Source organism: Doryrhamphus excisus, linkage group LG1 (assembly GCF_037039965.1).
Source record: "Doryrhamphus excisus strain RoL-2023G ecotype Guam linkage group LG1, RoL_Dexc_Guam_v1.1, whole genome shotgun sequence".
In the NCBI taxonomy this organism is placed as follows: domain Eukaryota; kingdom Metazoa; phylum Chordata; class Actinopteri; order Syngnathiformes; family Syngnathidae; genus Doryrhamphus; species Doryrhamphus excisus.
The window spans coordinates 17794310-17866398 of NC_136357.1; the positions used below are offsets into that span (position 1 = coordinate 17794310).

The following is a 72089-nucleotide window of genomic DNA, read 5'->3' on the forward strand; positions in this document are numbered from 1 at the left end:
TAGAGCGCTCAATTTGAATTGTTGCTTATTTCAACACATGGACTTTGTTACACGCAAAGCAGTGCAGAATGTCGCTGCTCGCATTTTTGCATATTTCCATGACTTGGTGTCAACTTGTAGCGAGCGGACGCTAGTCCTAATGTTCTCTGATTGGGTTCATCACGGAGGGGAATAAGCTAGAACTGAACGGTGGAAGCTGGTAATGGACTGTTGTGTTTAGCGTACATCAGCAAGTATAAGAGCCATTCAACTGTCCATCAATCCATCCATCCATTTTCCTTCGCTTATCCGGGTCGCGGGGGCAGCAGTCTTCGTAGGGAAGCCCAGACTTCCCGGTCCCCGGCCACCTCCTCCAGCTCCACCGGGAGGACACCAAGGCGTTCCCAGGCCAGCTGTGAGACATAATCCCTCCAGCGTGTCCTAGTTCTATTTTTCCCGGCTGGGCATGCCCTGAATACCTCACCAGGGACTAGATGCCCGAGCCACCTGAACTGACTCCTCTCGATGTGAAGGAGAAGCGGCTCTACTCTGAGCCCCTCCCGGATGACTGAGCTCCTCACCATATCTCTTGGGGTGAGTCCAGCTACCCTACAAAGGAAACTCATTTCAGTCACCTGTGTCCGCCATCTCATTCTTTCGGTCATGACCCAAAGCTTATGACCATAGTTGAGGGTGGGAACATAGATCCACTGGTAAATTGAGAGCTTTGCCTTCAACTGTATGGTGTATTATTCTAGATCTATTGCCTGATCCCTTACCACCAGGACGCCCAGTTGTCATTGGCTATTCACTGTTTTCCTGCAACCTCTGGACTTTGTGACTTGAGCTCTACTTGGCTTGGCCACTATGCTGAAATGGCTTATTATGTGTTGGATTTGCATCATTTGCATAAAGTTGCTGCTTGGCCTGATGTCAGCACTCATGTCACGGTCACGGTGACTTTCCCACACTGAGGCACTCCAATGCAAATACGGGACAGAAGACTCATTCTTAGTTCTTTCTTCCATAGGCGCCATATTAGACTCATTCATTCATTCATTCATTTTCAACCGCTTTTTCCTCACGAGGGTCACGGGGGGTGCTGGAGCCTATCCCAGCTGTCTTTGGGCGAGAGGCGGGGTACACCCTGGACTGGTGGCCAGCCAATCACAGGGCACATATAGACAAACAACCATTCACACTCACATTCATACCTATGGACAATTTGGAGTCACCAATTAACCTAGCATGTTTTTGGAATGTGGGAGGAAACCGGAGTACCCGGAGAAAACCCACGCATGCACGGGGAGAACATGCAAACTCCACACAGAGATGGCCGAGGGTGGAATTGAACCCTGGTCTCCTAGCTGTGAGGTCTACGCGCTAACCACTCGACTGCTGTGCCGCCCCATATTAGACTTTTTCAACAATTTTAAATACATCACAAGTGCCAAAAAACAATCCTGTTTCTGGTCCTGTTTGGAAATAACTGGTTGGACCACTCTTAGCAGCAACAACTGCAATCAAGTGTTTGGGATAACTTGCAATGCTGTCTCTTACAGCGCTGTGGAGGAATTTTGGCCCACTCAGACTAGTGAGTATTTTCCCAAAGGTGTTTTCGAGACGAGCCTTAATGATTTTTTTTGTACAGCAGTTTTAGTTTTGGAACTTGGAACCATGCAAGCAGTTTTTGCCCCAGTTCTTTCTTATGGTGGAGTCATGAACACTGACCTTAACTGAGGCAAGTGAAGCCTGCAGTTCTTTGGATGTTGCTGTGGGGTCTTTTGTGACCTCTTGGATGAGTCATCTCTGCGCTCTTGTGGTCATATTGGTTGGCTGGGAAGGTTCACTACTGTTCCATTTTTTTTTGGTCATTTTCAGATAATGGCTCTCACTGTGGTTTGCCGGAGTCCCAAAGCTTTAGAAATGGCTTTATAACCTTTACCAGACTCCAGGCCAGAATTAATTTCAGTTGTGTTTGAAGTGTTAAAGTGCTAAACATTTTAACTGTTGTGAGCCCAAGTTCCTCTGGTCAGGGGTGGGTTGGAGGTGCTATCATGTCCATGATTCCCCTGCAACTTGTTTTCTTAAAAGTAAAGCAAATGTTAGATAAGCTCATAAGAAGGTTCCGGTGACACATCTTATTGCCAGAACATCACTCAAAAGTCACGTTTGCATTTTAGGGGAGCTTTATTGACAAAAAAGTCAAATCCATCCATCCAGGACGTGTCGTCGTGGAGCTTATGCAGTTCCGGTCCCAAAGGGCTTCAGGCAACAAACAAAACCCGTCTTACTTCTGCTCTACTAGACTCCCACAATGCTGTTCACATGCGGCGCTACGAGTGGGAGCGTCCAGCAGGAAGGGCAGCATCTGCTTGGACATTAAAATGCTACTCAAACATCACTTGGAATGCCGAAAAATCATTTCTCCTCCATCTTTATCAGGAATAATTGAATAAGATGATAAGGGGATGTCTTTTCTCCACATTATTTCTAACTGACAAATATTCATGATGTGATGCAGAAGGTGGCATCTGTGAAGGTTTTTCATTCAAGTGGGTGTTGTTTAACCTTGGTGGAGGTCTTGTGGTTTAGCATTAGCATGCTTTGCACTCACTCACACACACACACACACACACACACACACTCTCTCAATTCTAAATTAGCTCCCTCTCCTCTTTCTCTCCCAGCAGTTCCGTTCAGTTCGACACGTCCACGTCCTTGTTTTAATCCAGCCGCGCTTCACAAAAAGAACTTTATTCTAGCGGACAAAAAGGAACACTGAGCCGCTTTATCTTCACTTACAAGCACATTTGCATGACGCTCTTCTTCCCATTGAGCCACGCCAGCACAGCAAGTGCGAGAGGCTCAAGTGTTTTCTGTCATCCGGCGTCACTGAATAGTCCCATCCGGATCATTCCCTGTGTACTCAATTAGGAGGAAATTATACGAAATTCTTCATCCATCCCGACTTGAATTGCTTTATTTTCCTCCGTGAACCACCTCCGTGTACAACAAGAGCACCCGCAGACCTTTGGCAAGGCATTAAATCTACGCCCCTTTCTCAAAAGCATAACACAAATTGAGTAGTAGTTTAGTCTTCATATTTCAGCTTTTCCAGTCATACTAAAGCCTCAACAATGCTGGAGCCTATCCCAGCTGTCTTCAGGGTACACCCTGGACTGGTGGCCAGCCAATCACAGGGCACATATAGACAAACAACCATTCACACTCATATTCATACATACTTTAAAACATTATTTTAATATTTAGAAAAATATTTTTTTAAAGAAGGGAAGAAGGGAATGAATATATTTTGGAGTATATTATTTTTATTTTTATATTATTATTTTTGTGGTGTATATTTTATATATTTTTTTTATTTAACATTAACAAGTTATTTAATTTGATCTTTTTTTTTTCCTGTTTTATAAAACAAAATGCAAGTGAGAGAAGGGGTGGATTAACCCTAAATCAATGTATATAACTTTTTTAAATATATATATTAAAAAATATATATATATTTTTGAGTATACATTAATATTTTTACATTTTGTCATAGATTTTATTTACATAGTTTATTATATGCTTTTGTATTTGTTTTTATAGATTTTTTTAAATTAATATAGTGTAAGTATGCATATAAATGTATTTATAAGGATATGTTTTACTTGTTTATGTCATTATATTGAATACCTACAATTTGCTTATCAATGTACCGTATATTCATGTTGTTAATACATATTTTAAAAAATGAAATCACTTAATTTGTCACTCAAGAAAATGACACATATTGTATTTGAAAAATACAATAGCAACTGTTTGATAAAATTTAATAAAAATATTTTTTAATTTTTAAAAAACCCGGACAAATTAAGATTTAATTATTATTTTGACAAAATTGTTATAGTTTTAAGTTTCACTTGAATAAATGCTAGTTTTTAGAAGTATTGCATCCTGGTGTCGTTACCAGAAATGTTGTATTGTATGAAATGTATGATTTCCAAGGTAGACGTGTACATTTTCAAGATAAGTAACATTCTTTTACTATAAAATCCTACTAAATCTTCCCCTGGTGTCCTTGGCAGTGGACAGAATAAACGTGCAGCAAAATGATGATGAGGTAAAGCTGGTGTCACAAACGCCCTAAACAGACGTCCCCAATTAGTGTGGAACAAAAAACAAAAAACCAGCCATCCAGCAATACAAGAAAGTCCAACTTGAGGGAGGTCCTTATTGCCTAAAAGTCACTTCAATAGAAATTGGATGGAGTTTGGCAGCTACTTGCATGTCAGATTGGCGCTCGCTGACACACAAATGGAAGGAAGCTCCTCCGTGTGCTCACAGGGGTCATGGACTCCGCCGAAAAAGACTCTCCAGCATGTGCTGCGTGCTACTTCAGTCACTTTGATTTATTCCGCTCTCATTTCTAATGATTTATACCTCCTAACGCGCTGCCAGCTGCTGTATTAAGCTTTATTGGAATGCTGAATAACGCACTTTGACATGACACTACACACACACACACAAAATGCACATTTTAATGTGTGTTTTTCCTCAAAGGGGGGAGGGGGAGGGGGATTTATGAAAATAATAGCTTTGGTTATGTGCGAGCCACTCAACACGGAGCAGGAACATTCTTGCAGCGACACGCTTTTAGTCGTAAAGTGAAAAATGTGGATTCCTGACGTCGGGTTCAAGGACGCGCAGTCCTGACTCAAAGGCTTCACTTTGATAAAAATGCTGGAAAATCGTGACTTTATTATTAATAAATGACTTTTAATGTCTGCGTTCTATGAAATGCATGTATGAGTATGTTGGGGGGATTTTTAATCGAAGATCATTCTTTTGTATTGTATTGTTGTTACTGTACACTGGTAATAGTGGTGTCACGTTGGCGATCAGTGGTGCCCAACGTTTGGCCCGGGGGCCGTTGGCAGCCTGTTTCTTTTATTATTGGGTCTGCGCCCGTTTCTAAAAATATTGCACAAGAAAACAAAAAAAGAAAAGCAGCCAAAATATTATGAGAAAAAAGTCCTAATTGTACTTATTTATGATTAATGAAGACGGGCAATTCAGGGTGTACCCCGCCTCTTGCCCAAAGACAGCTGGGATAGGCTCCAGCATACCCCCGCAACCCTAATGAGGATAAGCGGCATAGAAAATTGATGGATGGAATATTTTGAAGACAAATAATCTCATTTTAGTAGCAAGTAACAACATACAAACAAAACTAAATAAAGTCAATTTTTCAAAAATTTTAAATTTTAAAAAAGTTAAGTCAGAATGTAAAAAAAAAAAACAGCAGAAATTTTAAAAAATCCAACTGTAATTTTATGAAACAAAATTAAGAATCTGATGATAGTCAAACATGAAATTTTACAAAAATAAACACATAATATTATGAGGAAAAATAGTGCCTTTTAATCGCAATTATTAAATATATGTATTTTTTCCCAAAAAAGTTATCAAAAACAGAAAACTATATAAAAGTTACATTTTAGGGAAATAGGTTGCAAAAAAGTGATAATATGTTATCAGAGTAAAGTCAAAGATTATGTGAGTAAAGTCATAATTTCAAGACAAAAATGCACACGAGGAAAGCTGAAATTTTTGAAAATGTAAAAAAACCCAACAACTCTAATCTTACAAAAAAACACAGAATATAACAAGAAAAATGAATTTCTTAGTAGCATAGAGTTGAAAAAAATTTGTTAAAAATGTGATCAAAATAATAATATTAGAAAAAAACCCATCCATCCATTTTCTATGCTGCTTATCCTCACTAGGGTCTTGGTATGCTGGAGCCTATCCCAGCTTGACTCCGTGTCGATGCAGCTATGCTTTCATAACAACATAAAGCACATATGCCTTTGCGAATACTTTCCAAAGGGGGGGCTTTTATTTAGCACGACTGAAGAGCAAAGTATCAGTGCAGCACTCAAAACAACAATGAAACATTCCTGCTGCGGAAACATCCAGAAAGACGTCACGGCGTGTGGAAAAACAACGGGCTGGCAAAAAAACAAACAAAAAAAACCAAAAAAACATCAACAGTTAAATAGAGCCAAGGTGTTGGAATGTGAGTTTGTCAACAGAGAAGATGAGGTGATTAATTAAAAGGGGTGGGGTGGGGTGTTAGGCTGCATTCACAGTTGACGTTCATTACTCTGGTTTGGACCAAAAACGATCAACAAAAATGTTCTTAGTGTTCACAATAATCTTTTTGTCATGTGAGAAAAATGATCTGTATTATTATTTCTTACCATTGTAATTATTAGGACCCGACCACCGACTCAATAATAAAATGATGTTTACTATGTGACCTCACTTGCATTTTTGAGGGCCATAACATGCATGAAAACTCACCAAAATATGCAAGTGCGTCAGGTTTCGGCCAAAAAATCCCTTAGAAAAAAAATTCTGATAGAACCCATGTTACAAAACAAAGACAAAGTCAGCCATTTTGGTTTCAGGCGTCAATTTTGGGACGTAAAATTGTGTGTCAACGAACAAGTCAGAGCCGCTTTGACCAAATGAGGCCAAAATGAAAATCCCGATTTGACACTAAACTACAAACGTTAATAGCTCAGTTCCACAACATCAGATCTTTATCATCATTGATACAGATGATGAAGACGATATATATATCTATACACACACATATATTTATATATACACACCATATTTTCCGGACTATAAGTCACACTTTTTTTTCAAAGGTTGGCTGTTCCTGCAACTTATACTCCAGAGCGACATATAAATGAAAATATAATTTAAAAAAATATATATATATATAATTTCCCAGCCACAAGAGGGCACTCTAGACTTTTGCACCGATATCTCCTATTTCTTAACAATTCGATATTTAAACAGTAGACGTTAGCTTACAAAGACAACTGAGAACACAAAAGGCAAAAAGTTTGGAATAAGTGATAAACTTGTTAGGGACTGGCGTAAAGCCGAGGCTACTCTTACTGCCATGAAGAAAACTGTTACTGTACTTAAAACTGTTTATGTTACCTTTTCTGTTCATATTTATTTTTGGTGTAGCTGAATAACCATCGTGTTAGCATATCTTACACCTATTCATCCTGTTATTTATTCTTTTATTAATGTTACAACTTGACTTACTGACGTAATGTCTGTTTTGGTCAAGTATTTTGTCAAATAAATTACCCGCAAAAAATGCGACTTATCTTTGGAGCGACTTATAGTCCAGAAAATACGCTACTTTTAAAATATTATAGTATACTTTTTATTTTGTAGGTTATTTTTATATTCTGGGTGTCTAGTGTTTTTGGAATGTGGGAGGAAACCGCAATACCCGGAGAAAACCCACTCCCAAGTTATAACTAATAAATATACAAACATATACCAATATATCGGCTACACGGCGGGCGAGTGGTTAGCACGCAGACCTCACAGCTAGGAGACCAGGGTTCAATTCCACCCTCGGCCATCTCTGTGTTTGTCTATATGTGCCCTGTGATTGGCTGGCCACCAGTCCGGGGTGTACCCCGCTGGGATATACAGTGAAGAAAATAAGTATTTGAACACCCTGCTATTTTGCTATTTCTCCCACTTAGAAATCATGGAGGGGTCTGAAATTTTCATCGTAGGTGCATGTCCACTGTGAGAGAGATAAACTAAAAAGAAAAATCCAGAAATCACAATGCATGATTTTTTAACAATTTATTTGTGTGATACAGCTGCAAATAAGTATTTGAACACCTGAGAAAATGAATGTTAATATTTGGTACAGTAGCCTTTGTTTGCTATTACAGAGGTCAAACGTTTCCTGTAGTTTTTCACCAGGTTTGCACACACTGTAGGAGGGATCTTGGCCCACTCCTCCACACAGATCTTCTCTAGATCAGTCAGGTTTCTGGGCTGTCGCTGAGAAACACGGAGTTTGAGCTCCCTCCAAAGATTTTCGATTGGGTTCAGGTCTGGAGACTGGCTGGGCCATGCTAGAACCTTGATATGCTTCTTACGGAGCCACTCCTTGGTTTTCCTGGCTGTGTGCTTCGGGTCGTTGTCGTGTTGGAAGACCCAGCCACGACCAATCTTCAATGCTCTGACAGAGGGAAGGAGGTTGTTCCCCAAAATCTCACAATACACGGCCCCAGTCATCCTCTCTTTAATGCAGTGCACTCGTCCTGTCCCATGTGCAGAAAAACACCCCCAAAGCATGATGCTACCACCCCCATGCTTCACAGTAGGGATGGTGTTCTTCGGATTGTACTCTTCATTCTTCTTCCTCCAAACACGCTTATTGGAATTATGACCAAAAAGTTCTATTTTGGTCTCATCTGACCATAAAACTTTCTCCCATGACTCCTCTGTATCATCCAAATGGTCATATGCAAACTTAAGACGGGCCTTGACATGTGCTGGTTTAAGCAGGGGAACCTTTCGTGCCATGCATGATTTCACATCATGACGTCTTAGTGTATTACCTACAGTAACCTTGGAAACGGTGGTCCCAGCTCTTTTCAGGTCATTGACCAAGTCCTGTCGTGTAGTTCTGGGCTGATTCCTCACCTTTCTTAGAATCATTGAGACCCCACGAGGTGATATCTTGCATGGGGCTCCACTCCGATTGAGATTGACCGTCATGTTTAGCTTCTTCCATTTTCTAATGATAGCTCCAACAGTGGACCTTTTTTCACCAAGCTGCTTGGTAATTGCTCCGTAGCCCTTTCCAGCCTTGTGGAGGTGTACAATTTTGTCTCTGGTGTCTTTGGACAGCTCTTTGGTCTTCGCCATGTTACAAGTTAAAGTCTTACTGATTGTATGGGGTGGACAGGTGTCTTTATGCAGCTAACGACCTCAAACAGGTGCATCTGATTCAGGATGATACATGGAGTGCAGGTGGACTTCTAATTGGCAGACTAACAGGTCTTTCAGGGTCAGAATTCTAGATGATACACAGGTGTTCAAATACTTATTTGCAGCTGTATCACACAAATAAATTGTTAAAAAATCATGCATTGTGATTTCTGGATTTTTCTTTTTAGTTTATCTCTCTCACAGTGGACATGCACCTACGATGAAAATTTCAGACCCCTCCATGATTTCTAAGTGGGAGAAATAGCAAAATAGCAGGGTGTTCAAATACTTATTTTCTTCACTGTAAGTTGCAGGAACCCCCGCGACCCTCGTGAGGATAAGCGGTAGAAAATAAATGAATGAATTTTTATATTCTGCTATATTTACTAGCTTAGATTTTTAAGAATATACTTTTTCGAAAAGTAACTTCCAAGGCATTTTACATTATTATATTATTATTATTATTATATTATGTATTTGTCTGCTTGCTTCGTATGTTTGGTCCGTATGTTCACATTTGACCAAAACCCCTGGTTTAAATGGTCCCGGTCCCCTCCTTGGGTTCACACCAAATAAACCGGAAAAAAGTTTTGACTTGGCAAGAAATCGTTTTGAGAGTACTGGCATCCAAAACGTTACACTGGATATAAAAATAACCTCTGTATTCAATTTATTCTTCTGAAAAAAAAAAGTATTTTACATTTTTGGTCCGGACCAGAGTACCAAAGCCCAAGTGTGCACCTACGAGCCTTAACGACATACAGCTTCAGTCAAGAGTTCTTAAAGTACTTTCTTTACACTTAGTACAAAAAAGACATCTCTACCCGTTAGTGCTTTGTTTTTTTTAAAGATACTATTACATAAATAAACATTTTATTTTTCAGTGTTCACAACAGACAAGTTCCAGTGTGACTGGAAGACTAACATTAGCTCCACCGTATTCCAGTTGGCAGCAACAAGAGTTTTTTGGTACACCTTGCTAAGAACATTCGTGTCCAACATGCGTTGTTTGTCCACCTCCAGTCCAGCGCTCCTTTCTTATTTGTGGTGGAAATGCGACAAAAAGACGTCACTCGTGCTCCATCGTCCCGTGATGCCACTCATGCGCCATCGTCTCACGACGTACATCCTCGCGTCCAGGGGCATCTGGTGCCCCGCCTGGTGTTTGTTTGGATTCTTCTGTGCAAAACGGTGCAGTGAAGAGCTGAAGCCGGTTCTCGACGGGACAAAAAGATCTCTCGCCGGGCCCCTCCCATTCTCGTGTCCTACTTGCAGGTAAACACCTCCGTCCGCTCGCTGCACGTGTTGCACTTGACGAAGCAGCACCACTGGAACTTACAGTTGCACTGCCACACTTTGGTATACTGGTGCGTGTTGTAGCCCCGCCCGCAGCACATCAGGTCGCAGCCGTCCGTGTGCGGCGAGGTGCGGTTGCAGAGGCGGCCGCGCGTGCCCACGCTGCCCGTGGCCGCGTCCTCCTCGCAGTAGTTGGGCGACCTCTCGATGTAGACGAGGTCCGTGTCCATGGGCTTGCGGTAGCCCTGAGTCTGCTTCACCTTCAGGTGGGTGGGCTGGCGCAGGCGGCTCGCCCGCACCACTTCCACGTGCACGGCCTCGTTGTATTTGTCCTTTAGCACGTAGCCAATCTCCCGGAACTTGGGGAGCGTCGTCCAGCACGTCTTGGTGGTGCAGGAGCCCGACACGCCGTGGCACTTGCACTCCAGCTTCATCCTTTCTTCTAGGACCTGTGGAGATGAAATGCCACATTTAAAGGTCCCATGTTTGGTCCCATGTTTGATGCCGTTGTTGGGATACTCAAAGGCAAATTACACGTACTGGTATGAACTACCTTGATTTATCTTGCATTATATATTATGACGGCGGAACGGCGGTCTAGTGGTTAGCGCGCAGACCTCACAGCTAAGAGACCAGGGTTCAATTCCACCCTCGGCCATCTCTGTGTGGAGTTTGCATGTTTTCCCTGTGCATGCGTGGGTTTCTCCGGGTACTCCGGTTTCCTCCCACATTCCAAAAACATGCTAGGTTAATTGGCCACTCCAAATTGTCCATAGGTATGAATGTGAATGTGAATGGTTGTTTGTCTATATGTGCCCTAGGATTGGCTGGCCACCAGTCCAGGGTGTACCCCGCCTCTCGCCCAAAGACAGCTGGGATAGGCTCCAGCACCCCCGTGACCCTCGTGAGGAAAAAGCGCTAGAAAATGAATGAATGAATATATTATGACAACATCAAAACAATCTACGTCGACGTTTCCATACACAAAGACTGAATACGACGCATATCAGATCCTCGTTGAAATTGTCCTTTATTTTGAAAAAAATGAGCCTATCATCCAAGTTGGACAAATGAGAAACTTGTGTTGCAGCCTCATGCGTACTTTGCAAATAAACTATGCGTACATAATAAGCCAACTCATTTCAATTTGGCCAATTATCGGTCAAAGAAAGATTGCGTTCTCGGCTTTTTTCCCTTTCAAATCTGTCACTTGACACAAAACACTGACCTTCAAATGACAACATGTTGACTTTATACTCAACTTAAGCCAAACACTTGTGGCTTCTAGTTCATAGTATTCGGAATCACACCATAATTCACGCGGAATGGACTGAAGGATGTGGTACATAATTTATCCTTGCTCCTGACTCCTTAGTTTGCCTTTTTGAGTACAAAACAGCCACTTTTACTTCATGCTTGTATGGAATGGAATATAAATAATACACAATCAACATCAAATTGTCTCACCAAACTCTATAATTATGTATTTGACGCTAACATAAATGCCCGTCGTTAACAGTCAACCAAGTATACCAAATACTATTAGACTGAGACGACAAGTATACTGATATAGTACATACTAAGCGGGTTGCGTTTTTGGAATGTGGGAGGAAACCGGAGTACCCGGAGAAAACCCACACATGCACGGGGAGAACATGCAAACTCCACACAGAGATGGCCGAGGGTGGAATTGAACCCTGGTCTCCTAGCTGTGAGGTCTGCGCGCTAACCACTCGTCCGCCGTGCAGCTGATATATTGGTATATGTTTGTATATTTATTAGCTATAACTTGGGAGTGTTAAGTTGTTGTGTGATGAGTTTAGTGATCACCCATGTATGCACGAGGAGAACATGCAAACTCCACACAGAGATGGCCGAGAGTGGAATTGAACCCTGGTCTCCTAGCTGTGAGGTCTGCGCGCAAACCACTCGTCTGCCGTGCAGTCGATATATTGGTATATGTTTGTATATTTACTAGTTATAACTTGGGAGTGTTAAGTTGCTGTGTGATGAGTTTAGTGATCACCCATGCATGCACAGGGAGAACATGCAAACTCCAGAGAGAGATGGCTGAGGGTGGAATTGAACCCGGTTCTCCTAGCTGTGAGGTCTGCGCGCTAACCACACGTCCGCCGTGCAGCCGATATATTGGTATATGTTTGGATATTTATTAGTTATAACTTGGGAGTGGGTTTTCTCCGGGTACTCCGGTTTCCTCCCACATTCCAAAAACATGCTAGGTTAATTGGCCACTCCAAATTCTCCATAGGTATGAATGTGAGTGTGAATGGTTGTTTGTCTATATGTGCCCTGTGATTGGCTGGCCACCAGTCCAGGGTGTACCCCGCTTCTCGCCCGAAGACAGTTGGGATAGGCTCCAGGACCCCTGCGACCTTTGTGAGGAAAAAGCGGTAGAAAATGAATGAATGAATGAACTTGGGAGCGTTAAGTTGCTGTGTGATGAGTTTAGTGATCACCCATGCATGCACGGGGAGAACATGCAAACTCCACACAGAGATGGCCGAGGGTGGAATTGAACCTTGGTCTCCTAGCTGTGAGGTCTGCGCGCTAACCACTCGCCCGGCGTGCCGCCCGCCAAAATTACTGTTTTACACTATAACCAGCAAGAAAGTAACACACAAAAAAAGTTACCCAGCATGGCTTGCGGGTTCCAATGAGTATAAATAGTATAACTTTACATGTTGATGTATGGTTTTGCCCATCACTTCATCTCAGATACTGACATGTCATTTTCCTCATGTAATATTTGTACAATGTGGGTGATACTTAGCAATACTAATGAAAGTACTTCATAATAGAAATATTGTGCATGATATTCCATTATAATGAAAGATGCTGCTAGCAACTTCAAAGGAGAAGAAAGTTGATGTCTTCAGGGTGTGTTTTTCCTTTCTTTCCCACTAAGTGGATATTTCCTGCCACCTCATTATTTCGATCAAACATACACACACACATGCACACACACCGGCCAGTTGTTTGCTGATTCTCTGCAGGCTTTGGTTGTCCGGCGTTGTCAAGATTCCCAAAAATGTAAAGAGCAACAAAAAAAAAGCCACAAGGAATTCGGAGCACTGAGTGTCCTGACAAGGAGATGGAAACGTCTACTTACAGCGTGTCCGTCAAAAGCCTCTCATCTGTTACAACACACACAAACACACACACACATACACACTCCACGCGTCACATGATTTACAATGGACCTTTTAGAGCTTTTTTACAACACAGGGAAAAAGATCCTTTTTTATCAGCTCATCCAGTTTATGGCTGTAAAAAGCTTTTTGTAAGTAAATTCAATGCATGATGATGGACAGGGAGGAGCGTCTTCCACGAAAGCAACACACAGGAAAGAAAAAAAAAATTGAAGAAATTTAATTTCATAATTTAATATTTTTTATCTTGCAAAACTGGTTTAAAAATGCTGGACAACAAAAGCAGAGGATTTTTTTTTCTAAATTTGTCAATTTTATATTGCACATTAAAGTGTTATATTAATATTAAAATGTATTAATTATTAATTATTTTACTATTTAATATTTTATTAATATTTATATATAAATTATATTTATATATTTATATTATAATTATATTTATATATAAATATATATTATATAATATTTAAATTTTATTATTATTATTTTTTTTTTTTTACAAATTTTGGACTTTTTTTGCAATTTAAAAAATCACATTGTATTATATTATTATTGTTGTTCAAGCATAATTATATTAACTAATTATTGAAATGCACAAATAACGCTTACTTCCGAAATGTGATAAGTCATTATATATAACAAGTCACTTTTTCATTGTTTTACAATGATTTGGATTGCATGAGAAAATGTAGCTCTCATTGACCACATGCTAATTCATACAAGTATATGGCACGACACAGGAGCAACAGAACCAATGTTGTAATAGCGGTAAGAAGTTCGTTATAAAGAATAGTTTGACCAGTCTACTGGTATTTTAAAGCCCATGCAAAGGTATTTAAAGCTGTTGGATCTTTACCATTCATGGTACTTGAGATGCAGCTAGTGCCATCAGGGGGTTGCCTACAGCCACAGCCATATCTTCATTCTGTACTGCAACTGCGCGTGCCATCTATCCAACACTGTCACACGGTGAATCGACACATTGAATTTTGGCACGTTCCCGTCTTTATGCTGACTTACAAAAAATACAAAATCCATGCGGACCATTCGTCAATATAGAATCCCACTTCATTTCTCATTTTAGATTCATCCCTCACGCTCATCTTGCTCTCTTCTTGTCAGCGGAGATGACGAATAGCACGCAAACACTCGCCGGGGAGTTGGCCGCGGCTCCGGTGGAAAGAAATGTCAGTAATTGACCGGAGCCCAACAAGAGTGTGATGGATCAATCAGCACGTTTTGATCATCCATCATGGCCGTATGACTTGCAGCTTGCGTACTGGGACTGTTTGCTGCCTCTGCTGGGACACGTCATCACCATCTGAGCATCCGTGCATGGACACACGGTCATGTGGTCATGTTGCAACAGCTCAACCCCCAGCACGTTGCGGGGATGTCTTGTGCCAGTCGTTTTGGGGTTTTTTTTTATTTCCAAGGCTGTGTTGAATTATACCACATGAGACTCGTTTTTACTTTAGATTTGTCATCTTGGTTCCTTAAATTAGCCTAACGTGGCAACACCACACAAACGGTGACGTGTGCGCTAGGGGTGTCAATCTCAGCACTGAGGACGATTCCATGCACTGCCAGCGATACCATACTTTAACGATACATGGAATTTTCTGGCAATACGATGCGATACGGTTAAATAATCATTTAGTTCAAATCAATGCAATCCGATGGTGCAATTTCTTGCGATATGATGCAATTCAACATAATGCAAATGGTATTCAGTATGGTCCTACAAAAAGGATTTGGCTTTATTTCTTATAAGCACTTGGCAGTAAATTCAACTAAAGTGCTGTTTATCTTTTTTACTATGCACCACTTCATCATTCTTTCTGCCATCTTAAAACAGCAACAACTTTTCAAAAACAACTTTCACTTTCACTTTCAACTTTCAACAGTGCAATCAATGTTTGTTTATATTGCTGTCTGTAAAACATACTGCTAATATGGTCATATATCTCATCTTGTTTCATATTATCTGCATACTGTATTTGTATCTAACTCTGGGTAAAACTGTTGATTTGTTAATACTAGGGTTGTTTATATTGTTTATTTTTTTATATTGTGTATTTTGTACTGCTTAACTGATTCTGTACTCTTGCTGCCGTGCAATGCAAATTTCCCCACTGAGGGACGAATAAAGGCATATCTTATCTTATCTTAATATGAATGCGCTAGCAGCTAGGCTAATGCAGTAGTGAGGAGCAGAAAGTGTAAAACAACTTCTACCCTTTTAAAATTGTTTAAAAAATCATGAAGAAGCCAACTGCTCTGCTGTTCTAATGTCACCTGCTGTGCTGAAAAACTCGTTCGGGGGGGGGACTATTTGGGGACGGATAAATAGCTCCTGGACAATTTGGAAAGCAGCGGAAGATCGTATTCAATACAAACGCGAAATAATGATGGTGCATTCATGGCACCTAGGGAACAGCATATCGGGCAAAGTTGAACATTAATAAAACAGCACTTGAATCGGATTTTACCGATACCCACAAACGCATCGCGATGAATCTCGATTTCACCCGTTAATTGCGTCGATACCCAGTGAATGAGCCAATGCACTCGCATCGCACGCATGCGCATCGATGTATCGATTAATATCGATTTTTTTTCACACGCTTAGTTTGCGCCCTGTGACTAGAAATGTTCCATTGAAACCATTTAAAATGTCATTTTTGATCCCTGAATATACACTATTGTCATTTTTTATGTTCTTATTTGTTCGATCTGTCCACCAGGGGGCGCTACTTGTTCCCATACAAAGCATGCAGCAACATTTTGAGATAAATCATTTAAAAATACATTTGTAAAAACTGAATTCATGATTTCAATTTAATGAATTTCACAGGACAATATAACAAGGATAAAAAAATACAAATATTTTCAGGACTTTTTTTTATAAAAAATGTAAAAAAAAAAAATCATAAAAATCGATGTTACTCCCTGAATTTTTTTTTGGAAGCTATATATTATTTTTAAATTAAAAAACAGTGGCATTATAACAGTGGCATACTGGCTCTTAAAGGACTAAACAAACCACAATGTGATGAATATTTGATATGTATATTTCAGGCTGAAGTACATTGGAAAAAATACACATTGAAAAAAGTACAGCAGTTTTTGAGAAGTGAACAAGCAAAAAGCTTTACATTTGAAAATTTAAGAAAAATAGCAATACATGAAAACCAATGTTGCTGTTGATGATGAAAAATAATAAATCAAAATAAATACAAATAATAAAACAAAATGTTTTTTTAATGGAAGCAATTGTTTTTTTTCCAATTTAAACTAATGGGTTAAACAAAACGCTTATCATCACTAGGGGGTATGCTGGAGCCTATCCCAGCTAACTATGGGCAAGAGGCGGGGTACATCCTGGACTGGTGGCCAGCCAATCACAGGGCACATATAGACAAACAACCATTCACACTCACATTCATACCTATGGACAATTTGGAGTGGCTAATTAACCTAGCATGTTTTTGGAATGTGGGAGGAAACCGGAGTATCCGGAGAAAACCCACACATCATTCAAAATTAGAAACAAATATTTTATATTTTTAAAATTTTTATTTTATTTTATTTTATTTTATTATTTTTGGGAAGCTGCCATTTTTTGTCATACGGTTGAAATGAGTGAAGATGAAGGACATCCACCTAAACACTTTTGTTACCTTTCTCCCTGCCTCGTTGTTGTGCAGGTTCATCAGGCGACGCGGCGTCTTCTTAATCTCCCGGGCGTCGACAAAGCGGCGGGAGAACTCAATGCCGTATTTGATGTCGGCCGAGCAGCCTCCCCACTTCCAGCCCTCCTCCTGGTTGTAGTAGCCCTGCTTCTCCCGGTCGCAGCCGCATTGGCTCAGGTTGCCCTGGCTGCATGCCGCCGTGATGGCGTGTGCCACGCCCGCCGCCGTGATGGCGTAGGTGAACGCTGCCTCCCGACTGCCTAAAATAGGATGAGATAAATGGTTACCGTCTTCAATAATGGAAACACTTAATAACATTTCTTCTGCAATTCTGCATCTTGAAATAAATGAATCCTAAACAATAATTAAAATTGCACATGTGCATTATGCTTTTTCCACTTTTCTGACCTATAAATGTAGTTTGAATGTTGTATTCTCGTGTTAAACGATGCCAAAGTTTCAGATAATGAGGTTTCCGCATTTGGAAGTGAGCCCTAAAAGATGTTTGGAATGACTCAAAACGCTCAGTTTGAAAAGGCGTGGTAAAACCGCTCCTTTGTGATGTCATAGAGGGCAGACTTCCTTATATGGTTCATAGTTAGAACGTACTTCGGGCGTGTGACCAATCACAGCGGAGTGGGCATTTCCAGAGGCGGGCCATGAGTGGAATAAATTAAAACAGACTTTTTTGGCAGGAAGCACAAATCAAATACAGCTTGAATAGGTGCAGATTCTGGAAGATCTAGAAAGTTTTCTGTGCAGGTCATTGTGTGTAGCTGCTCTATAGGAGTCCACAAAATTTGCACAACAGGTCCCCTTTAAAAAATATTTGGTTTGACCGTCAAAAACATAAGAATAATCACAGAGAAAAATTTATTGGTTTTATAGTGTTTATACATTAGTGTGTTTTAAAAATGCAGCCCTCAGTGGGCAAAGCACAGATTCCGCTCTGTCACAAAAAGTGTCTTATACACCTTCCGGCATTCTCCCCTGCAAGAACACAATCTCTTTTCTGACCACAAAGCACTCTGGGCGCTGCTTTTTGATCTGAGTGCAGTGTTGGAATGTTTGTGCCGTGAGAGCTGGTCTAGGTGCTGTCCAAAGTGCTGAATTCCTGGACGGTTGCACCTTGCGTGTGCAGCAACCCCAAAAAGCAAACAGCCGCCACTGCCACCGCCACCGCGTTCAGGTCTGGCTGCCTCTGCAACAACGACTGAGTGGTTCTGGCATCTTGTTTTATTATAAATTCCTGCCAGCTTGTGACCTCAGCTCACAATCCCACATTGCCAAGGTGGAAGATGATGCTATGCTATGCAATGCAAAAAAAAAAGGACCAATCAGCATCCTTTGAGGAGACGGACATAGCGAAAGCACGACGCGACTGATTTGGCAAGCAGTGACATCACCCAAAAAGCAGTTTGGACAACATGCTTTTCCATCATCCATCCATTTTTAAGGTTGCATATCCAAATTCATTCATTCATTTTCTACCGCTTTTTCCTCATGAGCCAATCACATGGCACATATAGACAAACAACCATTCACACTCACAATCATACCTATGGACAATTTGGAGTCACCAATTAACCTAGCATGTTTTTGGAATGTGGGAGGAAACCCACGCATACACGGGGAGAACATGCAAACTCCACACAGAGATGGCCAAGGGTGGAATTGAACCCTGGTCTCCTAGTTGTGAGGTCTGCGCGCTAACCAACAAAAGTCAGCTATTAACAACATTTTAGAAAAGCCTCTACTTTCCCGGTCTATCTTGCAATCCATTCAGTTAGGATCAATCCATCCATCCACTGTTCATTACAAATTTCAAATTCAGTCGTGTTTTTTGGGAACTTGATTTCACGATTTCAAACTAGACTACTACACAAAAATTGAAACACATTTTCTACAAAAAAGTTTGCTATGTGCAATATTGTATGGAAATCAAGATGGTTTACAAAAGCTGACAAAAAATATTAATTAACATCAAATCGCACAACAACTGGGGCATTCCAAAACTGAAATAAAAAAATCAAATTCAAATCCAAGTGTTGTTTGGCCAGTTGATTTCACAGAACGATACAGTACAGTGCAAACAGACTAGTTTGCTAAGTGCAATAGTGTACAAAAACCGAGGCAAATTCTGGACAAAAACAAAATCATAAAACAATTGGAGTTTTCCAAAACCGGAAAAATTTTATTCCAATTCAATAGTGTTGTTTAGACTTTTGATTTCACGGGGTGATACAGTGCAGGGCAAAAGGACTGCTTTGTTACGTGCAAAATATTGTATGAAAATTGCAGACAATCTACAAAATGTAGCTTATCTTCACTAGGGTTGCGGGTATGCTGGAGCCAATCCCAGCTGTATTCGGGCGAGAGGCGGGGTCCACCCTGGACTGGTGGCCAGCCAATCACAGCGCACATATAGACAAACAACCATTCACACTCACATTCATACCTATGGACAATTTGGAGTCACCAATTGGTAATGGTAATGGTAATGGTAATGGTAATGGTAATGGTAATGGTAATGGTAATGGTAATGGTAATGGTAATGGTAATGGTAATGGTAATGGTAATGGTAATGGTTTTATTTCATTTGAACATGCATCAGATTCCAATTGAGTGCATCCCATAATCAGTTCCCAGTTCCACATGTCCAAAAGGAGTAGGAAGAAGCAAAGCTTATTAAATCCTACCCCTCCATCTGGTACTTTTACAATCAGTAACTGTTACATTTGTTCACTTTCTGCTTTCCATAATACAGTTTAAGGTTTTTTTTTGTTTTTTTTTTTTTAATAATGCACCTCATACCGAAGTAGGAGGTGAAATGAGCATCCAATGCCATAATGGGTACCATAGTAAGTGTCAATATAGTGATATATATAGCACATCATGACTGGTTCAAGACTCTTCATCCTTGTATTTAGCAAACATCAACTGCTTGTATTGTTTCTTGAATTGGCTCATCGTTGTGCATTGTTTGATTTCCTTACTCAATCCATTCCATAGTTTGATTCCACATACTGAAATGCTATGGCTAGCATAACGTAGTCCTAGCATAGAAGTGTTTCAAATGTACTTCTTCCCTGAGATCATATTTCTCCTCTCTTGTAGAGAAGTATTGGATGACATTTTTAGCTAATTGCTTATTTTTAGCCTTATGCATTATTTTAGCTGTTTGAAGATGAACTATATCAGCAAGTTGAAGTATTTGTGATTTTAGAAATAAGGAGTTAGTATGTTCTCTGTAGGCGGCATTATGAATTATCCTTACTGACCTTTTTTGCAGTACATTTAGCGAGTGAAGATTGCTTTTATAGTTATTAGCCCATATTTCCACACAATAAGTAAGATATGGTAGAACCAGAGAGCAATAAAGAGTGTGGAGTGATTTCTGATTGACAACAAATTTTGCTTTGTTCAATACTGAAATACTTCTGGCCACCTTATGTTGTATATTTGTAATATGAGGTGATTGTAATATTAACTATATCAGCAAGTTGAAGTATTTGTGATTTTAGAAATAAGGAGTTAGTATGTTCTCTGTAGGCGGCATTATGAATTATCCTTACTGACCTTTCTGACAATCAACTCATCTTGAATTTGTTGCCAATTAACCTAGTATGCATGTTTTCAATCCGAGATCTTCCTGATCTCCTGACTGTGTGGCCAACATGCTAACCACTTGATGCTAGCCATCTACAAACCCAAGTGTAAAATGTAATTGTGTTATTTGAGCACTTGATTTCGCGTAATTATAGAGTACAGGGCAAATGGACTAGTTTGTTAAGTGCAGTACTGTCCAAAAACTGCGAAAAAAACCGAATTCATTTCAATAATGATGTTCGGACACTTGATTTCACGGAATGTTATGGTACAGATTGAGCAATAATTTACGAAAACCCACACAGTGCACAATAAAACAAAGCAAATTTTAGACAAAAACTGAATCATGAGAAAACTGTAGCGTTCCCAAACCGAACGATACAATACAAGACAAACAGACTAGCTTGTTACGGTATCAAACGTGAGACAGTGTACAAAAACTAAAGTCAAATTGTAAGTATTTTTGACCAAAAATGAAGCATACAAAACCGAGGTTTGACTGTACTACAATATACTGTAAGTGATGGCAAAGTCCTGAGGTCACATGACTCATATCCCAGCATCCTCAGCATCCTCTTTTGATGCTTGTTGTGTAATAATATTGAAATATTTGTAGAGGAAATGTTTTTTACTGCTAGGAAGCTCATTGCGTCGCACACGTTTAAATATACCGGTGCTTCGCGTCGGTAGCGTTAGCTCCTGAGCAGCTGTTTTCCATTTCATTTCCTCCTCGTTCACCTCTTGTTATAGTCTCCCTAGAACGCTCCTTGCCCGACCAAAAACAAGCCACCGCTAGTTTCCTATCCCAGTGCGGCTGCTGCAGGACTAATACCGCGACCACAGCTTTGCCCAGTTGGGGACTGACGCACCGGCCTGTGGTGACGCACCCCCGTCTTAAATACCGCCCCACACGCACACGACATGTATGGACTGTACCCTGTCATTTCAGCAAGCAGTTTTATGACACTATAGGGTCAATAGAGTATTACAGTACAGCCATACGGATTGTAGTACGGTCTGGGACTCCTTCTATGCTCATTCCATTAGTGATTCTGGGGTGTGACCGTGAATGTTTTAGATACTTGCTAGCATGCAGTATTATCATGATTAGGCAAATGCTAAATGACTTATGAAAAATGAAGTGTACAAGACATTTTGTTGGCAGTCAACCAACCTTGTGCTTGTCAATCACATAAAGGTAGTACGGATCACGGCAAATACCCCAAAGAAATGTCAAGTCAATCTGACTTATGGGAGGGAAGTAGAAAAGGAGGGCGTGGTATAGCCAACAGTAGCCTGTGACAATACGACCTTTAACCTCGATGATGGTCTCGATAGTTAAGCCATTGAGACAAGTGCGGCTGACACTGAGCACAGTATATCCTAGTAGTATATCCTTCCGCGGCACATGACACTGTAAGTAATGGTAATGATTTTATTTCATTTGAACATGCATCAGATTCCAATTGAGTGCATCCCATAATCAGTTCCCAGTTCCACATGTCCAAAAGGAGTAGGAAGAAGCAAAGCTTATTAAATCCTACCCCTCCATCTGGTACTTTTACAATCAGTAACTGTTACATTTGTTCACTTCCTGCTTTCCATAATACTGTTTGAGTTCTTTTTTTTTTTTTAATAATGTACCTGGTACCGAAGTAGGAGGTGATATGAGCATCCAATGCCATAATGGGTACCATAGTAAGTGTCAATATAGTGATATATATAGCACATCATGACTGGTTCAAGACTCTTCATCCTTGTATTTAGCAAACATCAACTGCTTGTATTGTTTCTTGAATTGGCTCATCGTTGTGCATTGTTTGATTTCCTTACTCAATCCATTCCATAGTTTGATTCCACATACTGAAATGCTATGGCTAGCATAACGTAGTCCTAGCATAGAAGTGTTTCAAATGTACTTCTTCCCTGAGATCATATTTCTCCTCTCTTGTAGAGAAGTATTGGAAGACATTTTTAGCTAATTGCTTATTTTTAGCCTTATGCATTATTTTAGCTGTTTGAAGATGAACTATATCAGCAAGTTGAAGTATTTGTGATTTTAGAAATAAGGAGTTAGAATGTTCTCTGTAGGCGGCATTATGAATTATCCTTACTGACCTTTTTTGCAGTACATTTAGCGAGTGAAAATTGCTTTTAGTAAGTAAGCTTTTAGTAAGCTTTTAAGTAGTTCTCCAGCGAGTCTCATGTTTACAAAAAAAATTTGGTTTTTAATTCATTTATGGGAATGATACAATGGAAGTATATAAGGGCCACTTTCATATTTTGTATAGATATGCTACGAATCTATGTATAGTTAAAAAAAAATCTCAACTTTGTGAAGTAGGTGGAAAAAGGCAATTATTAGTATGAAACTTTGTTCTTTTCCCCCCATTTTTGATGTTTTTTTAATAAATATTGTCAATATTGTACATTTTGTTAAAAGAAATAAATGTTATAAATTAATTCTCAGAATATTTTGACTTTATTCTTGTAAAATTACAACTTTTTGGCAACCTAATTTTCCAAAAATTACAACTTTATTTATTGTTCTGTTTATCTCATGAAGTAATATTATGACTTCAAAAAATATTTTTTTTTGTTAAATATTTCTACTTCATGCTATAAAATTCTTCATAATGTTTTGCTATTCTCGTAAAATGATTACTTTTTCTTGTTAGATTACAGCTTTTTTCTCATAAAGATATTGCAATATAACAACAAATGAGAACTATTTTAACTCTAAACACGTAATGTTTACAACCTTTAAGAAAAAAGTGCCACAAGACATGCTGGGAAGCCCAACAAAACCACTTTTAGTTTGAGGACCACCTGAATATATATGTATTATGTATTATTATTATTATTATACATATGCCATACCAACTGAAGATAAATGACTATTTGTCCTGACCATGCTTTATTCTTAAAGGAAGACTGCCTGTAATCCAAAATATTTTTCTGTGCAGTCTAGAGATTGAAAAATAGTTAGCATGAGGGAGCTAACAATGCATGTCATGGGACACACCTATTTTGGATGTGAAGCACTTTAAAAATTGGGTAACAATATTTTTTGGTTTTCTACGCATGCTGTCACTATGCAATGATGGGTACATTCATGATATTACGCAATATAAGACTTTTTTAATTGTGGTGGAATGTCAGAATGTCTGAAAAGAAGCAGGAAGAAGCAGAGTTTATTAAATCCTACCCTTCTGCACGCCCACTGCATCCACACATAGCAACACAGAATCATACAAAAAAAAGGGCGGACATCGGGCACCCTGGCAAAACCCCAGGACATTGCCTGGGCACCCCATCAACCACCCCAACCACTCCCCCACAGCTCCCGAGTGCACCCATCCAATGCCCAGCATCCCAGCAATCCCCGCCTCCCCCCAAGAAGGACCCCAAAAAAGTCCAGTTTGCTTCTAAGCTTGTGAATATAGACTTGCACGATGCCGTCAAGCGCCATCAAAATACTCAAATCCAAGCTCTTCTCCTGAAAATCGATGAAGTTACAATCAAACTCAAACCCGAGTTCAGAATTTGCCATGTGCGTCTCCAAAGAATAGGGTGGGGTGGCAAAAAAAAGAACCACACTACTCTGTTTTTAAACAACAACAATACGTTTTTGCCGTGTGTGTGTGTGTGTGTGTGTGTGTGTATCTGCAAGTGTACTCGGCGTGCCCTCAGTGGAGGAAGGGCCTTCTGTTGGCCAGGAAGCCACTGCGGAGAGAAAAAAAAAGGCACCCGTATAACTCTAAAGATGCTGGCCCCAGAGTCCTGACAGCCCTCCAGGAGGAACCACCCTGGGGTTGCCTCGCTCGCTGCCAATGGAAAATTGGAGTGACCAGAAAAACCTCAGTCAACTTGGAAACAAGCAGGACAGAAGAATGGGGGGAATATTAAAACAGATGTCTAATGGAGGTTTAACAGCAAGTGTCTGCCTTGCTGTCCAAAAGGCGTCCCAGTTGAAAGACCACTGCTCGGACATTTTTCCAAGTAAGGTACAGGTGGTTTGGATGCACCTGTTTCATGGAGAAGTGGAAGCCTCCATCTTTGTGTGCTGACAACAGCGGCGACGTTTCCGTTGCGTCTTTTCGACAAAAAGATTTTGTGGCTCGGCACTCGGAACGGGAGGCAAGCGGGACAAATTTCTCATGACACACGGCACGGCAGGATTTACGAGCGTCGGCACCGAGTGACCTCGGACGGCCTGGCTCTCCTCACCGCCTGGCCGGTATGGTCAACTCAGGACTGCTGACAGCTGGGGACAAACAGGAAGCAGAATAAGGACAACGGTGTCCAAATGTACTCTGAATCTAATAAAGATCAAAAGATTTGCTGTACAGTAATAAAACATCCCTGATTAAATTGACATAAACCTTGAACTTAAAATATTGAACATTTCTATGAGAAATGTGTCTGTTAAGCAACCTCAAACCACAAAACTTCCTGACTTCCTGTTCAGTGCAAAATAAGCTTGAGTCTAATGGAAAATCTTTGACTACTTGTTTCTGCTGTACCATCATCCACAATCCAAACAGCTAAAAAGACCTAGCTTAGAATGAACACCAAAAACGCTAATGGGACTTGCATATTAACTGGTTCAATACCAAAGATATATTCATACGTTTCTTTAACCCCCAACACTCGCTCCAAAATATGTATTTACGTATATGTCTTTTATATACCTCAACAACAGACTGAGAATCTTTGACTAAGGTTTTGCCAGTAAGTCCTTAAAAAGCAGCACCATGGTCCTGTCATGTAGCAAAACCTTGACTAGCATTTTTTACAATCTTTCCTTTAAAACAGCCAAGCACTCCCGTCCAATAGAAAATCTTTGGCAGAACGTTCTGAAAAACAGCAGAGCCTTTCCACCAAAATATCGTACTATTAGGAATGCTCACTCTCACGAAAACAGGAAGTCCCATACATGGTTATTATGACTGCTGCAGCGGGGGCGGAGCTGATCGGCGGACGGGATCGTGCTTTTTGTCCGATACCGAACGATGGCCAATCGATCAGAGCACCCCTACGTACTAGTATTTTTTCGGTTCTTAAAATTGCATGAAATCTCTAAAAGCCTCTAAGCCAGGGGTCTCAAACTCAATTTACCTGGGGGCCACTGGAGCTAGGGTCTGGGCAAAACTGGGCCGCATCAGGTTTAAATGCATTTATTAAAAACAGAAAAATATACAAACTTTTTCAGTGCTTTGGTTCTGATTGTCTACAATAAAAGCTCTGATAAAACATTCCACTGTTCTCAAATATCTTAATTTTTATTTTTCTGTACAAAACAAGATGAAAAATAAACAAATCAAGAATAAAGAAAATCAATCAATCAGTAATAAATAAATATAATAATAATAATAAAACGGCAAATAATAAAAACTTAAGAAACCACATATAGTTGGTGGGTAGACAAATTATTTTTTTCAGATTAAAATGAACAAAGCATTATTAGAGCCCTGTAGACATGACAAAACACGACTATAGTCACATTTATACTCTTTTTATTTACAACATATTGCGCAACTGCAGGGTCTTGAGACACATGCTAACTCGCAAACTAGAGAGCTAGCGACCTAAACGGTAGCCTTCAAGTTATTTCCTTTAAACTTAAATAGCCAAAAACTTACCACTTTCACACGGATAGGGAGGATAACTATTAACAGTTATTTAACCTTTAACATGAACATTAATCAAACGTAATAATTTTTTCTGGGTACATGATACCATACAGCATCCATATCAAACTTGCGCGGGCCGCACTAACATTAAACTTTCATATCAAGGCGGGGGCCTCAAACTACTGTCCGCGTGTTTGAGACCCCTGCTCTAAACGCTTCCTATAGCTTCCAAACAGGCGAGGCGTGCCTCATTTGCCTGGGGCCCCGGCTTTTCGGGGGCCTCCCAGAAACCGGGTGCCCCAAGTGCTAATACATGTACTGCACCAAAACGACAACAATGGGAATTTACGACGCAATACTGAAACAACGCCGTAGCAAACCCCCTTGGGGGACTGCCTTCAGCGCTGTCTGCGTCAATCAGCGCGAGCCACAAGGTTTGTTTGTCTGTCGGACACCGAGTTCCCCACTTGGGAGAGAGACGATGAAGAGGAATTATCCAGTGGGGCAGCATAGAAAAAGCAGAGGAAGGAAAGGGAGGAAGAAAGAAAGAAAGACAGTGGTAAGGCATCAAATGTCCCAGAAATTTTGTGCAGGGAATTTCTTGCTTTGAGCCGCTGAGGACCCTCGCCCCGCCACTGGGCTTCCAATAAGGGTCTGGATTCTGGTTGAAGGTATTTTTGACCAATCTTCTTTCCAAAACATCTCCAGTTGAGTCAGTTTTGATGGTTTCTGAGCATGGACAGCCCGCTTAAATCATTTTCAATAATATTTAGGTCTGGGGACTGAGATGGCCATTCCAGAACGTTGTACTTGTTCCTCTGCATGAATGCATGAGTAGAATTGGAGCAGTGTTTAGGGTCGTTGTCTTGTTGGAAGTCTCCAACCCCGGCACAACTTCAACTTTGTCACTGATTCTTGAAGACTACTGACTGGAATCCATGCCACCTTCAACCTGGAACCACCACCAAATGTTACTGTGGGTAGCAAGTGTTTGTCTTGGAATGCTCTGTTCTTCATCCGCCATGCATACCGTCCATTGGTGTGTCCAAATAACTCCATTTTAGTTTCATCAGTCCACAGCACCTTATTCCAAAATGAAGCTAGCTTGTCTAAAGGTGCTTTAGCATACCTCAAGAGACTCTGTTTGGGGCATATGTGCAGAAAAGGCTTCTTCTACATGACTGTCCCAGAATAGCTGAATAGTTGAACGATGCACAGTGATCTCATCGGCGCCAAGATCATGTTGTAGGTCTTTGGAGCTGGTCTGTGGGTTGAGTTTGACTGTTCTCACCATCCTTCGACTCTGCTTATCTGAGATTTTTCTTGGCCTGCCACTCCCGGCCTTAACTGGAATTGAGCCTGTGGTCTTCCATTTCCTCACTATGTTCCTCAGAGTGGAACCTGACAGATGAAATATCTGAACTAGCTTTTGGTATCCTTCCCCTAAACCATGATGTTGAACAGTGTTTGCTTTCAGTTCATTTGACAGTTGTTTTGAGGCTACCATGTTGATACTCTTCAGAGGAGATGATTGCTTTCACCTGTGTATGTAGGTCAAGGGTCAATGAGCTTACCAAATACATTTTCTGTTGCAATAATTAGTGTTAAATGTATTGAAATCAATAAACAAAGGTGACCAAATTTATGCAAGTGATTTATAAAGGAAAATCTTGAAAATGACCACGGGTGCCCAAACTTTTTCATACAACTGTAACTCCAAGACAACCAATTCATTGGTGTACAACTGCACTCTTTCTCTCCTGTAGCAAAATAAGGTAGGAATTCTGTCCAAAAGAGGCACGGTTAGACGGCAGTGTTGAGCAAACACGCACACACAGCAGCAGAGCCCGACAGTGCCACTGAATGGCCTCCCTGCCTGTTGATGGAGCAGTGAAGGGGAAAGCTTTTTAAAGGCTATCCCGGACATGCACTCACGACCCTGACACACAGACACACACACACACACGCACACACACACACACACGTGACAATGGACCGGGAGTTTTGCATCTCAGAAAGCACAAGCAAGAGCAGACACATTGAAGCGTCACAGTGAACAAAGGGAAAAGTGTCACCTGCTGGCGACCGACGGTCTCTACACCTGAACGCAACACGTACTGTACTCTGCATACTCCCTGACATGGGCCACAAACACTTATTTGTAGCATTACAACACTAATTATTTATCTAACAGCTATCAGAAAACAGGAAATAGCAAAATAGTAGGACATTAAATAGGTCATATTAGTACAAGTCTCTATATTAATACAAACTGATTGGTTGTATTCCAGGATTATTCAAGTGGAAGCCCATGAGTCTTGGGAGCAAGGGACATTTTTGCAACAGATTCCTAAAAATAGCCCAGCACTGTGGTATCTTTGACTGGCGTTTTTCTGCAGTATAGGTTCAGAATGCTCATGTTGCATAAAGGATCTCTGACTAATGTTCTGCTGTAGATCATGAAAAACAGGAGTAGTCCTGTCATACAGAAGGTTTTTGCAGGAGGTCCTCAAAAATAGCAAACTATTCTTCTATTCTAGATGATATTTGATGGGCAAAAACAGCATTTTCGTAAAAACAGACAATAAGAGATTATCTAAGATAATAAGAGATAATAAGAGATAATTTAATCGTAAAGAAGATCAATGGTAGTGTTTTTTGAAGAGTGTTTTTGTCTTATGTCCTCAAAAACAGCACATCTTTTAAGAGCATTTGTGGCAGTAGGTTGACATTTTCAAACGGTCATTTAGTCAAGCCTTTTTTTTTTTACACTTTTTCGATTTTTGGTTTATTTCTGCTTTTATTTATGTATTTATTTAATGTATTTCTATTTTAATATTTAACTCAAACTATGCAAATGCATTTGTTTTTTCACATTTCACAAATCACATTTTTCACGTATACATATACAGCAAGTTAACTAAAATATTGCTAAATTGTCACAAAAAAAAAGTCACTCATATTTGAATTTAAGACTGAAATTTAATGGGGTCAAAGTGTTAAGACATGACAGATCCTTGCATTTATATTATTTACCAAGTAAGAATAAGAGTGAAGGTCCCTTAGTTTTCTGAAAATGAAATGGCATTGACCAGTGGTCTCAAACACGCGGCTCGCGGGCCAAATGTGGCCCGCAGGACACTAGTTTGAGGCCCCCGCCTTGATATGAAAGTTTAATGTTAGTGCGGCCCGCGCAAGTTTGATATGGATGCTGTATGGTATCATGTACCCAGAAAAAATTATTACATTTGATTAATGTTCATGTTAAAGGTTAAATAACTGTTAATAGTTATCCTCCCTATCCGTGAGGAAGTGGTAAGTTTTGGGCTATTTAAGTTTAAAGGAAATAACTTGAAGGCTACCGTTTAGGTCGCTAAATCTCTAGTTAGCAAGTTAGCATGTGTCTCAAGACCCTGCAGTTGCGCAATATGTTGTAAATAAAAAGAGTATAAATGTGATTATAGTCGTGTTTTGTCATGTCTACAGGGCTCTAATAATGCTTTGTTCATTTTAATCTGAAAAAAATAATTTGTTTACCCACCAACTATATGTGGTTTCTTAAGTTGTTATTATTTGCCGTTTTATTTATTATTATTATATTTATTTATTACTGTGATTGATTTTCTTTATTCTTGATTTGTTTATATATTTTTCATCTTATTTTGTGCAGAAAAATAAATATTATAATATTTGAGAACAGTGGAATGTTTTATCAGAGCTTTTATTGTGGAAAATCGTAACCAAAGCACTGAAAAAGTTTGTATATTTTTCTGTTTTTAATAAATGCTTTGTTTTGTTTTTTGGAAAACCTGATGCGGCCCAGCCTTGCCCAGCCCCTAGCTCCAGTGGCCCCCAGATAATTTGAGTTTGAGACCAATGGAATAGACCATTATTTCTTATAAAATGTGGTCCCCAGAAGAATGAGTTGCTGTGTGCTGCTGTGTTCCAATAAAGACACAAAGAAATACCATCATCCATCATTGCAAAAACAACATTTGACTCTCGTTTCCTCACTTTGCATGATCATAAATACTTTCCCAGTGTAGTACTGCCACTGCTTAGCTTCAAGTCCAAGATGTCCCATTGAAAGAGGGAAAAAAGGCTGAGGAAATCCCCTCGTTTTGAGTACCTATGGCCGCTACTGTTTTCCGTTCCGCTTTCCGAAGCGTTGCTATGAAAGTACAGCGCACCCCCGGCTAATTACAGACAAAGTTGTGGTCGGCGAGGTTTGCAGCTCGAGTTATTAGCGCAGCCTGCTACAATAAAATAATATTGTTTTACCAGAAGCGGGCACCACAGTCACTGGTGGGGGAAATGACACCTCCACCCCACTAGACATGACAGAATAAACAAGGAAGCTGAAACAATTATTCACGGGGATACGGTGAGAAGTGAGCTGCCTCCCAGGTAGGGAAGACTGAGATGGCATCTTGTCGTTTTTCCCTCAGGTGAGACGTGTTAAAACAGGCAGAGATCCTCCATTCCAACACTTTTATCCTCATAATGACACCACCACAGCACAAAGTAACCTATGTGGAGCAAAAAACATGAACTGAATATGTATGTAACATATATAGATCTGCACCTATGATTAATCATGATCTTTTTTTAACCCCCAAAAAACAATAATAAAAAAACAATATAAAAGCTACGAATTTGGTTAATTGTGTGAAATTAATCACAAATTCCGAAACCAGCAGAGACAATGTTCATCAATCTCATGTCTGAATAAGACAGCACATAACAAAATATTGTGGATGGACCATATTGACAACATGACTGAAGAGTCTTGAACCAGTCATGATGTGCTATATATATCACTATATTGACACTTACTATGGTACCCATTATGTAATTGGATGCTCATATCACCTTGTACTTCGGTACGAGGTACATTATTAAAAAAAAAACAAAAAAAAAAACCTAAACTGTATTATGGAAAGCAGGAAGTGAACAAATGTAACAGTTACTGATTGTAAAAGTACCAGATGGAGGGGTAGGATTTAATAAGCTTTGCTTCTTCCTACTCCTTTTGGACATGTGGAACTGTGAACTGATTATGGGATGCACTCAATTGGAATCTGATGCATGTTCAAATGAAATAAAACCATTACCATTACATTACAAACAAAATAATGGCACTTCCTGTTATGCCGACCTTTGCTGAAAGGGCCCCGGCTGACATTGTTGGCTGGAATAACTAACTCATACAAAAAGTTAGGATTGCTGATAATTGCCAATGCGACACGTTAAAAGACGGATTTCAAAGGTGTTGATGAGCAACGGTGGGAATGGTCAGAAATCCAATCCAGATGAAGCAAGCCATACCAGGACAATATTATGACAAGATTGGCAATATATCCATGTTTCCTGGAGAGATAGTAGACAGTATACGTATGACTGTGAGCATTGGTTCTATAAGTGGAATGAATGGAGAGCCTTTGCTCTTATCTCATTCAACCTCTTTGTGGAGGATGGGCTACTAGCTACGGTAGCTATTACCCTAGCTGCAGTTAGCTCTGTGAGCCAAAATTCACTAACATTAATTAGTCAATATGGGTCAATTATGACAAGAGTAACAGTCGTAATCAAGCAGGATCTCACAACGATGCCAGCAGCACTCATGCTGCCCCGAACCATAACGCTACCACCATTGTGTATTCAGCTACTGTATTTAGACACTAATGGCTGTGGGTTTGTGTACATATATTAGTAGTCCTGTACCCGGACTACTAACATATGTGCGCTACTGTAGCTCCAGGTCATGTCCTCCCCATCACTAAGCGTCCCAGTAGCAGTGGTGTGATTGTTGGCGCATGTAAATGTCCCACGCGCAGAGAACACAGCGATTGGAGCGGGATTGTGCGGAACAAAGCGAGCCGTGAGATTACAGTTGATCCTCTCGCATCCTGCTTCCTCTTGTGTCTAGCAGTGCTGGCAGACACAACAGACGCAGATCCCAACCATAACACACGAAGGGACGGACGGACGGACTGACGATCGAGGGGTCCGCAGGGTGACCCCAGTGGGGGTGCCGCATCGGCAGCCGGAGATGAAGTGGAAGAAACGCCTGATTCACGTCCACTGTCAGTTAATCAACGATAGCGTCTGTGTGGGATGGATGGGCCCACCTGAGATAGATGACACTTTGTGGGATGTAGGATATGACCTTTACCCAACAACAAAACACCCCGCTCTTCTATCTGACACTTACAGGAAACACTACACACACACAGTGCAGTGTTTACCCTGGCTTGCACATGGAGGATGGTCAGACAGGATCGCAAGCAACCACATGATGATGGGCTGAAAAATAGGCCTTCATCCACCACCGCCACCGCCGCTCTTCCACCTCTGCACAATGCACGCATCATTACCACATGTTCAGCCACACACTATCACGCTGCTGGGCTCTCAGAGAGAGAGCACCACTGCAAGGGTAACCCCACATACTGTATGATGGATGGGGAGAAATAGTGTGAAAAATGGCAGACAAGAGGAAATCAACATCTCTGAGCATTTTGTCAAGTCCTTAAAAAACTGCTGCCGGGGGCATTTAATGCAAGGGGCTGTGATGCACATTGCTGGCGTCTGGTGTAATGGTACAGCTGGTCCTTTTTATGGCAGAGGGCGCGAGTTCCGTCCCAGGCCGGGGACACTTCCATACCTGCTGCCGTCATGATAAATAAGAGAATAAAATTGCTAAATGTATCTATCCTCTCACCTCTGGTGGTGTAATGGTACAGTTGCTGCCTTTTAAGTCTCGTCTTAAAACCTACTTTTATTCTCTGGCTTTTAACTCGGAGTGAGTCGTATGGTCCTGTGTGTTTTAGTTATTATTATTATTATTATTTTTTTTATTTTATTTTATTTTATTTTATTTTATTTTATTTTATTTTATTTTATTTTATTTTATTTTATTTTATTTTATTTTATTTTATTTTTTAATTGGTTTTATTTTGTCATACTTTTATTGCTTTGCTTCATTTACATTATAAAAGGTAATTTAAATAAATGATAATCAACAAAAAACATAGAAAAATACAAAATGTAAAAAAAAATATATCCAATAATTTCAGAAATTACTACATATACATTAAATTAAAGAATGAATGACATTTAAAAATAGGAAAAAAATATAAATTGATACAATGTATATGTGTGCGTAGATAAAATGAAAAAGATTAAAAAAATATTCATAAAATATACACGAATGTCAATTGTCAATTGACATTGTCAATGTACAGTATGTAATTTTTATTTCAGTATGTATTGGATTTGAATTTGTAAGTTAATCTAGCACACTTCTACGTTTTAACTTCTGTGACAAGTAAAGACTGTATGTTATATGTTCTATATATACAGTGAAGAAAATAAGTATTTGAACACCCTGCTATTTTGCTATTTCTCCCACTTAGAAATCATGGAGGGGTCTGAAATTTTCATCGTAGGTGCATGTCCACTGTGAGAGAGATAAACTAAAAAGAAAAATCCAGAAATCACAATGCATGATTTTTTAACAATTTATTTGTGTGATACAGCTGCTAATAAGTATTTGAACACCTGAGAAAATGAATGTTAATATTTGGTACAGTAGCCTTTGTTTGCTATTACAGAGGTCAAACGTTTCCTGTAGTTTTTCACCAGGTTTGCACACACTGCAGGAGGGATCTTGGCCCACTCCTCCACACAGATCTTCTCTAGATCAGTCAGGTTTCTGGGCTGTCGCTGAGAAACACGGAGTTTGAGCTCCCTCCAAAGATTTTCGATTGGGTTCAGGTCTGGAGACTGGCTGGGCCATGCTAGAACCTTGATATGCTTCTTACGGAGCCACTCCTTGGTTTTCCTGGCTGTGTGCTTCGGGTCGTTGTCGTGTTGGAAGACCCAGCCACGACCCATCTTCAATGCTCTGACAGAGGGAAGGAGGTTGTTCCCCAAAATCTCACAATACACGGCCCCAGTCATCCTCTCTTTAATGCAGTGCACTCGTCCTGTCCCATGTGCAGAAAAACACCCCCAAAGCATGATGCTACCACCCCCATGCTTCACAGTAGGGATGGTGTTCTTCGGATTGTACTCTTCATTCTTCTTCCTCCAAACACGCTTATTGGAATTATGACCAAAAAGTTCTATTTTGGTCTCATCTGACCATAAAACTTTCTCCCATGACTCCTCTGTATCATCCAAATGGTCATATGCAAACTTAAGACGGGCCTTGACATGTGCTGGTTTAAGCAGGGGAACCTTTCGTGCCATGCATGATTTCACATCATGACGTCTTAGTGTATTACCTACAGTAACCTTGGAAACGGTGGTCCCAGCTCTTTTCAGGTCATTGACCAAGTCCTGTCGTGTAGTTCTGGGCTGATTCCTCACCTTTCTTAGAATCATTGAGACCCCACGAGGTGATATCTTGCATGGGGCTCCACTCCGATTGAGATTGACCGTCATGTTTAGCTTCTTCCATTTTCTAATGATAGCTCCAACAGTGGACCTTTTTTCACCAAGCTGCTTGGTAATTGCTCCGTAGCCCTTTCCAGCCTTGTGGAGGTGTACAATTTTGTCTCTGGTGTCTTTGGACAGCTCTTTGGTCTTCGCCATGTTACAAGTTAAAGTCTTACTGATTGTATGGGGTGGACAGGTGTCTTTATGCAGCTAACGAACTCAAACAGGTGCATCTGATTCAGGATGATACATGGAGTGCAGGTGGACTTCTAATGGGCAGACTAACAGGTCTTTCAGGGTCAGAATTCTAGATGATACACAGGTGTTCAAATACTTATTTGCAGCTGTATCACACAAATAAATTGTTAAAAAATCATGCATTGTGATTTCTGGATTTTTCTTTTTAGTTTATCTCTCTCACAGTGGACATGCACCTACGATGAAAATTTCAGACCCCTCCATGATTTCTAAGTGGGAGAAATAGCAAAATAGCAGGGTGTTCAAATACTTATTTTCTTCACTGTATATATAACATATACATATACATGTGTGTGTGTGTGTGTGTGTTATATGTTTGTTGAAATTCAAAGAAATTATTATTATTATTATTTTACTTCGTTTTATTTTTGTCATACTTTTATTGCTTTGCTTCTTGTGTTTAATATTTTAATATCTATTTTACTATTTTATTTATTTATTCATGGACATGAATATGAATATTACAGTGTTTTTAGTCGTGTAAACGGGGACCATTTTGACATTGTTGTGTATGTGAAACTAATAACACACTTGATGGTGTAGCTAGTGTACAGATTGTACATCAGTATCAATTTTACTATCCACTGAAAATGTCTAAATAGCCAGCGACACAATCAATGCTGCACGAGTGCTGCTGCCCACCAGAGAATCACGCAGATGGACATGAAATCTCACTGCCTCTAACATAAAAACGTAAATCGCGTGACCGTGTGTGTGTTTTAACTTCATACTTCTACTCTCATTTCCTTTGTCTCAGTCAAGAGCAGGAAATAAAGCATGAATGGAACATAGCGGTCATTTAAATACATTTCTGTCTTTTTTTATTTTTGCCAGTTCATTATTAGCTTTCGGTTGGACCGCGCTTGTCATACGTACAAGGATATGATTTCACCACAAATGACCATCGAGTGATTCCGAGAAGGGGCGCAGGCTCCCGTAATACGTTTACAATGTGCAAAAGCGTCACGTTGTTCTCGCAATGAGCGGCGCCCCTATGACAATAGAAGGGCAATTATAGGGATGATAATTGCACGTTTTTCCTTCATTTGTGAAACGCTTCATGAACATCTACGGTCTTATTGCCTTCCTACAAGGAGACTGCAATAACAACTTGAATCCTGCACCCCTTGCAGTACTTTCCACATTAGTGCTTCTCGCTGACGTACAAATCCTTTATCTCTTTTTTGGGGGGGGCCTCCTGCTGCCCTGCAGCGACTCAGGCAGGTGGATTTGCCCATGAGACAGCCTGGGAGACAGTACTATCAGGACATGCACACACCCTCTATTGTCCAAGAGGGAGTTTCTGCTCTGTGTCGCTACAGTGGAACCTCCAGAGTTCCCCTGAGGACGTCTAATTTGGAACTGGACAAAAATACCCCTCTAAAGTCACACAATAGCATTAAAAAGATTGCTTTTTCTTTGGCTTTTTGTGTGTTATTCGAGGGAAGAGTAACGACAGGATGTGACATGAAGTTAGCAGTAACTCAAATGTTTTGAGTTAAATATCTTATTATTATTTTTAAAGTTAAACCATCGTGCTTCTACATTTTACAGTAGTTATCTTCTATTTACACTAAAAGGTAAAGGTTTCTTGCAATGTAAACATATCAGAGGTCAAACACAATCCTAGCATCGTTGCTTCTGAAATGACACTCCACACTCTTTATTGCTCTCTGGTTCTACCATATTTTACTTATTGTGTGGAAATATGGGCTAATAACTATAAAAGCAATCTTCACTCACTAAATGTACTGCAAAAAAGGTCAGTAAGGATAATTCATAATGCCGCCTACAGAGAACATACTAACTCCTTATTTCTAAAATCACAAATACTTCAACTTGCTGATATAGTTCATCTTCAAACAGCTAAAATAATGCATAAGGCTAAAAATAAGCAATTAGCTAAAAATGTCATCCAATACTTCTCTACAAGAGAGGAGAAATATGATCTCAGGGAAGAAGTACATTTGAAACACTTCTATGCTAGGACTACGTTATGCTAGCCATAGCATTTCAGTATGTGGAATCAAACTATGGAATGGATTGAGTAAGGAAATCAAACAATGCACAACGATGAGCCAATTCAAGAAACAATACAAGCAGTTGATGTTTGCTAAATACAAGGATGAAGAGTCTTGAACCAGTCATGATGTGCTATATATATCACTATATTGACACTTACTATGGTACCCATTATGGCATTGGATGCATTGGATGATACCAGGTGCATTATTAAAAAAAAAAAAAAAACACTGTATTATGGAACGCAGGAAGTGAACAAATGTAACAGTTACTGATTGTAAAAGTACCAGATGGATGGGGTAGGATTTAATAAGCTTTGCTTCTTCCTACTCCTTTTGGCCATGTGGAACTGGGAACTGATTATGGGATGCACTCAATTGGAATCTGATGCATGTTCAAATGAAATAAAACCATTACCATTACCATTACCATTACCATTACCATTACCATTACCATTACCATTACCATTACCATTACCATTACCATTACCATTACCATTACAATAGTGTTGCTTCAAGAAAGGATTGTGTATATTATGTTCCAGATGACACGTCTAAAGCGTACACACACACATAGAAGGTAGACCTGTACCACAAGTGCCACCGCATCCATTCCCCTCTGCGCTGACAGCAACATCAAACTCGTGTCATATCTCACCGCCGGCACAACAAAACAAAAGCCTTTCAAGCCAGGAGGAAAAAGGCCGAATGACGACGGTGACAAACTGGCTGGAAAGTCAAACAGAGAGTAACCGGAGCGCGTGGTTTTATGATGTCAGGCTTTGATGCTGAGTGGAGGCTGCTGAAAGGTGTCTGTTTTCAAGACACAGTCGCCAACATCAAGTGCGTTGCTATTTGAAAGAGTGCAAATAGGTTGAGACATTCCTTTTAAGACGATTTTAAGAGGCCGCAACCTGTGTTCGAAGCTGATAGATCGAGAAATGGACACAAAAGGAGTGCTTTTGGAATGACAGGGAGTAGAAAATGGAGTTACGCCATTCATTAATACTACTGATAATATTGATTGCTTCCACTAAGTTCAAAAAATAAGTATATAGAACTTAATGAACATTACAAAAAATATTTAAAAAATTATAAAATATAAAATAACATCATAATATATGTAGAATGTACAAAAAATATCCGATAATTTTATAAATAAATACATAAAACCAATAGCATTTTAAAAACAGATGCAGAAAAAATTTATAAAATATAAAAGAACATTAAAAAATATTTTTCAAAGTATAGAAAATATATAATAACATAAAAATATATTTTCGCTCTCTCTTCCTTTCTATATTTAATACAAAAATAATTTAAGAAATAAATCTAAATTAATGAATAAATTACATTATAAAAAGTAATTTAAATAAATGATAATCTACAAAAGAACATACAAAAATACAAAATACAAATACAACAAAAAATACAAAAAAATATATCCAATAATTTCAAAAATAACTACATATACATTAAATTAATGAATTAATGACATTTTAAAAATAGGAAAAATATATAAATTGATACAGAGTATATGTGTGCGTAGATAAAATGAAAAAGATTAAAAAAAAATTCATAAAATATACACAAAACTAAATAATTGTCAATGTACAGTATGTAATTTTTATTTCAGTATGTATTGGATTTGAACTTGTAAGTTAGGCTAGCACACTTCTACATTTTAACTTCTTGTGTGACAAGTAAAGACTGTATGTTATATGTTATATAACATATATATATATAGTATATATATATATATATATGTGTGTGTGTTATATGTTTGTTGAAATCCAAAGAAATCGGATGTCAAAGGGTTGTCGTCGCTTTAGATGCAATCCAGTCTCTATGGATAAAAGTAATGTATTTCATTTTGTATACCTATTAATTTATTATTATACAATGTTTCTGTCAACATTTATACCATGCTTTCTTTATTTATTCTTTATCACCGAATAACAAATGGTCAGTAATTGCTGATACAAGGAGAAGTGGGAGGATTAAGTCAACTCGGCTTCTTCCTCTCCATTTCAAACATGTTGGAAGTGGAACAAAATTGATGGCTTTGAATCCCTGCGCCGCTTCATGCCATTGTTCTCCAATTTGTCAGTCACAGGGTAATAAAGGAGCCAAAACTCTTGGCAAAAACACTAGTTTGGCACTGGCATGCAAACATTTGGGGTACTCAAGCCTTGGCAACAAAAGACTAAAACACCTGTGTTGAAAATAAAGTGGGAACCAACAGTGTAGATCAGGTTCTCCGGTCTTATTTATGTGGAACGCAAAGCCGCGGTCGGTTGAGCTCCTCCATGCAGTCCAAAACTAAAGTGCTCATCATTTGAAGGATTTAAGTTTAGAACTTCAACGGGAGCGGAACAGCTTTTCCTTTGCACTTAATTATGATGAGGATGGACGTTTATTTTCCAGAGGTGTATTCCATGATTTCATATGTCTCGCTAAAGAATTCCATAACTTAGCACTTGGACAATTTGAAGTAATGTGACAAACAGTGGAAAACTAGCCCAGACGTTGGTGGCAGGTGTTTAGAGTGAACACTAGAAGTTTGCTTTTTTTCCACAGTGTCCGACTGACATGGGAATTCTTCACTGGCGGTGATGCCTGGGGTCTCCCACGGCAACCGAGTGGGGCGCTACAAAAATGCTGTCCCATGAAGAAGGGAGCCTCTGCATCGACTACAACACATAGCTTCATCCCATCATAGATACACAAATAAATAAAGGTAGATATGGACTGATAGATATAGATACATAGATCCGCTAAAAAACACTGAAAATGCTATAATATCCACACCAGAATCATCAACATGAATTTTGTCCCAGGTAAAGGTAAAAACTGTCCCCACTAAAGACAAAGCACGTATTAATCGCAATGCAATTATCAGCAATATGGCCGACCTCTATAATCACCACCTAGTTGTTTTCCAGAGCTAATGATTTGCAAGCCAATTTTCTACCGCTTATCCTCACGAGGGTGACGGGGGTGCTGGAGCCTATCCCAGCTGGCGAGAGGCGGGGTACACCCTGGACTGGTGGCCAGCCAATCACAGGGCACATATAGACAAACAACCATTCACACTCACATTTATACCTATGGACAATTTGGAGTGGCCAATTAACCTAGCATGTTTTTGGAATGTGGGAGGAAACCGGAGTACCCGGAGAAAACCCACGCATGCACGGGAAGAACATGCAAACTCCACACAGAGATGGCCGAGGGTGGAATCGAACTGGCTGTGTGACCTGCGCGCTAACTACTCGACCGCCCGTGCAGCCCCCATTTAGCATTAGCAACTGTGTAAATGTGAAAATTTTCCTGCCCATTTGGGATTTTTCTCTCCCGGGTTTTCGGCTGAATTGATTTTCACTGAAACTTTTCAACAAAATGTTGCCTCACTTGACAAAATAAGGATTCTGCATTCACAAGCCGCAAATCCGCAGATTTTCAATTGAAAAATGTTTCTTTATTTGCGGGCAAACCCGTCCATTTGTGTTTTTTCTCTCGCACTCTTGGTCGGTAGTAATTAATGAACTCATGAATTCATAAACAGAGTAATCTTGTCAAATAGAAGATCTTTGACTGGCTTTTTTAGTAGGTGCTTAAAAACAGCAGAGCCTTCCTATTTATAGACAATCTTTGACCAGTGTTTTTGCACAGGCATTCCTGTCATATACCGTACGGGCTCTTTGACCAGTGTTTTTTGTACAGGCATTCCTGTCATATACCGTATGGGCTCTTTGACCAGTGTTTTTGCAGTAGATTCCTCAAAACAGCAAAGCACTAGTATGATCTGGGATCTTGGATAGCATTTTTGCAGTAGGTCCAAATGGGGTATTTGACGAGTGTTGAAAATAATTTTCATTCATCTTAATTTATGACCTTTTTATGACTACCACTGAGAAATGCACAGAATAAAAATAGTAGAGAAGAAATTGTTTTTTTTTTAAATGTGGCCCATCAACAACAATTTAGTTGAATAAATCTGGTCTAAGTACTTTGAAAAATGGGAATCATACTTTTGTTTCACAAATATCCATTCAGACAGATGCATTACAAGCATCTGACGGACTGAAATCAGACCTGTTTTTCATCTGCTCAGGGATGACAATCGGTTCCACTAAATCATATGTAAAAAAAAACAAACAGGAGCGCCATTGAAACACAAGGCAGCACATCCACGACGAAGACAAAGTGAGTCTAAACAGAACCACTGGCCTCAATGCATAAACCCAGCCACAACTTTTTTGGTCTGGAGGGACATATGTGACGCTCCCTTCAAAATTAAATGAACGTTACCAAGCTTTACATCTGCTTTTTTTCCTGCATACACAGAGAAGCAAGGCATGGATGTAACCACTTGAAGGCAATTAACAACAGATGTGTCCGTCGAGTTGACTCAAAAACACCACCATTAGTTGTCTCCTCATCTGCAATGTCATTTTTCAACAGTAGTTTTTAATCATGCGGGGCCCATAAAGCCAGAACCGAAACAACAGAAAGAAAAACACAACAATGAAGACTACAATGGGGCCCGGGATCGGTAGCATGTGAAATTCGGATTCGGATGGTTATACAATAGAGTGTGGTACTGGTTTGGGTTTTTTTGGCGTGTGTGATGTGTGCAAACTTGGGTTTGGCCTGTGATGGGCTGCATTTTCATAGGCCACAGAGGGACTGGTACCACCACATGTTTCCATCCATTCCAGTTACAGTCAAACAATAGGATGGCTCCACGTTTGATGGGAAGGTTTCAATAGCATAACCACATGATCGGTAACGTTTGCAAGAACTGAACTTAAACTTAATGCAGTCTTATTATCAGATATGTCAATTAGTGAAACCCATTTATGTCCACATCCCGTCTACGTCCATCAACTCATCAAGTCCTGGTCCGCCGTGCTCTTGCTACTAAAATATGGGAGTTCCCTGGGAAAAACAGATGCTTTGACGAATACGAGAATATGTTTGTTGGTGAAAGTCAATTTATCTAATAGAAATTCTCTGTGTTTGTTGGCGTTTGGGTCAGCTATTGGGTAGTTGCTTTTTCCGAAACAATGATGCAAGCCAATTGCATTGATGGTTGCATTTGCCGTCTGGGATGAGGGTGAATGCTTCCATTACGATTCAATGGCGATTAAATGGTGGAATGGAAAACAAGATGGGGGGCGGCACGGCGGTCAAGTGGTTAGCGCGCAGACCTCACAGCTAAGAGACCAGGGTTCAATTCCACTCCACCCTCGGCCATCTCTGTGTGGAGTTTGCATGTTCTCCCTGTGCATATGTGGGTTTTCTCCGGGTACTCCGGTTTCCTCCCACATTCCAAAAACATGCTAGGTTAATTGGCGACTCCAAATTGTCCATAGGTATGAATGTGAGTGTGAATGGTTGTTTGTCTATATGTGCCCTGTGATTGGCTGGCGACCAGTCCAGGGTGTCCCACGACCCTCAAGAGGATAAGCGGTAGAAAATGAATGAATTAATTAAAAACAAGATGCTGTGAGCTTTTTGTCGAAATAGTTGCATGGAAATTGTGTAGTTTTTGCATGAAAAAAAACTAGAATGTAATCAGCTAGAATCAGTTCACACGTGAAGCCATGGACATTAAGTGTAAACGCATTCTTTGACTTTTGCATGATAAACCAGACTGACCTACACGCAGCTCCTGACCGAAGACCGTCCTTTCCCCCAGTGCCGAACAATTCCAGCGTCCGTAGCGGAACTGATACTGACACTCATTGATGCCCATCTGGGCGCCTTCGCCCACAACAATGATGGCGTCCGGGCGGCTCTGGCAGATGGCTCGCTGACGTGGTGCCAGGCCGGGAATCTTGTTGCAGATGATGTTGGCGCCCAGAGCCACCACTGAGGACAGGGCCCTGCCAAAAAGACAAGAACACCATCACACACACGGTTAGAACTTCCAGAGGATGGTCAGATTGGCTGACTTGAGTTCATGTGAGGTTCCCCCGGGATGATTCATTTCAACCAGTGATTGATGTACGTTCCATAGTAAAGCGAAAGCCTTTTTCTAATGCTTTGGCAGTTGGGTTTTCTTATTAAATGTCCATTACTTTAACTCTTGGTCCCTCAGGTTCACACATGCACGCGGTTGCATAGTTCAAGCCACCCGATACTCACCCATTTCAGATTTAAAAGATATCAGGACTGGATTATATTTGGAATTGAATCAGATCTGAATGGAATATCTGCAAAATGTTAATTCATTAATGACATGGATCTACTGAAGCAACGATGTATAGCAGAGGTAGGGAACCTATGGCTCGGGAGCCAGGTAGGGCTCTTTTGATGACTGTATCTGGCTCTCAAGCATTTCTTACCACAATAAAAAATTATTTTTGCTAACATTTTAAAGTAAACCATCACAGAAATGACTGTTAAAAATAATATTCAAAATCAACAACTTTCTTATGCATTTTAATTCATCCATCTATATTCTGCTGCAATACGGCCAACCATATCTATCTTTCCTGATTATGTTTTCCAGGTCAAACACCAAAACTTGATTATTACTGGGTAATGCTGTAGTCTACCTCGGTCATTGAGATGTCAAAAAAACATGTAAATGTAAACTTTCCTCCTTTAGTCAAATAGCTAAAGCTGCAGAACCAAGCCTTCTGACGAAGATGGCCAAAAGAATGAAATACGTCTACGGAGTACGGTGCAAAACTATGCAGCAGCAGAAGTTGTATTAATGGCAACAAGTATTTGATTTATTATTAGACACTGCGCTGCTCACGAAAGTGTGCTGGCCACACCCCATTGGCGTGGGGTAGTGTGCCTGGTCTACGTAATTAGAGCCCATTATATCTAAAACTGTTGGTCTTACATAAAAATGCACACATTTTATTGCATTCAATGTTTAAAAAAATGTATATGGCTCTCACAGATACACATTTTAAAATATCTGGCCTTCATGGCTCTCTTCGCCAAAAAGGTTCCCGACCCCTGATGTATAGGACTCCTCCTGTACATCTCATAGTGCTTTTTACAGAATTTACAGAATTTGAAAGGTAACGTAAACTACCTTTCCATTTAGTCGTTAAAAAATGAGGGGTGTATGTATTGGTTTGTGGCTGCACGGCGGACGAATAGTTAGGGCGCACAGCTCACCGCAGTTCAATTCTACCTTCGGCCATCTCTGTGTGGAGTTTGCATGTTCTCCCCGTGCATGCATGGGTGATCACTAAACTCATCACACAGCAACTTAACACTCCCAAGTTATAACTAATAAATATACAAACATATACCAATATATCGGCTGCATGGTGGACAAGTGGTTAGCGCGCAGACCTCACAGCTAGGAGACCAGGGTTCAATTCCGCCATCTCTGTGTGAAGTTTGCATGTTCTCCCTGTGCATGCGTGTTTTTTTTTTCCGGGTGCTCCGGTTTCCTCCCACATTCCAAAAACATGCTAGGTTAATTAGCGACTCCAAATTGTCCATAGGTATGAATGTGAGTGTGAATGGTTGTTTGTCCATATGTGCCCTGTGATTGGCTGGCCACCAGTCCAGGGTGTACCCCACCTCTCACCGGCTGGGATAGGCTCCAGCAACCCCGCCACCCTCATGAGGATAAGCGGTAGAAAATGAATGAATGTATTGGTTTGTGTCAGCTAGCTTTTTTACGCCTGAACAAAAGTGTCAACGGGTGGGCGGGGCTTAGAGTTTCTTGTACAACACACCTTCTGAAACTTTAGGATGTTTGGTCGAATTTGGTACAGCTTTCAGGGGCCTGATAAGCCAAATGTGTGTGAAATTTGATTGGTCAAACATGGCCGCCATCAAGTCAAATGTCCCAATTCTACCCCTTAGGCCTTCGCATTGCCCCTTCCCCTTAAGGCCGAGGTCCAAGGGGAAGTAGCCACTACACACTATTATGGTGGAGGACCGGCAGCAAGGCAGTGTATAAATTATATATAATATAATATATTACAATTATCATTAAAGAATATATCATTTCCTTAAGACTCACAGCTGCTTTTATTTTACACCAACACATGGGACACATTAACAACACTTAATCTAAAAGGTGACTAAACGCTGTTTATGAGATGACACCCTGCGACTTCTCAGGGGTGGCAGCTTGCACACATCAGCGTGCTAACATGCAGCCAAACACAACTGTTACAGCACACAGAATCGCACTCGTGCCAAATTTTCAGGGATCACCACGAAAAACTGTTGTAGAAGATTAAGAGCAAACAGTTGATGGATGGTGAGACTTTGCCTTTTTCCACACAGACAGCTCCTCCAATGAAACCCAACTGCAGCTGTGACACCGCACTCCCAGCCCGGAATACAAAGTGCTCCGCTCTTAAAATGAAACGCACCAAAAAAAAAGTCATCTTCAGAGTTTGCACCATGTCCACGTTAGCTCACATGTGTCATTCCACCTCTTGTTGCTCCGCTGACCCCGCCATGACCCCCGTTGGCGTATACACCGGTCACCAGTGGCAACCATGACATCCCATCCATACCAACCAGGCTCATTGTGGGGACTCTGCTTTTTTACACACTAAGCGCTCTTTCCAAGATGAACTATCGCATAGACCAGGGGTCTCAAACTCAATTTACTTGGGGACCACTGGAGCTAGGGTCTGGGTGAGATCGGGTTTTCAAAAAAAAAACTATACGCATTTATTAAAAAAAATATATATACAAACTTTTTCAGTGCTTTGGTTCCAATTTTCTACAATAAAAGCTCTGATAAAACATTCCACTGTTCTCAAATATCAAATAATAATAATAATAATAATAATAATAATAATAATAATAATAATAATAATAATAATAATAATAATAATAATAATAATAATAATAATAATAATAATAATAATAATAAAACAGCAAATAATAAAAACTTAAGAAACCACATATAGTTGGTGGGTAGACAAATTATTTTTTTCAGATTAAAATGAACAAAGCATTATTAGAGCCCTGTAGACATGACAAAACACGACTATAGTCACATTTATACTCTTTTTATTTACAACATATTGTGCAACTGCAGGGTCTTGAGACACATGCTAACTCGCAAACTAGAGAGCTAGCGACCTAAATGGTAGCCTTCAAGTTATTTCCTTTAAACTTAAATAGCCAACAACTTACCACTTCCACACGGATAGGGAGTATAACTATTAACAGTTATTTAACCTTTAACATGAACATTAATCAAATGTAATAATTTTTTCTGGGTACATGATACCATACAGCATCCATATCAAACTTGGGCGGGTCGCACTAACCTTAAACTTTCATATCAAGGCGGGGGCCTCAAACTAGTGTCCTGTGGACCACATTTGGGCCACGGGCCGCGTGTTTGAGGCCCCTGGCGTAGACTTTGGTGCCGGTTCTTGCAACCGGCAGCATGACCTCTGACAATAACGAGGTACGTAAATCAACTGTGAAGCCACGCGCACTCACACACACTTCTCACATGCAAAAAAATGCATCTATAAAAAAAACAAAAAAGAATAAAATGTAAAAAATATGGCAACATTCACGTAGGAAAACATGTATACTTTAATGGGGGGTTTAATTCAGGTTTTCCATGAATAACACTACAAAGAAATGCCTTGTGGATATCAGCATTTGGTTAATGTTCTAATAAAACAAGCATTTGCTTTGTTTGGATTTAAATAAGCTATTAACAAAATGTTACAAAAATGAGTAGCTCTCACTGGAAAAAAAAAACATAATTAGCATATTTTATTGAATGTATTACCAGTAACTATTTACAAACTATATGTACGTAGTACGTACAGTATATAATATGTCTACATCATGACAATACTTGACAATAACACGTCTTTATCTTTATGAGCTTAACAGCTTTATGATTGTGTACCTTCAGCAAGCATTTTGTGATCTTCTCAAGGGACAACACTATGGAAAACTGACTCGGATATACTGGAGAGTAGTCAGTGTATAGCTGGTGTAGCAGTATAGAATTTGTATCAATACTGTTATTGTCTAAATAGCTAGCAAGATAACAGTAGCCACGTTTACATGAGGAGTTTTTCTCTTTCCGAATGAATTCTTTCCGAATGACCTTTCCAAAAACAATGGTATACATGGAAAGGAACATTCCAATCTCTTGTCTACATGTGCCGCTATAATCAACCAGAATAGCCAATGGGGCATGCGCAGTAAGACGTAAACATCAACATCAAGAGTTTGTCTTTCACTTGTTGGAATAACTCCAACATTGCCAGTTTTTCATTCATCCAGTCTTGAAATTCTTGAAAAAAGAAGAAAACCCGACAACGTTCCGTTTGAGTGGTTACAAGATACCTCAATCGGATTAGGGAAAGGAATATTCCACCCCTGTGAATCCGATTATATGTTCATTGGGATTGACACTTTTCTTTCGGAATGAGGTGTATACAAAAGCAAATAGACCGAATGCAATTGGAATATTTGGGTCCATGTATATGTGGCTATTGTCTTGTAACTCCATGAACTGGGGCTGCACGAGTGCTGCCAGCACTTAGTGAGCTGTGGTTCATTGAGGGAGAACATGTATACTGTGACACTGTGAAGCAGAAACTGGTTCGCATTGAAGTTTTTTCCAATACCAGGAGTCCGAACACAACTCCAAGGTGACAAGTGAAGGTAGTGGATTCCGTATGAGTGAACCCAGTTGAGAACCTGTGGGGCATCCACAAGGAGAAGAAAAGTGGAGTAGTGCAAGGTGTCTAACATCCATCAAGGCATCAAGGCCCACCCAATTCCATGACATACTCACTTGCAGCTATTATATCATGCTCTGCTTTCACAGTACATGTTGGAATTCATGTTTCCTCTCAATGAACCACAGCTCCCCTAGTGCCCGGGCAGCACTCCCACCATTATGCTTCACTGGAGCTAAGAAGGTGACTTATTCACTCACTATTATAAATAAAAAGTTGTGTACTGCCCAAGTGAATATGCTCCTTCTTACATCCGGCGGATAGAAATCCATTTAGCTCACATTCCACTGAGCATCTTTGCCAACGTGACCTGACATCAATGCCAAAAAAAAGGTACATCCGTATAGTGCGAGGCTCTTACATCATAGTGTCGTGTCGCCCCGAGACAAAAGTGGGCGTCCGACGTCACGGCAGACGTCGGCTGCAACCACCTTGTCCATCACATGGACGTGCACTGTGAGCCAGCGCTCTGCTCCCAGGCATGAATGTTACAGAGGAATGCACTTTAAAAAAAATCATGTCTGGGACACATTTTAACTTAGATGGAGGACTCCTCTCCTCCGCCTCCTCCTCTTCCTCCTCTCAAAAGCAGTTTTAGGACTGAATGGGATGCTCTCTCTCTCTCTCCACTCCCTTCGAGGCAGCCATCATATTGCATATTCTTTTAAAAAGTGACTATTATCAGGATTATTTCCAATCAATATCAATGGAAGAGAAACCCTTCAATAATGCTAGAAAACAGCACGACCGTGCTGCATGCGTGCACGCAACGAGTGCAGTCACTGCACTTTTAACTTGGAAAAACCCCCAAAAACCACATCTATTTTAGCAGCAGGTTTGGGGTCTCCGGGCAGCAGAGGAAGCGGGCAGAAAGAGAGAGTCGAGAGAGAGAGGGACAGAGAATGGCTTAGTAATTATTTTGGAAGTCCGGATCCTTGGAGGAATGATTGGTGTTTAATGAAAAGCCACCAGGCGGTTAGGGTGTCAATCACATGAGATGATGAATGAACGATGAGGTCATGCATTGACAGGTTCAAAAGCGTGAAAAAGTAACACTCATTCAAAAAACAAAAAAAAAAAGTGGGAACAAGTTGTGAACATCTCTGCCACTCAGTGGACAAAAAGAAGCCGGCATGCATACAGACGTTGGTGGTTTTGGGGAATAAATCTGAAATATTGAAAAAATAGTTGTTTATTTTTTATTATTTATTATGCCACCTTTCATAAAAAAATACAATCTTTCAAACGGTGTGACCTATCACTTTCAATAATGGCATGCTAAGTTATTTTGACAAAAAAAACTATTTTAAAATGTTTTTTTTGTGTGGCTGTTCTGGTGTGTGTAATTATTATTATTAATAGTAGTGTTAATTTAGGGGCAGTTATGGTGTAAACATTACATTGGACGGCATTATAATACATGTGTACACAGTTTATTTACATATTTCTTAACCCTTTGGTGGGCTACTCAAAATTAAACAGTATCGCTCGAGCATGTGCACGATGCTAGGCTAACATTTTTTATTATACTTTTTGAAAAAAAAATCAGTGTGGCGCTAACCTTCTTTGTAAAACAGAACAGCGAGCCTCGGGCCGATAAAGACTGAGCCCCGGGCCACAAATGGCCCCCGGTCCACACTTTGGACACACCTGTTTTAAATGACTGCTTGTCATAACATAAGCGTTCATGTTGAAAAGGGTCTTTTTAAGTCGGGTTTGTTGTCATAAAATGAAACCTTTTGTGTTATTTATATAGCATTATTATCTGCTAAGGTGCTATGCTAGCATTTATTTTTTCCTTGTAAAATTCTGATGCAATTTTCTTCATAGAGCATGTCACCAGGCGATAAAAAACATGAAGTTCCACATACAGGCTTCGGTGCCACACTTTGCACACCCCTGCTTGTAATGACGCTCTTGATGGTTAAAGGTGCGTTTAGGTGCCCCGTTGTTACAAAGCAAATGTAACTTAAATGTAACTTTTTGCTTTTCAGTACAAGAGAGAAAAGAACCTGAGCGAAAGAAGCTTTAGGAGTTAATTCATGAACTTACAGGTAGCTGCCGCTGGTGAGGATGAGGAAGATTTGCGGGTAGTAGACTGACAGCAGCACACTGCGCGACGAGAAGAGGATCATGATGACATGGAGGAGCGAAAGCGATGGCAAGATGGAGAAACACACACTCCCCACCACCACCACCACCACCACCACCCAAAAAAATAGTCTCTTAATTCCAAATTAGTCCTCTTCCTTCCCTGTCAGGTCTACGCCGCTCCGCGCTGCCGTGGCCGAGTGTGCGGGGCCGGGGGCCGGGGTGGGCTCTGACATGTCTCCGCTGCTGCGATGCTCGGTGGTAGTGGTGGTGCGTTCAAGGACCTCGCATGGCAGAAAAGTGCCTGTGCTGCCATTGGGCGGCCGCAGACGACCGCAGTCCGCCCACTTTGCCGCTGTGGGACAATAGGGGGGGTTGTTGGGGGGGGGGGGTGACTGATCCGAGGTTTCATTCATCATCACCAGCCGCCCCACCCACCGCCCCCCCCCCTCTATCTATACCTCCCAAACATCAACAAACAGTCATCACAGTGCAAAAAGAAGTGTGTGTGTGTGGGGGGGGGGGGCACATTTTTTGGGCAGGATGAGCCCACAAGTCAGTGTTATATGCAAGCTTTGGGCTGGAATATGGCAAATATTCTTATGGAACCTGAAATATCCTAGACTTACCATTCCCTCAAAGTACTCTTGTAATGATACTCATGCAGTACCGATGCACTACAAGCATGGATTTGTGTAGTGTCTCCTTGTGTGTGTGTGTGTGTGTGTGTGTGTGTTGCTATGAGGCTGTCAGTCAACACCTGCAGGCTCCAGTCGTCGTAAATGAAGAGGGTACAATGAAAGATTTAGTGAGAGTAAAATGGGATGGAAGGAATGAGCTAAATGGTCGGGCTTAGTAAACACAGTAAGCACGCCCCCCCCCCCGCCCCCCCATCTTGCCACACACACACACTCACAAACTCAGACAGCTCACTAGAATGTAAACACAATATTAGCAGGATTTCCCCTGGAAGCTCACAATGCTATGCACAATATGTTAGTAATATTATGTCCAATTTGTTTATTTAAAGCACAGCAGGTTGTTTTTTTTTTGCCAAATAAAGGTAATAAGTAAGTGAACTGAATTGTAAATAGAATATATTAGCATAAAATATCGCCAATGAAGAGTTGTTTATACACTAAGCCATGACTAATATAGCGGAGCCCCTATTATGAGCAGTGGCTGTTGCCAAATAAGACGCTTTTGTGTGATGGCGGCCATGTTTTTCCACCAATCTTGCCCAAATTGTACATACGCGTGGTTGTCTGTACAATTTTTTCAGCATACCAAAAATTTTACAGCGATTGAGCTAAACACCCTTTAAGCTGCAGCATCTGTTTCGTGGAGCCGCGTGAGAAATTTCAAGTCACTTCAACATATGGGGTTTAATAACGGGGTTTGTCGTGTGGTGCATTTGTGGGGCGGGGGGGAATAATAGCACAGGAGACAGAATTGGGGGTGCACGTTTGGACCAATTTGGATCAATTTGCATGCAGCGGTTCAGGCGTAGAATGCTTGTCTGGAAACTACCATCACAAAAACACAGCATGGCTCTCATTGGTGGCGTGTCTACAGTCAATTTACATTCATTCATTCATTCATTCATTCGTTCATTTTCTACCGCTTTTCCTCACAAGGGTAGCGTGGGGTGCGGGGTACACCCTGGACTGGTGGGCAGCCAATCACAGGGCACATATAGACAAACAACCATTCACACTCACATTCATACCTATGGACAATTTGGAGTGGCTAATTAACCTAGCATGTTTTTGGAATGTGGGAGGAAACCGGAGTACCCGGAGAAAACCTACGCATGCACGGGGAGAACATGGCCAAGCGTGGAATCGAACTGGCTGTGTGGCCTGCGCGCTAACTACTCGACCGCTGTGCAGTCCACATTTAGCATTAGCAACTGTGTAAATGTGAAAATTTTCCTGCCCATTTGGGATTTTTCTCTCCCGGGTTTTTGGCTGAATTGATTTTCACTGAAACTTTTCAACAAAATGTTGCCTCACTTGACAAAATAAGGATTCTGCATTCACAAGCCGCAAATCCGCAGATTTTCAATTGAAAAATGTTTCTTTATTTGCGGGCATTTGTGTTTTTTCTCTCGCACCCTTGGTCGGTAGTAATTAATGAACTCATGAATTCATAAACAGAGCAGATCTTGTCATATAGAAGATCTTTGACTAGCTTTTTTAGTAGGTTCTTAAAAACCGCAGAGCCTTCCTGACAATTTGGAGTCTCCAATTAACCTAACCTTAGCATGTTTTTGGAATGTGGGAGTAAACCAGAGTACCCGGAGAAACAGTAAATTTACAATAAACATTAAAATAATAGTTCAGAATAATAGTAAAATAGATAAACAGGAACTAAATACAGTATATGTCTGTTATGGCGGCATATAATATAACGGTGTACCAATGATGTACAGTACAGTAGTGTCAATTGTACATCTTCAGGGCCACAAATGGACTACTACTGTGATACACAGCTTAAATCATCCACATTACGAGCGGCTTCCTGTGTGCGTGTGCGTGTGCGTGGGTGTTCTAAAAGCAGAGGCGCTGAGGGGAGGGATGAGGAGAGTTAAAGCTAAACAGGTAAAAACTCAGTCTGGGCCAATGGAATGTGGAAATACCACTCTTGTGTGGTGCTATTAAAAAAAAGAAGAGGTATGCACGGCTGCAGAGAGCAACTGCTTGTGAATGACAGTGAAGGAACCAACGTGCTGGTTTGATTGTAGCTCTAAAATTGGTTGAAATGTTGCAGAAAAATGGAAATATTTAAGTTTAATTGCATGTTTGAGTGCCCCATGGAGGTAAACTCACCCTAGTCTGAGGTAGATGATGCCCAAACACAGGAACACAGGGTACAGGGTCCAGGTTCGGAGGGGCTTGTGCATGGTCGGTGCCACTCCGTGCGTGGGCCATGCACTTGTACACGACGCAATCACTAACTATAACTATCTCACTAATTAACTAACCCTTCCACTTGCACACATGGCGGCTCTTCGTCGCTGCACTGAGCTCACGTGGGACCATCCCCATGGTACTGTCCGGTAAAAGCCGAGCCGAGCCGAGTGAAAATCGTGCAGGTGAGATGGTGGAAGGGTCCACAATGAAAGAGCAGGGGGGGCTCAGGCTCTCCTTTGCGCAGTCTAATTAAGAATCCCCTTGAAAAAACGCCGCTTTTAAGGACCTTTCCATAGCAGCCGCGCAGGTAAGAGTCTATTACAGGTAAGAGAGGAGTTGGGAGGGGTGCACGCCTACTCCTCCTCCTCCTCCCTCCTCCACGGGTGGCTATGTGGATAATGGGGCCGGGCTTGCGCGCCGTTGTTGCACACACCAAAGTGATGATGTTGGAAATTGTCTTTTATACACAAGCAGAGAGAGAGACAGGCCTTTATAAAGCGCATCATGCGAACTTGTCGCTTTGTTGCCGTGCAACATGAGCGCATTTGCGGCTTTCCTGCGTGGGCTCCACCACAACAGCACGCCCCACAAACTTAATACACAAGTGGAATGTCTCTGCAAAAAAATCGCAAACATACTGCATGACTAATAACAATGACTAATAATAATAATGCGTTCATGATAATAGAAGTCATGGAGGATGTGTCAGTCACGCTGATTGGCAATAAATTACTCTTAAAGCAACATACACGAAAACAACAATGCGTTCCCATCACATCGGCTTAATTGTGGCTGAGATGAATTTTCAGCAGATGTGCACACAAGTCCTTGAACGTCGCAATTAGACTCCCTCTGCTGGCAAAAGCAGTGGAAGAGCAGCTCCCAAAACTGCACTGCATATGAATTACCATCACAGCCTCGCTGGAAGAACGTTTCTATGCAAAATTAGACCAAAATTACAATAAATTGGAAGGAACAATACACAATGTAAACAAGATCACTCAAGTAATTGCGTGGAAATTTGCTTTTAATCCTCATTTTGGGCACACTGGGACATGACACTTCATTAGGAACAGTTCCACAGTCTAACATAGAGCTAGCCACTACATTGCACTTTCTTCACTGTTATTCTCATATTGCATACAATCAATGTATCACAATATCCTTTTATACCTAAAATCTTGTATAAGTCACTCATCAAAACACTGCAGACCTTCTGTTTTTAAAGCCAACCTGCAAAAACGCAAGTCAAAGATCCTCTATATGACAGAAGCATTCTTCTGTGTTTAGGCCATACTGCAAAAATGCCAGTCAAAGATCCTCTATATGACAGGAGCGTTCTGCTGTGTTTAGGCCATACTGCGAAAACACTAGTCAAAGATCCTCTATATGGCATATACGTATATTTATATTATACTTTTAACAACCTACTATGATAACACAAGTCAAAGATTGTCTATTTGACAGGAGCACGCTGCTGTTTTTGTGAACCAACTGAAAAAAAATAGTCCAAGATTCTCTGCATGACTGCTCTACTGTTTTTAAGGCCATGCTGTGAAAATGCTAGTCAAAGATCCTCTATATGACAGGAGCATTCTGCTGTGTTTAGACCACACTGTAAAAACACTAGTCAAAGATCCTTTATATGGCAGAAGCATATATATTTATATTATACTTTTAACAACCTACTATGATAACACAAGGCAAAGATTGTCTATTTGACAGGAGCATGCTGCTGTTTTTGTGAACCAACTGAAGAAAATAGTCAAAGATTCTCTGCACGACTGCTCTACTGTTTTTAAGGACATGCTGTGAAAATGCTAGTCAAAGATCCTCTATATGACAGGAGCATTATGCTGTGTTAGGCCATACTGTGGAAACACTAGTCAAAGATCCTCTAAGTGGCAGAGGCATATATATTAATATTATACTTTTAACAACCTACTATGATAACACAAGGCAAAGATTGTCTATTTGACAGGAGCACGCTGCTGTTTTTGTGAACCAACTGAAGAAAATAGTCAAAGATTCTCTGCACGACCGCTCTACTGTTTTTAAGGCCATGCTGTGAAAATGCTAGTCAAAGATCCTCTATATGACAGGAGCGTTCTGCTGTGTTTAGGCCATACTGCGAAAACACTAGTCAAAGATCCTCTATATGCAGAGGCATGTATTTATATTATACTTTTAACAACCTACTATGATAACACAAGGCAAAGATTGTCTATTTGACAGGACCACGCTGCTGTTTTTGTGAACCAACTGAAAAAAATAGTCAAAGATTCTCTGCATGACTGCTCTACTGTTTTTAAGGCCCTGCTGGGAAAATGCTAGTCTAAGATCCTCTATATGACAGGAGCATTCTGCTGTGTTTAGGCCTACTCAAAGATCCTCTATAAAACATGCTGTTTTTTTGACTGTAAAAACGAACAATAGCCAAAGATCCTGTAAACAACAGGAGCACACTGCTGTTTGAGGACATGCTGCAAAAAGTCCAGTTAACTAAAATAAATTTGAATCAAGCATACTTCAAGTCAATAGACAAAAGGTGACCAGAATATTAGAAACAGCCCTGGAATGTTGCTAAATTGACGTTATGATCTTTAAGTTGTGTTTTTAATGTTTTGGGCCTTGAGTGTTGCTAAATAACAGCAGTGTGTGTTCCTCATGTTTTGGCATATACTTTTAGGCTGCAGTTTGGTTATAAATTCAGCATTCTGGGATCTGTGATATGATTCTCGAGTTTCCTCATGCACCTCAAAAGTATCCGTTAAGAAAATAATAGTCACGTTCTCCTCCCCCCCACACTCATCTGGCTTCTTTCCTCATCTGCCTGGCAAGAAAAAAGAAAGCTCACCCCCTTCTCATCCCCCACCCCCAAATTTTACTACGCTCGTACGGTACTTTGAAGCCACGAGCGCCGCATGTTTCCAGGAGAAGAGAAGTGCACGAGAAAAGGCCTAACATGCTGTAATAATGATGGCGTAAACGACAATTACAGACTATCTGCACACGGGCGGGGGCCCCCGAGGAGCAGACACGACCGCAGAGGCCTTTTGTTTCAACTCAAGGCATCTCGTCGCTTGCGGTTTGCCAGGCCTCTCCCCTTCAAAAACACGCCCCATCAAAATTCCAGATGGATTTTTGAGGAGCAATCAAAGTCAACAAGACGACGGGGACTGCAAGGCGCAAAAAAAGGACACGTGTGTGATGTCTCGCTCGCAAGAAGTGGCGTGCTAGTTTGTCCTGGTGGACCTAGATTGCTTTAATTTAACATTTAAAGGGGCAGCGCTTCATTTATTTCAATATAAAGGCTAGAGTGATGATGTCTGTCAGCGTGTCAGCATCAGCTATCATTCCTCACTATTGGCATCGCCTTCTTACAATCTTCGCACACACACACACTTGTGCACACCCAGCCGAATGTGACACATATGCACAAAGTCACAAATCAAAGTGAAGAGTGAACACACACAGAGACACACACTCGCTATAGTGCTTGGGTGGTACGCAGAAGATCTTGTGTCATGATGTTTTGAAAACGCTATGGCGGGGATGACAATCTCTGGGCCGGGAAGGACATGTCTGCCCAAGTAAAAAAGACACAGCCACTGCACCACTTGTTTCACATCCCCCTCAGCGTGCCATATTGAGGCTGGTACCTTGACATGAGGGTTCCAATAAGGCATTACGTGAATAATGCTTGATTTGTCCACTTTATGATCGGGCTGTGTTTGGTACCCCAATAAGTTGGTTTGAATCGGTAAATCCAGGAAATGCTAGTCAAAGATCCTCTATATGACAGGAGCGTTCTGCTGTGTTTAGGCCATACTACAGAAACACTAGTCAAAGATCCTCTATATGGCAGAGACATATATATTTATATTATACTTTTAACAACCTACTATGAAAACACAAGGCAAAGATTGTCTATTTGACAGGAGCACGCTGCTGTTTTTGTGAACCAACTGAAAAAAATAGTCAAAGAGTCTCTGCACGACTGCTCTACTGTTTTTAAGGCCATGCTGTGAAAATGCTAGTCAAAGATCCTCTATATGACAGGAGCGTTCTGCCGTGTTTAGGCCATACTACAGAAACACTAGTCAAAGATCCTCTATATGGCAGAGGCATATATATTTATATTATACTTTTAACAACCTACTATGAAAACACAAGGCAAAGATTGTCTATTTGACAGGAGCACGCTGCTGTTTTTGTGAACCAACTGAAAAAAATAGTCAAAGATTCTCTGCATGACTGCTCTACTGTTTTTAAGTCCATGCTGTGAAAATGCTAGTCAAAGATCCTCTACTGTATATGACAGGAGTGTTCTGCTTTGTTTAGGCCATACTGCGTAAACACTAGTCAAAGATCCTCTATATGGCAGAGGCATATATATCGGTAAATCCAGGAACTGGGTTCTACTTATCTACATTTATAGCTTTTACTTCCAAAGATTACTAAGAATATGTTCTCCTTATGTGATCAGCAACCAGGAAGTTATGGGAAAGCCGCCTATAGAATAGGAAATCCTACCAGGACATTGGGGCTGGTTAGAACCCACCCTGCGAAAACCAAACCAAAGCAAGAAATACCTACTAACTGGTCCTAGAGACTAGTCCAGTTATACCCACAGGGAGGTGGGCAGCATGGCACAGGACCAGCCTGGTTGGTAGAAGCCCCAAAAGGGGTGACAGGTGTAACTAGTAGTAAGTAGTCAACAAACAACCATGGTTGGTGATCCAACATATGAATGCCAAAAATAGTACAGCACAGATAGGCTTCATAATGTCGACAGTGGAAACATAAAACTGTAATGAATCAAAGTTTTTGGCTATGATATAATACGGTGGTTGGTATTGGTTTGATACCAATACCAAACCACCTAATAGTACACGGAAAAACCAATACTGTTCAATCCGCCCTTAAGGAGAGCAGGTTTTGTGGACATTCAAAGACGAGTGGTTTCACGCAGTTCCACCAGATATGGTTCATGTTTCCATTGCAACATATGCACACAAGTTTGCGTTAGGTGCAACGGCTACATGAAGTCATCGTTGTGCAGTTTGCCAATGAACTCAACGTGGTTGGTTCCCCAAAACAAGGGTGGTACAGTACCCTGCACAAGCTTTGCCAGTGGAAACATGAACATTTTGAACCGTACCATAATATGGTATGGTTTTATCGTTTGGGTGTACGTCGGCATTATATGGGAATCGGTTCGTTGTGTGACACAAAACTGGAAGAGATTGCACGACTGCTTTTATGTGCTCCTGTTTAATATTCCTCCCAAACAGAGGGAGAGAAAAAATATCGGGGGGATCGTATCGTGTTTTGGCAAGCGGCAGGCGATATGTCGCGCTGTCGTTTTGAAATGTTATGAAGCACTCTTGACCGACAGCGAAACAGGCACAGCCAGCCGTTTGCCCGCTGCCTGTTTGCATGGGAGCTGCTTCAGCTGGAAACAGTGAGATGACTGAAACGCTCGCCGTGCCAAACCATGGAGTGGCGTCTGGGGCTGGGTCCACCAAATCCACAAAGGGCCCCAGGCACAGGGTAGGGGAGGAGGGAGGTAGTGGGGATAGTACTGTATGTACTCATAAAACACCCCCCCACCACCACCACCCTCCATCAGCCCTGCATTCCCCTTCATCCTCCCTCATTCAAGCTCAGCTCAACGCAGCAACACAAGGAGTCACAGGGAAAGTGAACTCTGACCTGGATGTCATATGACCCTGCATATATCTAACTGTGAGGTCAGAGGTTAAACCAACCCCACTGGTCCTCCCATCCTGACCGATGGGTTTGACCTTTTCCTCGCTCCTCTTCACTCACAGCCTTTTGGGAAGAAAGAGGATGCAGTCTGATTAATTCCTTACCATCGTCCTTGACGCATCAGGACACTGGAGTAGTTCATTATGCCATACGTAATGAACTTCATCCTATACTGGACATCTTCTAAAATCAGCAGGTGACCTGCTTTGACATATAAAATAAAACAAAGACACCTTCCTGTTTGACTTTTACCTTCTTTAAGTTATGCATAAGTCACTAGTAACTGTCACTATATTGACAGTTACTATGGTACCCATTATGTCATTGGATGCTCATATCACCTTGTACTTTTGTACAAGGTACATTATTAAAAAAAAACTGTATTATGGAAAGCAGGAAGTGAACAAATGTAACAGTTAGTGATTGTAAAAGTACCAGATGGAGGGGTAGGATTTAATAAGCTTTGCTTCTTCCTACTCCTTTTGGACATGTGGAACTGGGAACTGATTATGGGATGCACTCCATTGTAATCTGATGCATCTTCAAATGAAATTAAACCATTACCATTACCATTACCATTACCATTACCATTACCATTACCATTACCAAAATGCATAAATCAAAGTGTCCTTGTTTTGACATAGCATTACTATTGCTGAGCTCAAGTAAAGTCACATGAACATTTTGACCACAACTGATGTGATACATCTTCCAGTCTGACCTCGTCATGTGTTGCTAGGTATCAAAATCAATAGGGATCTTACCCTGACATAGCACTCACAATGCTGGTTAAAGGTTTGATGGTGGTATTGCTCCAAGAAACCCTCCTCTTTGCCCTTTAACTTCATATATGGGTTGGACAAAGCTTCACAATCGTAGTCATCTTGCAGAAATGCAAAAAAAACTGAATCATACCAAAAACCGGGGTTTGACTTGAAAGGCAACTTGCGTGCATCCTGACCGCGGTTCAGTGCATGCTTCTGTTTTAAGGTTTTTAAGGTTTTTAAGGTTTGTTTTGGGTTAGATGCAAAGTTTTTTGTTTTAGAAAATAGCAACAAGAGTCTTTACATGGTAGCCCATACCTCTCAACCCTCCCTCACGTAGTTTTCTCGGCGTCCCCGTCATGTTCCCTAATTTTCCTCTTGCCAAGGGAAAATCTGCTGCCAGCTCCAAATTAGGCAAGAAGTGAGACAAATTGTTTGAGGATAAGAACAGGTAAGAGATATCCTGTAGGAGACCATGAAGGGCAGACTCACATGCCTGGACACCCAAGCCGATAAGGTGATAAGCATGTGGAGGACTTGTTTTGGAGACAATAGCAGACGCTAGCCTAGAGCAGATAATCATTGCAAGTCAGTGTGACTTTAACATTTATCTTAGAAATACATACGTATGTATGTTAGTGCATATGGAAGAATGCATGACACAAAACATGTGCGACATATAGTTGGTGCACCAAACACATCTTCCACCAGTAGGTAGCAACATGGCTGTCAAAGCATTGCAACACAATCAGCCATTAACTTTCGTACCCTTTTGGGCAAACTTTGCGGTCACATCAAATGCGTGCTTTGACGTCGAAGTTTACATACTTGTGAAAGCCCAACAGAGAGCATTGACTCAAGGTGTGTCGCTCGTATTTGCACCTGACCGCAGCCATGGACGGCCACAAGTGCATGGATGCTTGCAGAAAGATTCCTAAAACACACACACACACACATATAACCTGGCTCCGACCAGCTGGGAGTGTTTGCCGTGTGAATGTTTGCTACATTGCGCGCTCCGCCTCACACAAAGGCCCGTGCGCTGTCTGTGTTTGCACTGCGCCTACCTCAAACAGCTCACTCGTTTCCGTCCCCTCTCGCGCCGCAGCACACTCTTGACACTCGCCTTTGTCAAGACACACACAAACCACCAAGGCTTGGTCTCGGGTGGCACACTGAGGGGGGGGACAAGAGCCAAGTTCATTGAGAAATCATTGAGAATCTGAGCAATGCGGCTTTAAAAACATTCGGCCATGTACCGTGTTTTGATAATATTTTTCAGCATTCCCATAAAGGTCAAGGAGATATTGGTTTCTGCACTGTTTATAGCGTTGATAATGTCGTTTGCCAGGACAGCAGACGGGCGACCGGGGTCAAACTAAAGTAAGCCTGTTTGTTTCCTGAATAACTGCTGAGTAATGCTGATGCTGTAGCTAGCGGTGCTGCATTTGGGTGCTAAATGAATGCAGACACAGCCACCTGCAGCAAGTGCCGGAAGGTGCAAGTAACGTCTTGCAAGTAATGCAGCATCATGGCAGACACACACGGCCACAGCGGTGCTCAATTCCAACATCGTGCACACATAGCGATATCCACCACCAATTATCACAGTTCTGGATTTTACTTCATATCGATGACTTTAATACGTAGTTTTATGTATGTTATTGAAGTATTTAATTTACTATTCGGTTCAAAATGCCTGTTACAATATTTAGTAAAAATAAAAAGGCATTGTGTGTGTCTATATGTGTCCTGTGATTGGCTGGCAACCAGTCCAAAGACAGCTGGGATAGGCTCCAGCACCCCCCGCGACCCTCGTGAGGAAAAAGTGGTAGAAAATGAATGAATGAATGAATGAAAAAGGCATTGTTTTTATACAAAATTGATGCTATTTGTTTTTGGTGAAACACTTCAATATTAATAAACAGAATATTTTCATAGTTTGAGCAACGAAAAAATGATAAAGACTTTGGAAATACAGTTTTTACCACTATTAGAGCCCTGTAGACATGAAGTAACACCCCTATAGCCACCTAGCAAGCTACCGACCTAACTAGTTGACCTAACTAATTGATTTATCTGTTTTCAACTTAAAGTGTTTCAAACAGGGCGGGTTGAAGAACAAAGTTGGAAGCCACAGACATACCACTTCCACAATGACTGGGAGAAGAACTTTTTTTTTTTTACTATGCAAGGATTTATGGCTGCAAGGTAAGGTAAGGTAAGGTAATGTCTCATTGCAGAGTATTACCATATTGACAAATATTAGACCATAGTCAACCACCAAATAAATAAACGCTAATAAACGACAATAACAGGCAAACTAGCTGCCACCCCACAATGTTGTGTGCTACAGGTGCCTTCACGTTGCCTGGATAAAAAGACAACCTACAGCATTGTGTTACTCCATGTGGTCTCAAGTTGAAGGTCTATAGTCTATGGGGGAGCTTGGGGGGGGGGGGGGGGGGGGGAGTGTTCAGAGGATACCAGACTTACCTGCATGGGAGTCTCAGGTTGGGCTGTGCTTGTCAAACACAGCTTCTCTTTGTTGTGCCAGACACACATTGAACCCTTGCAGAGGCCTCAGGCTCACAAAGGATGGATCTGTTACAAAGACACACACACACACACACACAAGGCTTGTTTGACTGCACGGCACTAAGCTGACATCTCCAATCAGGTCAGGGAGGTTCTTGAAGTGCTTGGAGGCTGAGATGGGGTTGACAAAGCAACACGACCTTAGACCTCGGCCGTCTCTAGACAATTTTTGATCAAACAGCGCCCTCAACACCAATTTTACATAAAACCAGAACCTTTTGTTTAATAGCTTTTAAACTGGAAAAGGCTCAACATCGTCTAAATGGGGTTGTTAATTATTACTACACCATTAGAGTCAGTCTAACACAGGGGTCTCAAACGCAATTTACTTGGGGGCCACTGGAGCTAGGGTTTGGGCGAGACTGGGCCGCATTGGGTTTTCCAAAAAAAAAAAAAAAAAAAACGCATTTATAAAAAAAAAAAAAAAAGAATAAACTTTGTTTTGGTTTCAATTTTCTACAATAAAAGCTCTGATAAAACATTCCACTGTTCTCAAATATCTTACTTTTTATTTTTCTACACAAAATAAAATGAAAAATAAATAAACAAATCAAGAATAAAGAAAATCAATCAATCAGTAATAAATAAATATAATAATAATAATAAAACACCAAATAATAAAAACTTAAGAAACCACATATATAGTTGGTGGGTAGACAAATTATTTTTTTCAGATTAAAATGAACAAAGCATTATTAGAGCCCTGTAGACATGACAAAACACGACTATAGTCACATTTATACTCTTTTTATTTACAACATATTGCGCAACTGCAGGGTCTTGAGACACATGCTAACTCGCAAACTAGAGAGCTAGCGACCTAAACGGTAGCCTTCAAGTTATTTCCTTTAAACTTAAATAGCGAAAAACTTACCACTTCCACACGGATAGGGAGGATAACTATTAACAGTTATTTAACCTTTAACATGAACATTAATCAAACGTAATAATTCTTTCTGGGTACATGATACCATACAGCATCCATATCAAACTTGCGCGGGCCGCACTAACATTAAACTTTCATATCAAGGCGGGGGCCTCAAACTAGTGTCCTGCAGGCCACATTTGGCCCGCGGGCCGCGTGTTTGAGACCCCTGGTCTAATACATTCCCATAGAATGCTCTCGTGACACACACACACTCACATAGCACAAGAGGTGAGCAACACATGGAAAAATACACATGCAAGTCACTTTTACTTCCTTAGAGGGGCATGTCATCTGCTGCTAGACTCTGTACCTTCATTTTTAAGATTCTCTTACTGGTTTTTAAATGTCTTAACGGCCTTAATGGCACCTTCTTAATTATCTGATCTGCTTTTAACAATACCAAAACCCAGGACGAAAACCCACGGTGAGGCAGCATTTAGCCACTATGGCCCCCACCTGTGGAAGAGCCTGCCGGAGAGCCGGAGAGGACTGCAGAGACTGTTGATATTTTTAAAAAAAGATTAAAGACACACCTTTTTAATCGAGCTTTTAACTCATATTTTTAAAATTTTAACTATGCTTTTAGTTTTTAGCTTTTAACTCCAGTGTTTCCTCAGGGGGGGTCCTCCACACTGGGGGCTGTGTTGGGTCTGCTGAGGGGGTGCCATCCTTGGGTCCCTTTGACCCGGCCGGCTGGGGGTTCCTCCCTTTAATGTGGGGGTCCGCCCATCTGTCGGAGTCGGGGGGCCCGGGTGCTGGTCCCCCCATGGACAGCCCCAAAGGTGACGTTTCCTTGATCCTCAGTGCCATGCCATGTCTCCCTACTCTGTGTGATTGTGTGCTTTCTTGGTATTTGTTTTTCCTTTTAATTGTGGTAATTATTTTTAATTCTGTAAAGCACTTTGTGTTGCATGTCTGCAGGAAAAGTGCTACACAAATAAAGTTGATTTTTTCTTTCATGCATCTTCTTCAATGATGCTGCAGTCCAATGCCCAAACTAAATATTTTACTTGCACTTTTTGAAGACAATTTGGATTTTATTAGAATTTTCTTTGGAGTCTCAATTTTTTTAAATTACAAAACAACAAATTCAAACTAGGATGGAATCTGCGCCAACAGCCTTAAAGCTGTACCGTTACACTTGATGACTTGTTTTTCCTCTCCCCTGCGTCAAGCTGACTTGGCGCCGTTTGCTTTATGGCAGCAATGCACATCATTTGCACATTAGCCACGAATGAGAGCCCTTGCGAAAGATGCCCCCCACCTCCTTGGATCCTTGCATTGTGCAGTGTCAGTATTTGATTTTTGCACAATTTTAGCATTCCTGCAGATTTTGGTTTGATATTATGTTCCACTGTACTGTAGATGCATTTTAAGAGCATTTATTTTCCCAATACAGTCACTAGCAGGTAATAAATACAATAGTAACAGTGCCATCTGCTGGTTCAAGTGGGGCACTGCCTTCCCTGCCCTTAATGCAGAGTGCAGTACTAATAATGACAGTTTTTTGTGCTTGGTCATCTTTTTTCCAACAGTGGAAGCCATTCTCATGATGTCATCTCATCTCATACGCACTCTAGTTCAACTCTGGGCCCGCGCTTGGCCTCCTGTTAACCCCCCGTGTGTGTAAAAGCCTACTTTGTTGTGTCTGAGCGCTGAAGCATCGCAGTGAGCAATGGCTTCCTGTGCAAAGTGACTGTTATTTCAACTCCTGAGCGCCGGACATGCTGCGGTTTGTCGGCCATGTGCACCATGAAGCCCCCCCCCCGTCCCTTTTCCACTCCCGCCACGCAAGGAAGAAGGAGATATTTCCACGTAGCTCCCCTGCTGGTCGCATCCAGCGCTTGCAAGGAACAGCATGAGAGAGTCTCTGACAGCGTGAGGTCAAAGGATGCTTGGGTTTGGATTGCAGTTGCTGCTTCGACTTCCATCACCACCGGCATGTTTTGTTTTGGCTTTAAATGGCATGATATGCTTCACACGCTTGATCTATTCAATTTATGTTACTGCATGCATTCCCCTAAATTAAAAGGACGCCTGTTTTTGTTTGGACGGAAAAGAAAAACCGCCATGTGCATGCAATGAGAGGCCATTGTAAGAGTGGAATGTCATTAATTGTCACATAAAAGACGCAAAGGGAGAAGACGTTTGAAGGAGTCTTCATTTTCCCACATGAGAAATGTCATTTGTAATCAATGAACACAGAAGTAGGATTGACTTTAACGGCACAAACACAGAGGGTTCCAATTCTCACAGCGACACTCGGTTTCTGTCTTCAAATAAGCCCAGACACTGTGGGTGATGACAGGAATCAAAGATCCTCTATATTATAGGGGCGCTCTTCTGTTTATGAGGACATACTGCAAACATGCTAGTCAAAGATGTTGTATATTTTAGGACTGCGGCGCTCTACTGTTTTTTGACTATGTACGGGTTTTAACAATACTTGTCAGAGATGTGTTTTTAAAGGGGAACTGCGCTTTTATTTGCCCATCATTTGCAATACTGTGAAACATAACACATATTTATTTCCCTTTTGTGTGCATTCTAGTGCAAGAAAACAAGTTAATATGAGCTAGTTAACAATGGGCATCATGGGACGCTAATGCCCCTCACAAGAAAACCTAAAAAAAAAAAAATCCCATTTACATAACAGACTTCTATATTAACCAAGCTAGCAACTAACCTGTAAAACTATATTTATGTGGCGGACTAACACAACACTTTGTGTCAGCATCACTCACACAAGAGTGGATACCTAACTCCAAAGGACTCAACAAGATGGTTGTCAGCATTTTTTTTTTTACCTGAGGACTGGAGCACACGTCATGTGCTGGAAGACACAGCCATCCCAAGGATAGCGGATATTGTAAAGGTTGTCGCTGTATCTATGCTGCTGTTGTTGACCGAATTAGCCTAAGCTAAATACGTGATGTGAAATCAATGCAAGAAGTTTTGTTTGTTTTGTTTCTTTCGACTTTTTCCTGATTTTGCAGTCGCCACAGCGGATCTTTTGATAATGTTTTAAGTCATCAAAATATGAGATACCAAGTATTACATCAATGCACTTGTTCTTGCATGATCATAGCATGTACTATATCAAACAATAAAACTGTTAGAGGTTTCGTAGTCGAAATAGGTATGTCCCACTAACATGCATTGTTAGCTAGTTCATATTAACACATTTTCTGGCGTTATAATGCACAGAAAAAAGAAAACAATGTGTGTTCATGTTTCACAGAAGGATTGTGAATGATGGGCAAAATTCCAAAAAAAAAAAAGTTCACTTTCCCTTTTAAGGACCTACTGCAAAAAGCATAGTCAAAGAGGCTATAAATGACCCGCTTCCTGGGAAATTCGAGCTGTTTCCAATTTTAGGTCCTTCCATCTTAAATATTATAAATGTATCGCTTTCCTCTGGCAATGTGCCTGCAGCTTTCAGCTTGCAGTGATTGGATGTCTATTCAAAAAAAACAAACCTCGACCCTGAGAATATTTCCATTATAGGTCGGTGTCTAACTTCCCATTTATTTTGAAATTCCTTGAAAAAAATTGTAGCGTAACAGCTTAATGATCACATGGCCTCTAGCAATTTAGGCTGGTTTAAGGGTGACAAACGATCTTCTGCTACTTATTATTATTATTATTATTATTACTAGATCTCACAGCTGCCTTTGATAGCATCAATCACACTATTTATTACTGGAATACCTTAAAACACATATTGGTACTGTTCTGGTGATTTCTAGGCTCAGATCTTATCTTCTGGATCGGCCCCATCGTGTAGTTTCTGATAATGTGACCTTGTGTCACTTGCGGAGTCCCACTAGGATCAGCGCTTAGCCCTCTTATGTTCAATATTCACATTGCTGCCCCCCGCGACATCATTCACAAACATATGATTAGCTTTCACTGTTATGCCAACGACACTCAGCCGTATGTGCCATTAAAGCTAACTGACCCACAGGACTGCTCTAATCTTGAGTCCTAGCCTTGAGTCTAGTCCTGTAACTTTTTACGCTTAAACGTTGACGTTGATTATTTGCCCAGCTAAACAGGGTTGCTTTTTTAAGGACACCATTCTGAGTCATCATTACCCAAAGGGACTGTTAAAAATCTGGGTATGATATTCCATTCGACTCCATCCTTTTAAAAGCACATTAAGAATGTTACAAAAACTGCACTTTTTTGCTAAGATACGGCCTATTCTATCCACCCCTGACACAGAGACCCTAGCCCAGGGGTCTCAAACTCAATTTACTTGGGGGCCACTGGAGCTCGGGTTTGGGTGACACTGGGCCGCATCAGGTTTTCCAAAAAAAATTTATTAAAAACAAAAAAATTAAAAAAAACTTCGCTTTGGTTCCAATTTTCTACAATAAAAGCTCTGATAAAACATTCCACTGTTCTCAAATATCTTACTTTTTATTTTTCTACACAAAATAAGATGAAAAATAAATAAACAAATCAAGAAAAAAGAAAATCAATCAATCAGTAATAAATAAATAAATATAATAATAATAATAAAACAGCAAATTATAAAAGCATTATTAGAGCCCTGTAGACATGACAAAACACGACTATAGTCACATTTATACTTTTTTTATTTACAACATATTGCGCGACTGCAGGGTCTTGAGACACATGCTAACTCACAAACTAGAGAGCTAGCGACCTAAATGGTAGCCTTCAAGTTATTTCCTTTAAACTTAAATAGCCAAAAACTTACCACTTCCACACGGATAGGGAGGATAACTATTAACAGTTATTTAACCTTTAACATGAACATGAATCAAACATAATAATTTTTTTTGTGTACATAATACCATACAGCATCCATATCAAACTTGCGCGTGCCGCACTAACATTAAACTTTCATATCAAGGCGGGGGCCTCAAACTCGTGTCAAACACGGGCCGCGTGTTTGAGACCCCTGCCCTAGCCCATGCATTTGTCACGTCTCGCTTCTCCATCTTGAAAGACCGACTGAGAGTGACTGTAAGATACGTAAGAGATGACTGAATGTTCATTTCTTTTCCAAGCCAGTGACAGCAGGTCACGGCCATCGTGTGAGCAGATTAGGACTTTTCCATTGACCGCTGCTGAGCGGAGGTTAGAATCCTGCACCCCAAAGACAGACTTCCCGTTAGAAGCAGGAAAGTTGTCAGACAACACTTACTGGAATCCCCTGGAATTTGCAGCAAACGCTTTGTTGGCGAAAACCCCGACAATGCGTTTGTGTTCTGCAGTGAGTCGGTGCACGGGAGTCTTGTGCCGAGTAATGACTCCCGAGCGTGCGCTGCGCTGGCGCCGCTCGCAGCCCGTGCAGATAAATCAATAGCAACGGAGCGATTAAGAGGGAATGAAGGATGTGATGGTGGTTAATGGCAGATTGGAGCTTGGCCCCGCCGTACGAAACTCACACTTGACTGATGTCAACAAGAGTCCATGCATGTGATGAGATGTGTGGGAATACGTGGGGATGAATGAGGTGCTACCTCACCGCCACTCGTCTCCTTCAAGCTAACAAGATCAATATAGAGTGCATACAAGGCCAGTACTGTGGTATCCCAACTATTTGGACCATCTTGGCCCAGATGGACCACAAAGGTCTCCTATGATGCAAAAGTGACTTTAATGATAACGATATGTAGGCTTCACTACATATCTTAAAATAAATCCTGGACATCATGAAGGAAAAACCTCCTCCCTCAAGGACATGATACAGCAAGATGAGTCGACCCCCTGTATCAGTCCACCACTTAGATTTGGGGGGCAGGCTTCCCTACACATCTTAAAATAAAGCTCTGCCAACTATCCGTCAGTCAGCTACACACGTAAGACCTTTAAGTTTCATCACTTTGTGTCTCGTTGGCCAATTTTTTTTATTATTTTTATTTTTATTTTTTTATCTTCTGTACAGCGACCTTGGGTGACCTGAAAGGCGCTTTTAAAATAAAAGTATTATTATTATTATATTATTATAATTGGCTAACCTAGCATGATGTTGGCTGATGATGCTAGCGCTCATCTTTTTTGAAGATATGAAGATTTTTTTCATATATATTAAACTACATCTATATACAGCACGAGAACACAATATTCTGTGTTTCTTGAATGCCGTAAAAATCATCCAAAATCGCCGGTACTATAATAAACTATATAAGATAGCGCCTTTAAAAATAAAATGTATCGTACCTTAACATGTAGTAGCTGCAAGTGTGCACTAGAGGACGACAAACTGCTGATTAAGCAGTAAGCTCGGGTCTATTTTTGTTTTTGTTTTCTTAAAATACCCTTCTGGTTTAGAGTATGTATTTTCCCTGTAGGTTTACATTATTTATCATTTAAGTTTAAAGGTATTAACACCCGACAGTAGCGACAGTAGGCTTTAGAATAAAATACTATATAAGAGAAAAGCCATGCCTTGTGAGGGTGAGTTGCATGTGGTTGTTAAGGCAAGTTGGCGATCATTTAATACAACCAGCAGAGGGCGTTGTTAAACAAGCAATAATTATCTTTCTTCACTGCCTTCCTGTATTTAAATTTATGATTATTTATGACTATAATTACGCATAAATACATATAAAATAATAATCATTATAATACATCTATAGTATTACTCATGTATTATATTATTTTTTATTGATAATAATAAAAATAAATCTAGTCACAAATGAAGTCATGCTGGGGCCATTCTTCTGTGGTTCTAAATGCGTCTCCGAGGGGACAACGTTTGGACACCCCTACACTCAGTGCCACTTTTTGTCGTCATTTTATATATGGCTCGGGTAATAGAACGTTTATGTAAAAGCTGAGAGCAGCCCGCCAAGAGTAAGCGTCATTTATCTTCATTTGTTCAGCCTTTTATGCAACAAGAATGCTCCTTCCCCCGGCTCGTTATTCACTGCCAAGCGTTTGAGGCAATCCAGCAGCTGTCTAATGGAGGCCCGCTGCCTTGCCTGCCTGAATATCACTAATAACTTCATTAGCACTTCCTGGCTGCAGCCAACACTGCAGTGGATTAGATTCCACACTCACATATCTGTGTGTGAATGTGTGTGAATGTGTGTGAATGTGTGTGTGCATGCAAAGGGAAGATTGTTTCCGCTCCTGGTCACAGCACACCGGTTTTGCTATTGTCGCTCTTGCTTCAACAGTTAAGCATGTAAATGCATGCAAATGTTCCCTTTGATTTGAAATGTTGAGGCCAGGAAAGAACCGTCACGCTGTCTCTCCTCTGAGGTGAAAAATCTGCAACTTTAATGAATAGGACCTATAATAATAATAATCAGAGAGCATGTGATTACTCCCCAGTGAGGAAATGTCATTCAGGGCTGTGATTGTGCAGAGGAAAACTTTTCAAGACGTCTTTGGGTTTATATATTTATATGAAGGTTCTGTTTTGATTTCAAGGCCACTCGGTGCAACACAACCGCATTCTGTCAGCCTGTGCAAGCTCTCTTTGGAACACACTTGCCAAAATCAACCCTTTTTTGGAGTAGTGTCATTTTTTAAATCGTACATTTACAAAGTCAGCTCATTTCAAGCCTAGAAATTTGGATTTTTTTATTTATGTATTAATGGTAGTTGTAGTTTATAGTTTGTTCGTTATCAGCATCTGACACGCCTCCCGAACCCACCCTGCTTTGGCAATGAAAACACCCAGGCTTTGTCAGCTCCAGATGTGGAAACTGTAAGTTTAATCATTCTGTGTTTCTTTAGCAAACAGACTAACCTAGCATCCAATTAAATTAATTAGATACATTTAATCAAGTGCCAAAGTCAGCTGGGATAGGCTCCAGCATGACCCCGCGACTCAACGAGGGTTAGCGGCATAGAAAACGGAATGAATGAAAGGATCGTTTTCATGACATTTATTTGAAAATGTAAATAAAATGAAATTCAGTGCATTTGAGTTCGATTCCAGTATGAGACCAGGGTTCAATTCCACCCTTGGCCATCTCTGTGTGGAGTTTGCATGTTCTCCCCGGTTTCCTCCCACATTCCAAAAACATGCTAGGTTAATTGGCCACTCCAAATTGTCCATAGGTATGAATGTGAGTGTGAATGGTTGTTTGTCTATATGTGCCCTGTGATTGGCTGGCCACCAGTCCAGGGTGTACCCCGCCTCTCGCCCCAAGACAGCTGGGATAGGCACCACCCGCGACCCCTCATGAGGATAAGCGGTAGAAAATGAATGAATGAATGAATATTTAGAAATGCATACTTGTCCATGACAAAAAAACAGGCTTCGCTACACAGCTTAAAATAAACCCTGGAACTTGATTTCATGGACATACTGCTTCTGGCCCACCTTTGACGGGATGAGGCAGACCGCTGTATATGCCCACCACCTCAGAGAGGATACTTAAAAAAAAAAAAGCAGGCTTCGCCGCACATCTTAAAATAAGCCGTCAGTCAGCTGCAGACCGTAAGTTTGATCATTAATTTAATTTCATTTAATTAATTGTATTTATGAAAAATTATGAAAAATAAATGAAATGAAAATTAATGAAAAATAATTATTTTTTAATTTTTTATTTATTTAAAAAAATATTTTGTGACAGCAAATTTGATTTCAATTTTGACATTTTCAAAGCTATTTAGAAAGGCATACATACAGTATCCACCACAAGGTATACCAACAGACATCATCCAGATTTTCTTTATTTTCTTTATTATGTAACTAACATGGTTTATTTCATGTAATATGCTTTTATTATTTTAAAATCCAAGTTACTTTTACTTTACTCCGAAGTATCAGTAGCTGCATTTGAAGTATCATGAGTACCAGTTAGCATCCAGCAGCTTTGTCTACCTCAGCATGCGCTTTAAAAATACAAATACGGGCTGCGTTGTACGCCCCCTACCCCTACACAGGAGAGGAAGAGCGCCTGGTGTGATTTACTGAGCTCACTGGCTCTTAAATCTCAGCCCAGATAAACTTTCTGATGTGTGCTTGAGCCATGGCGGCTGTTTCTTAACTCCTCCGACTCCCGCCCACTCCACTGCACCCGGGCCCCGGCTGGCCCGGCCGGGACTTGATGATGCATGGGCTGGAGCACTGAGGCAAATTTGCAGCGCTGTCATTGCAAATTGACACCAGGGGGGCCCAGCGTGCTGATTCAGAACATGTGAAGGCCCACTCAGGAGGAGGAGGAGGTACAGTACGAGTGACGTACACTGTCTCCGTGCAAAAGCGAAGATTTTTGCTCTCGGAGCCAGTTCACCATTCCAGATCTGCTTTTTACATTTTCTTTTTCATTTCAAGACGAGAAACTAATTGAAATCCATCATGAAATGTACAGATACTGTCAATTAATTCATAATAACAAGATGAA

At 40.7% G+C, this 72089-nt stretch overlaps 1 protein-coding gene across 2 annotated transcripts; it reads right to left on the reverse strand.

Moving 5' to 3' along the window:
- Positions 1–9508: 9508 nt before the first annotated feature.
- Positions 9509–52866, reverse strand: wnt7bb (wingless-type MMTV integration site family, member 7Bb). Of its 2 annotated transcripts, none has more exons than XM_058075991.2 (4): positions 52597–52866; positions 42612–42838; positions 16964–17235; positions 9509–10559 (listed from the first exon to the last, which is right to left on the reverse strand). In XM_058075991.2, exons 1-4 carry the CDS (start codon positions 52668–52670, stop codon positions 10080–10082), a joined length of 1053 nt encoding a protein of 350 aa, XP_057931974.1. In that variant the 5' UTR covers positions 52671–52866; the 3' UTR covers positions 9509–10079. The 2 variants fall into 2 exon arrangements, with proteins under 2 accessions (XP_057931974.1, XP_057931973.1); XM_058075990.2 differs by lacking the exon at positions 52597–52866 and adding an exon at positions 49727–49973.
- Positions 52867–72089: the final 19223 nt, after the last annotated feature.

Bases quoted from the DNA above. Each gene is read 5' to 3' on its own strand.
- wnt7bb (XM_058075990.2), bottom strand. From the start codon at position 49,809: ATGATCCTCTTCTCGTCGCGCAGTGTGCTGCTGTCAGTCTACTACCCG. The intron at 17,236-42,611 runs GTCAGTCTGGTT...ATCCTATTTTAG, and splicing joins CGGTCAGGAGCTGCGTGTAG to GCAGTCGGGAGGCAGCGTTC. The intron at 10,560-16,963 runs GTAACAAAAGTG...TCATCTCCACAG, and splicing joins ACAACGAGGCAGGGAGAAAG to GTCCTAGAAGAAAGGATGAA.